General features: G+C 54.5%; 4 protein-coding genes across 4 annotated transcripts in view; 3 read left to right on the forward strand and 1 right to left on the reverse strand.

Annotated features, from left to right (window-relative positions):
* The window catches only part of prmt1 (protein arginine methyltransferase 1), a 12,333-nt gene extending 10,019 nt beyond the window's left edge, over positions 1–2,314 (forward strand). Inside the window, exons 7-10 of the mRNA XM_088923066.1 lie at positions 24–139; positions 334–484; positions 1,017–1,138; positions 1,465–2,314. Coding sequence (XP_088779192.1) covers positions 24–139; positions 334–484; positions 1,017–1,138; positions 1,465–1,548 — 473 coding nt within the window. The 3' untranslated portion in view covers positions 1,549–2,314. The remainder of the gene's footprint in view (positions 1–23; positions 140–333; positions 485–1,016; positions 1,139–1,464) is intronic.
* Positions 2,315–12,779: 10,465 nt separating this feature from the next.
* LOC148828967 (tenascin-N-like) lies at positions 12,780–33,779 on the forward strand. Its single transcript, XM_088923069.1, has 13 exons — positions 12,780–13,376; positions 15,497–15,509; positions 16,501–16,779; positions 18,094–18,327; positions 19,502–19,756; positions 20,278–20,556; positions 21,038–21,268; positions 24,253–24,510; positions 24,940–25,203; positions 25,856–26,128; positions 27,917–27,946; positions 32,708–32,792; positions 33,326–33,779. Exons 1-13 carry the CDS (start codon positions 13,329–13,331, stop codon positions 33,363–33,365), a joined length of 2,289 nt encoding a protein of 762 aa, XP_088779195.1. The 5' UTR covers positions 12,780–13,328; the 3' UTR covers positions 33,366–33,779.
* A 1,102-nt stretch (positions 33,780–34,881) lies between these two features.
* On the reverse strand, positions 34,882–58,563 carry LOC148828968 (receptor-type tyrosine-protein phosphatase H-like). The gene is made up of 20 exons (XM_088923067.1): positions 58,411–58,563; positions 55,271–55,406; positions 53,195–53,410; positions 52,169–52,441; positions 51,856–52,086; positions 50,470–50,742; positions 50,157–50,387; positions 49,816–50,073; positions 48,043–48,300; positions 44,517–44,780; positions 43,629–43,725; positions 43,070–43,114; positions 42,424–42,505; positions 41,541–41,631; positions 40,545–40,621; positions 39,215–39,349; positions 38,938–39,060; positions 37,575–37,732; positions 36,583–36,718; positions 34,882–36,059 (listed from the first exon to the last, which is right to left on the reverse strand). Exons 1-20 carry the CDS (start codon positions 58,459–58,461, stop codon positions 35,910–35,912), a joined length of 3,285 nt encoding a protein of 1,094 aa, XP_088779193.1. The 5' UTR covers positions 58,462–58,563; the 3' UTR covers positions 34,882–35,909.
* Positions 58,564–68,208: 9,645 nt separating this feature from the next.
* Positions 68,209–70,491, forward strand: part of LOC148828969 (uncharacterized) — a 9,590-nt gene continuing 7,307 nt past the window's right edge. Inside the window, exon 1 of the mRNA XM_088923335.1 lies at positions 68,209–68,314. The gene's annotated coding sequence lies outside the window, so the exon portion shown is untranslated. The remainder of the gene's footprint in view (positions 68,315–70,491) is intronic.

Genomic DNA, 70,491 nt, shown 5'->3' on the forward strand with positions numbered 1-70,491 from the left:
AACCCCCCTCTCTCTCTCTGTAGGGTGGGAGAACGTCTATGGGTTTGACATGTCCTGTATTAAAGAAGTCGCTATAAAGGAGCCCCTAGTGGATGTTGTTGACCCCAAGCAGCTGGTGTCCAGCTCCTGCCTCATCAAGGTACCGTCTCCTGGGCTCCTGCTGAGCTCTTCTGCTGGGATCCTTCTCCGAGCAGAGTCTTCATCACACCTCTGTCTCTCGAGCGGGTTCCCAACGTGGGGCTCGTGAGTGAAGTTCTCAGCCCGCCCTGCTGCGGCCTGTGGCCTCAGGCTGGCCCCCGGTCAGCGCTGACTTGGTCTGTGTCTTCTGTCCAGGAGGTGGACATCTACACTGTGAAGATCGAGGACCTGTCCTTCACCTCCCCCTTCTGTCTGCAAGTGAAGAGGAACGACTATATCCACGCGCTGGTCACCTACTTCAACATCGAGTTCACGCGCTGTCACAAGAGGACGGGTTTCTCCACCAGTGAGTCCTGCTCTGCTAACCCCCTCCACCTCTCTCAGTGCAGTGTTAATGTACTGGAGTGTCCAGTCAGTGTGTGTGTATGAACCCCTCTCTCTCTCAGTGCAGTGTTAATGTACTGGAGTGTCCAGTCAGTGTGTGTGTATTAACCCCTCTCTCTCTCAGTGCAGTGTTAATGTACTGGAGTGTCCAGTCAGTGTGTGTGTATTAACCCCTCTCTCTCTCAGTGCAGTGTTAATGTACTGGAGTGTCCAGTCAGTGTGTCTGTATTAACCCCTCTCTCTCTCAGTGCAGTGTTAATGTACTGGAGTGTCCAGTCAGTGTGTGTGTATTAACCCCTCTCTCTCTCAGTGCAGTGTTAATGTGCTGGAGTGTCCAGTCAGTGTGTCTGTATTAACCCCTCTCTCTCTCAGTGCAGTGTTAATGTACTGGAGTGTCCAGTCAGTGTGTGTCTGTATTAACCCGCCTCTCTCTCAGTGCAGTGTTAATGTGCTGGAGTGTCCAGTGTGTGTGTATTAACCCCTCTGTCTCTCAGGTCCAGAGTCCCCCTACACTCACTGGAAACAGACAGTCTTCTACCTGGACGACTACCTCACAGTGAAGACGGGGGAGGAGATCTTCGGCACCATCAGCATGAAGCCCAACGTCAAGAACAACGTGAGTCTCTGAGCTGGCCTGGTCCGGCCCGCCTGCCCTTGGCCCGGTTCTGGTGCGGAGCAGGGGACCGTTTGTCTTCGTTCCGGTTCTGCCGGTCCTGTGGCTGCGGCTGGTATTTGAGGCGTTGTGGCCGCTGAGCCGTTTAATTGATTAACGAGCGCCTTCAGCCCCGGCCACAGGGTGGTGCTGTTGCCCCCCGGGTGGCGGAGCGAGCCCTGGGCCGGGCTGCCGGAACCGAGCCGCGGCCCGAGTTCGGCGACTGATGCCCCTGCGGTGTCCTGACTGCCCCCCTCTCTCTCTCTCTCTCTCTCCCCCCCCCCCCCCAGCGCGATCTGGACTTCACGGTGGACATCGACTTCAAGGGCCAGCTCTGCGAGGTGTCCAAGACCTCAGAGTACCGGATGCGCTAAGAGGGGCCCCGAGACCGCGGGCCCCCCCCCCCCCCCGCGTCGGCGTGGGGCCGTGCTGTCCAGTAACCCACCACCCCCCCCCCTCCCGCCGCTGTTGCCCCCTGGCCCTCCCCTCCTCGGGCCCCCCAGGTGGGCAGGGGTCAGCCGCCCCTCCAGAGGCCGAAGCCCGGGGGCTGACCCCTGCCTCCTCCTCCTCCTCCTCGCTCGGTCCGGGACCCCTGCGCTCGCCGCGGCGAAGTGGGCGGGTGTGTTTGTTCGTTGGGCTGTTTTATTTCTTGAACGACGGACTCTCTCTCTTTGTGTTGTTGTTGTTGGTTGTGTTGCTGTGGGGAGGGGGGTTGTTGGGGGCGGTGCCGTCCCGGCGCCGACGCGCGCTGGTCCTGGGACAGACCTCTTCCGGGAGGAGAGCAGGGTGTTCAGAGCCGCCTGGCGTCTCCATAGTAACGCCTCCTCCTCATCAGCAGCTGGTTGGCATGGCGATGTCATCCCCTCCCATCTCTCTCACGCGCGCGCGCGCACGCACACGCACACACACGTGTTCTTGTACCCGGGATGCACTTCCTGCGGCGAGCCCCCGGCCGGCTGTCGTGATCGTGCTCCGTCTCCTCTGTCCCAGCCCCCTCGCCGGGGGCGATGACCCCCCCCCCACCCCCACCAGCAGGGGGCGGCAGTGCGGCTCCGCAGTGTTCAGTCCGTTTTACGTTTGTTGTTTTTTTTTTTTGCTGCTTTTTTAAAAAAAACTAATAAAATAAACGGTTTGGGGTGACCTGCGTTTGGTTTTTGGGGGGGCTCTTCCTGGGGTCACCGGTGGGACGGTTACTCGGATACTCGACCGGCGGGCCAGGTGCCGGGGGTGAAAGGTCACCACAGCTCAGGATGGTTTGGGGGCTCAGTGCCCTTCAGGGATGTTTGAGGGCTTGGTGCCCCCTCCACAGGGTTTGGGGGTTCAGGGAGGTTTACGCACTGTGGGAGGTGTGGGGGTTCAGGGAGGTGTGGGGGCTCAGCAGCCTGCAGGGAGGTTTAAGCACTTGGCACTGTGGGAGGTGTGGGGGTTCAGGGAGGTGTGGGGGCTCAGCAGCCTGCAGGGAGGTTTGGACACTTGGCACTGTGGGAGGTGTTGGGGTTCAGGGAGGTGTGGGGGCTCAGCAGCCTGCAGGGAGGTTTGGGCACTTGGCACTGTGGGAGGTGTTGGGGTTCAGGGAGGTGTGGGGGCTCAGCAGCCTGCAGGGAGGTTTGGGCACTTGGCACTGTGGGAGGTGTTGGGGTTCAGGGAGGTGTGGGGGCTCAGCAGCCTGCAGGGAGGTTTGGGCACTTGGCACTGTGGGAGGCGCAGACTGGCAGGTGAGCGTTCTTGCCCGAGCTCGCTGGTCACTTGAGGCCTGGCTGTTTTCGCACGGAGAACAACAATTCTGGAATGCACTTTGATGGACAGACATCAGTATGAACTTCAGAAACACGCACAGAAAATACCAGGAACTTAACTCCTGACACGCACACGCACAACGTTCCCAGTGTGCGGTCTGATGAGAAACCAATCTCTTGTGAAAAAGATTAAACTGCACTGATCAATCAGACTGATTGACACTCTGTAATAGTATGACCCAGCATTTGACCAGCTGTCCCCCTGGTCCGACAAGACTGGACCTGAACCACTGGTCCTCCTTGTCCAACAAGACTGGACCTGAACCACTGGTCCTCCTTGTCCAACAAGACTATACTTTAACACCTGAACCAGCTCATCTGCTGTAAAACTCTGGAATGTTTGAGGTGCCTGTAAAGTTCAATACTCCATTCAAACAGGTTTATAAAGAAAACTGTGCTGTACTGCAGACACACTGACCCCTCCAGGACCAGGACTGGACAGCCCTGCTGCAGACACACTGACTGACCCCTCCAGGACTAGTACTGGATAGCCCTCCTCCAGACACACTGACCCCTCCAGGACCAGGACTGGACACCCTGCTGCAGACACACTGACCCCTCCAGGACCAGGACTGGACAGCCCTGCTGCAGACACACTGACTGACCCCTCCAGGACCAGGACTGGACAGCCCTGCTGCAGACACACTGACCCCTCCAGGACCAGGACTGGACACCCTGCTGCAGACACACTGACTGACCCCTCCAGGACCAGGACTGGACAGCCCTGCTGCAGACACACTGACCCCTCCAGGACCAGGACTGGACAGCCCTGCTGCAGACACACTGACTGACCCCTCCAGGACCAGGACTGGACACCCTGCTGCAGACACACTGACCCCTCCAGGACCAGGACTGGACAGCCCTGCTGCAGACACACTGACTGACCCCTCCAGGACCAGGACTGGACAGCCCTGCTGCAGACACACTGACCCCTCCAGGACCAGGACTGGACACCCTGCTGCAGACACACTGACCCCTCCAGGACCAGGACTGGACAGCCCTGCTGCAGACACACTGATCCCTCCAGGACCAGGACTGGACAGCCCTGCTGCAGACACACTGACTGACCCCTCCAGGACCAGGACTGGACAGCCCTGCTCCAGACACGCTGACCCCTCCAGGAGCAGGACTGGACAGCCCTGCTGCAGACACACTGACTGACCCCTCCAGGACCAGGACTGGACAGCCCTGTTTCTCATGTTGTCTTGTGACTGCAGGTTCACCCACACAGAAGTACCAGGGTTTCCCCTGCATGGCATGATAACAACCTTGGGTTCCATATCGTGAGCACAGGCTAACCAGCCTTTGAGAAGACCGGTGCTTTCCACAAAAACCCTCAGTTACACTTCCTCTGTCTGGGAAACTGCGCGCTCAGCCTGCTGCCTGGGAGGATTCGAACGGGCAAACGCTGAGTACGTCTGAGACCAACACCAGCACTGTGCTGCGGCTGCAGCTTCCTGCTGCGGTCAACGCTGACTGCTCTTCGATCAGCTCAGGGTCGGTGAGTCTGCCCCCCAGCAGACCGAGCTTCAGTCTGCGCGTTAACTAGTCTTCAGAAACCCGGTTGCAACAGCTCATCGCCCCACTGCGCCCGAGCAGCCAGCATGCCATGTGGCAGGAGCACCTCCGTCGAAGCAAACAGACCTGCTGTCCGGTGGTCCGGTGGTCCAGTATAGTGACGGGGACACTGTACTGTAAACAGGCATCGTCCTTCAGATGAGATGTCAGTCCAACACGCCCATACCTACAAGAGAGACACACCCACCCCCCAGTCCAACACGCCCATACCTACAAGAGAGACACACCCACCCCCCAGTCCAACACGCCCATACCTACAAGAGTGACACACCCACCCCCCAGTCCAACACACCCATACCTACAAGAGAGACACACCCACCCCCCAGTCCAACACGCCCATACCTACAAGAGAGACACACCCACCCCCCAGTCCAACACGCCCATACCTACAAGAGAGACACACCCATCCCCCAGTCCAACACGCCCATACCTACAAGAGTGACACACCCACCCCCCAGTCCAACACACCCATACCTACAAGAGAGACACTCCCCCCAGTCCAACACGCCCATACCTACAAGAGTGACACACCCACCCCCCAGTCCAACACACCCATACCTACAAGAGTGACACACCCACCCCCCAGTCCAACACACCCATACCTACAAGAGAGACACACCCCCCAGTCCAACACACCCATACCTACAAGAGAGACACACCCCCCAGTCCAACACACCCATACCTACAAGAGAGACACACCCCCCAGTCCAACACGCCCATACCTACAAGAGAGACACACCCCCCAGTCCAACACGCCCATACCTACAAGAGAGACACACCCACCCCCCAGTCCAACACGCCCATACCTACAAGAGAGACACACCCACCCCCCAGTCCAACACGCCCATACCTACAAGAGAGACACTCCCCCCAGTCCAACACACCCATACCTACAAGAGTGACACACCCACCCCCCAGTCCAACACACCCATACCTACAAGAGAGACACACCCACCCCCCAGTCCAACACGCCCATACCTACAAGAGAGACACACCCACCCCCCAGTCCAACACACCCATACCTACAAGAGAGACACACCCACCCCCCAGTCCAACACGCCCATACCTACAAGAGAGATACACCCACCCCCAGTCCAACACACCCATACCTACAAGAGTGACACACCCACCCCCCAGTCCAACACACCCATACCTACAAGAGAGACACTCCCCCCAGTCCAACACGCCCATACCTACAAGAGTGACACACCCACCCCCCAGTCCAACACACCCATACCTACAAGAGTGACACACCCACCCCCCAGTCCAACACACCCATACCTACAAGAGAGACACACCCCCCAGTCCAACACACCCATACCTACAAGAGAGACACACCCCCCAGTCCAACACACCCATACCTACAAGAGAGACACACCCCCCAGTCCAACACGCCCATACCTACAAGAGAGACACACCCCCCAGTCCAACACGCCCATACCTACAAGAGAGACACACCCACCCCCCAGTCCAACACGCCCATACCTACAAGAGAGACACACCCACCCCCCAGTCCAACACGCCCATACCTACAAGAGAGACACTCCCCCCAGTCCAACACACCCATACCTACAAGAGTGACACACCCACCCCCCAGTCCAACACACCCATACCTACAAGAGAGACACACCCACCCCCCAGTCCAACACGCCCATACCTACAAGAGAGACACACCCACCCCCCAGTCCAACACACCCATACCTACAAGAGAGACACACCCACCCCCCAGTCCAACACGCCCATACCTACAAGAGAGATACACCCACCCCCAGTCCAACACGCCCATACCTACAAGAGAGACACACCCACCCCCCAGTCTAACACGCCCATACCTACAAGAGAGACACACCCACCCCCCAGTCCAACACACCCATACCTACAAGAGAGACACACCCACCCCCCAGTCCAACACACCCATACCTACAAGAGAGATACACCCACCCCCAGTCCAACACGCCCATACCTACAAGAGAGATACACCCACCCCCCAGTCCAACACGCCCATACCTACAAGAGAGACACACCCACCCCCCAGTCCAACACACCCATACCTACAAGAGAGACACTCCCCCCAGTCCAACACGCCCATACCTACAAGAGAGACACACCCCCCAGTCCAACACGCCCATACCTACAAGAGAGACACACCCACCCCCCAGTCCAACATGCCCATACCTACAAGAGAGACACACCCACCCCCCAGTCCAACACGCCCATACCTACAAGAGTGACACACCCACCCCCCAGTCCAACACGTCCATACCTACAAGAGAGATACACCCACCCCCAGTCCAACACACCCATCCCCCAGTCCAACACGCCCATACCTACAAGAGAGACACTCCCCCCAGTCCAACACACCCATACCTACAAGAGAGACACTCCCCCCAGTCCAACACGCCCATACCTACAAGAGAGACACACCCACCCCCCAGTCCAACACGCCCATACCTACAAGAGTGACACACCCACCCCCCAGTCCAACACGTCCATACCTACAAGAGAGAGACACACCCACCCCCCAGTCCAACACGCCCATACCTACAAGAGAGACACACCCCCCAGTCCAACACGCCCATACCTACAAGAGAGACACACCCCCCAGTCCAACACGCCCATACCTACAAGAGAGACACACCCACCCCCCAGTCCAACACACCCATACCTACAAGAGAGACACACCCACCCCCCAGTCCAACACACCCATACCTACAAGAGAGACACTCCCCCCAGTCCAACACACCCATACCTACAAGAGAGACACACCCACCCCCCAGTCCAACACACCCATACCTACAAGAGAGACACACCCACCCCCCAGTCCAACACGCCCATACCTACAAGAGAGACACACCCACCCCCCAGTCCAACACGCCCATACCTACAAGAGAGACACACCCACCCCCCAGTCCAACACGCCCATACCTACAAGAGACACACCCACCCCCCAGTCCAACACGTCCATACCTACAAGAGAGACACACCCCCCAGTCCAACACACCCATACCTACAAGAGAGACACTCCCCCCAGTCCAACACACCCATACCTACAAGAGAGACACACCCACCCCCCAGTCCAACACACCCATACCTACAAGAGAGACACACCCACCCCCCAGTCCAACACACCCATACCTACAAGAGAGACACACCCCCCAGTCCAACACGCCCATACCTACAAGAGAGACACACCCACCCCCCAGTCCAACACGCCCATACCTACAAGAGAGACACTCCCACCCCCCAGTCCAACACACCCATACCTACAAGAGAGACACACCCACCCCCCAGTCCAACACGCCCATACCTACAAGAGAGACACACCCACCCCCCAGTCCAACACACCCATACCTACAAGAGAGATACACCCACCCCCCAGTCCAACACACCCATACCTACAAGAGAGACACACCCACCCCCCAGTCCAACACGCCCATACCTACAAGAGAGACACACCCCCCAGTCCAACACACCCATACCTACAAGAGAGACACACCCACCCCCCAGTCCAACACGCCCATACCTACAAGAGAGACACACCCACCCCCCAGTCCAACACACCCATACCTACAAGAGAGACACTCCCCCCAGTCCAACACGCCCATACCTACAAGAGAGACACACCCACCCCCCAGTCCAACACGCCCATACCTACAAGAGAGACACACCCACCCCCCAGTCCAACACGCCCATACCTACAAGAGAGACACACCCACCCCCCAGTCCAACACGCCCATACCTACAAGAGAGACACACCCACCCCCCAGTCCAACACGCCCATACCTACAAGAGAGACACTCCCACCCCCAGTCCAACACACCCATACCTACAAGAGAGACACACCCACCCCCCAGTCCAACACGCCCATACCTACAAGAGAGACACACCCACCCCCCAGTCCAACACGCCCATACCTACAAGAGAGACACACCCACCCCCCAGTCCAACACACCCATACCTACAAGAGAGATACACCCACCCCCCAGTCCAACACACCCATACCTACAAGAGAGACACACCCACCCCCCAGTCCAACACGCCCATACCTACAAGAGAGACACTCCCCCCAGTCCAACACACCCATACCTACAAGAGAGACACACCCACCCCCAGTCCAACACGCCCATACCTACAAGAGAGACACACCCACCCCCCAGTCCAACACGCCCATACCTACAAGAGAGACACACCCACCCCCCAGTCCAACACGCCCATACCTACAAGAGAGACACACCCCCCAGTCCAACACACCCATACCTACAAGAGAGACACTCCCCCCAGTCCAACACACCCATACCTACAAGAGAGACACACCCCCCAGTCCAACACGCCCATACCTACAAGAGAGACACACCCACCCCCCAGTCCAACACGCCCATACCTACAAGAGTGACACACCCACCCCCCAGTCCAACACGCCCATACCTACAAGAGAGACACACCCACCCCCCAGTCCAACACACCCATACCTACAAGAGAGACACTCCCCCCAGTCCAACACACCCATACCTACAAGAGAGACACACCCCCCAGTCCAACACACCCACCCCCCAGTCCAACACGCCCATACCTACAAGAGAGAGACACACCCACCAGTCCAACACACCCATACCTACAAGAGTGACACACCCACCCCCCAGTCCAACACGCCCATACCTACAAGAGAGAGACACACCCACCAGTCCAACACACCCATACCTACAAGAGTGACACACCCACCCCCCAGTCCAACACGCCCATACCTACAAGAGTGACACACCCAACCCCCAGTCCAACGCCCATACCTACAAGAGTGACACACCCACCCCCCAGTCCAACACGCCCATACCTACAAGAGAGACACACCCCCCAGTCCAACACGCCCATACCTACAAGAGAGACACACCCCCCAGTCCAACACGCCCATACCTACAAGAGAGACACACCCCCCAGTCCAACACGCCCATACCTACAAGAGAGACACACCCCCCAGTCCAACACGCCCATACCTACAAGAGAGACACACCCCCCAGTCCAACACACCCATACCTACAAGAGAGACACACCCACCCCCCAGTCCAACACACCCATACCTACAAGAGAGACACACCCGCCCCCCAGTCCAACACGCCCATACCTACAAGAGAGACACACCCACCCCCCAGTCCAACACGCCCATACCTACAAGAGAGACACTCCCCCCAGTCCAACACGCCCATACCTACAAGAGAGACACACCCACCCCCGACTCCTCAAGGGCCACATTGCAGACACAAGGGGCTCCCGTCTGTAGCTGGCATGGGAGACACATTCAGTGACCAACCCATCGTACAGCACTGCCTTTTCTTTTATAGCTGTTTTATAGCACCAATATGTTTTGTAGCACTACCTTTCACACACACATTGAGAGCAGTTACAGCAGGGAGTAAACTTTCACACACACACACACGTGCAGTCACAAGTTTAATAGGGAAGTTACAACAATAATAAACATTCACATACATTTTAACCAGCTTCATAGAGTAGAGTTACAATAGGGGTACCCCAGTCCAGTCAGTCCTGTAGGTCCCCCTAAATCAGAGGGTCTCCAGCCCTGGTCCTGGGGTACCCCAGTCAGCTGAGACAGGTGGGAGCTCTGTGGAGCAGCAGCTCGGGTGCGAGGTGTCCTGAGATAGGTGGGAGCTCTCCTGGGTGCCAGCCTGTGCCATTCCCGGCTCGCGTTATCAGTGTTGCCCTCGGAGCCTCCGGCATATTTGCAGCACAAACAAGGAAGTGCAGATATCGCCCCACCGAAAGATCAAAGTCCGGATCAGGCTGGCAGACGAGTTCTCTGGGCTCTTCCAGGCCGTCTTAATGGTGTAGTGCGATATCACACCCTGACCTCCGGCGCTCCGGAAGGCTGAGATGCTGGGCTTCTAAAGGGGTGCTGCTCATGGAACTGGGGTCCCCAGGGGGACCGGCAGGGCAAGCTTTGGGGATCTTGGAGACAGACCCCCTCCCCGGGGCGACACCCTGGGGTGACCCCCCGAGTCTCGTGCCGGGTGAAAGGCCGTGGACAGACCGAGATCCGACCCCCAGTTTCTGGGAGCGGAGCGACACACTTCGCCAGAGGAACACCTGGGGGGGGCAGCACGTAAACGTCTGGGCAGCTGGAGGGGGCACCCCCCTCTCTGGTACTGAAGACCCCCCAGGCTCGTCGGTGCTGCTCTCTGCCCGGGTCGCAGCCAGACACCAGAGGACAGGGGTGGGGGGTTCGGGGGGAGGGGGGCTCTCCTGCGCCAGGAAGCCTCTGGGCCGCCTCTCGGCACCTGTATCAGTCAACAGGAAGTGGGTGACGTCAGGAACGGAGGAGTACGGAGGAAGTGGTGGTTTTTGCAGGAGACGTCAATGTCCCCCGTCTTCACATTAATAAACACTCTCACTCTGACTCCGACTCTGCACCAGATCCTCACGTTAATAAACACTCTCACTCTGACTCCAACTCTGCACCAGATCCTCACGTTAATAAACACTCTCACTCTGACTCCGACTCTGCACCAGATCCTCACTTTAATAAACACTCTCACTCTCTCTCACTCTGCACCAGATCCTCACGTTAATAAACACTCTCACTCTCTCTCACTCTCTCTCACTCTCTCTCACTCTGCACACCAGATCCTCACGTTAATAACCACTCTCACTCTCTCACTCTGCACCAGATCCAGACTGGTGCAGAGTGAGAGTGTTTATTAACGTGAGGATCTGGTGAGAGACAGTGAGAGACAGTGAGAGGGAGTCAGAGTGTTTATTAACATGAGGATCTGGTGCAGAGTGAGAGAGAGTGAGAGAGAGTGAGAGTGTTTATTAACGTGAGGATCTGGTGCAGAGTGAGAGAGAGTGAGAGAGAGTGAGAGTGGTTATTAACGTGAGGATCTGGTGCAGAGTGAGAGAGTGAGAGTGTTTATTAACGTGAGGATCTGGTGCAGAGTGAGAGAGAGTGAGAGTGGTTATTAACGTGAGGATCTGGTGCAGTCGGAGTCAGAGTGAGAGTGTTTATTAACGTGAGGATCTGGTGCAGAGAGAGAGAGTGAGAGTGTTTATTAACGTGAGGATCTGGTGCAGAGTGAGAGAGAGTGAGAGTGGTTATTAACGTGAGGATCTGGTGCAGAGTGAGAGAGAGTGAGAGAGAGTGAGAGAGGTTATTAACATGAGGATCTGGTGCAGAGTGAGAGAGAGTGAGAGTGAGAGTGGTTATTAACGTGAGGATCTGGTGCAGAGTGAGAGAGAGTGAGAGTGGTTATTAACGTGAGGATCTGGTGCAGAGTGAGAGAGAGTGAGAGAGAGTGAGAGAGAGTGAGAGAGGTTATTAACGTGAGGATCTGGTGCAGAGTGAGAGAGAGTGAGAGAGAGTGAGAGAGGTTATTAACGTGAGGATCTGGTGCAGAGTGGGAGCCAGTCTCTCCAGCGCCCCTGCCTGGTGCGGACTGCGCTCCTCACCGGCTCGCCGGGAGCAGCTGGGTCCCATCGTGCAGCCTCTCCGGTCCTGGCGCCCCGGGCAGTGGGGACCGGGCCAAGGTCAGGGCTCAGTGTCTCCCTGTGAGCCCTGGGCAGAGCAGAGCTGTGCACTCAAGTTCACGCGGAGGTCGGCGCCGCAGGGTCCGTTCCAGCTGGGGGGTTGGGTTCTGTGAAGACGGCAGATGGGTGAGGGGCCGCTCGTTGAGCTGGGGGGTGTGGGAGAGCTGGTGTGACCGAGCGAGCGCGAGAGCTCTGGGGCCGCTCGTGCCTCAGTGGAGCAGATCATGAACCAAACAGGGACGCGCAGACTCCCCCGAGAGGGGGTCAGTGTATGAGACAGGGGGTCCTGGAGGGGGTCTGAACGGCAGTGGACTGGGAAGCGGTCCGGCGGGACCGGCCCTGTCCTGCGTGGTTCCCTGGGAGCTGCGGTTCCGGTTCTGAGGCCCGCGGGCCGCCGGCTCCCCCACCCCTCCCCCCACGTGAAAGACTGAGAGAAAGGGCACCTGCCACCCCCCCCGTCCTCCGGCAGAACCGGTTCTGCGGGCCCGGCGCCGGCGGGGGGAGAGAGGGCAGGTCTCCGTCCCCGCGGCTCTGGGAGCAGTGTCACGGCTCTCCCCCCCATCGCCTCGCCTCCTCCAGTCTCCCTGCCCACAAGATTGAACACGCACTGCCAGGAAGACATGACACGCCTTCAGAGAGAGAGAGAGAGACACGGAAATGAACATGCTGAAAATCATCACTGAGACGACAACAGAGCCAGCAGAGAGAAACACAGAGACAGACAGACAGGGAAACACTGAGAGAGACAGAAACACAGAGAGACAGACAGGGACAGAGAGAGACAGACAGACGGGGAAACACTGGGAGAGACGGAGAGAGACAGGGAAACAGAGAGACAGAGAGAGAGAGAGACACAGACAGACAGACAGAGAAACACAGAGAGAGACAGAAACACAGAGAGACAGACAGAAACACAGAGAGACAGGCAGAAACAAAGAGAGACAGACAGAAACAAAGAGAGACAGACAGAGACAGACAGACGGGGAAACACTGAGAGAGACAGACAGAGAGAGACAGAGACAGAGATAGGAAAACACTGGGAGAGACAGACAGACAGAGAGAGGGAGACAGAGAAACAGGTAGAAAAACACAGAGAGAGGGAGAAACACAGAGTGAGACAGACAGGGAGAAACCGAGAGAGAGAGACAGACGGAGAGAAGGGATACAGAGAGCCGCAGGAGGAGGAGGACAGGGACAGTCAAGTGCACCGCGATCGAGGGACCTGGTCACTGTCGCGGCTCTGCGGGATGGGGCCAGCTCTCCTGCTGCTGTGTCTGTGCGGCGCGCGGGTCTGGGTAAGTGAGGCGCCTGAGAGCAGCCCGAGGACAAACCTGATCAAACCTGTCTCACAGGGACGTGGAGTAGATGACGGACTGGCGTCCTGTGCCCGCGGCTTGCTGGGACAGACTCCAGCTGAGCTGGACACGGGGCTTAAACCGTGTATGAAAACATCAGAGTTATTAACAGGAGGAGTAGCCTGAGGTTCAGGGACTGTGGCTGCAGTGCTGGTTTCCACAGTGAGAGCAATGCTGAGTGTCTGCTCCTATTCCTGATGGACCTGAGCAACAGGCAGCTGTTTGTCCCGGTGGTCCAGCAGGGAGGACCACCGGACAGCAGGTCTGTTTGCTTCGACGGAGGTGCTCCTGCCACATGGCATGCTGGCTGCTCGGGCGCAGTGGGGCGATGAGCTGTTGCAACCGGGTTTCTGAAGACTAGTTAACGCGCAGACTGAAGCTCGGTCTGCTGGGGGGCAGACTCACCGACCCTGAGCTGATCGAAGAGCAGTCAGCGTTGACCGCAGCAGGAAGCTGCAGCCGCAGCACAGTGCTGGTGTTGGTCTCAGACATGTACTCAGCGTTTGCCCGTTCGAATCCTCCCAGGCAGCAGGCTGAGCGCGCAGTTTCCCAGACAGAGGAAGTGTAACTGAGGGTTTTTGTGGAAAGCACCGGTCTTCTCAAAGGCTGGTTAGCCTGTGCTCACGATATGGAACCCAAGGTTGTTATCATGCCATGCAGGGGAAACCCTGGTACTTCTGTGTGGGTGAACCTGCAGTCACAAGACAACATGAGAAACAGGGCTGTCCAGTCCTGGTCCTGGAGGGGTCAGTCAGTGTGTCTGCAGCAGGGCTGTCCAGTCCTGCTCCTGGAGGGGTCAGCGTGTCTGGAGCAGGGCTGTCCAGTCCTGGTCCTGGAGGGGTCAGTCAGTGTGTCTGGAGCAGGGCTGTCCAGTCCTGGTCCTGGAGGGGTCAGTGTGTCTGCAGCAGGGCTGTCCAGTCCTGGTCCTGGAGGGGTCAGTCAGTGTGTCTGCAGCAGGGCTGTCCAGTCCTGGTCCTGGAGGGGTCAGTCAGTGTGTCTGCAGCAGGGCTGTCCAGTCCTGGTCCTGGAGGGGTCAGTGTGTCTGCAGCAGGGCTGTCCAGTCCTGCTCCTGGAGGGGTCAGCGTGTCTGGAGCAGGGCTGTCCAGTCCTGGTCCTGGAGGGGTCAGTCAGTGTGTCTGCAGCAGGGCTGTCCAGTCCTGGTCCTGGAGGGGTCAGTGTGTCTGGAGCAGGGCTGTCCAGTCCTGGTCCTGGAGGGGTCAGTGTGTCTGCAGCAGGGTGTCCAGTCCTGGTCCTGGAGGGGTCAGTGTGTCTGCAGCAGGGCTGTCCAGTCCTGGTCCTGGAGGGGTCAGTCAGTGTGTCTGCAGCAGGGCTGTCCAGTCCTGGTCCTGGAGGGGTCAGTGTGTCTGGAGCAGGGCTGTCCAGTCCTGGTCCTGGAGGGGTCAGTGTGTCTGCAGCAGGGTGTCCAGTCCTGGTCCTGGAGGGGTCAGTGTGTCTGCAGCAGGGTGTCCAGTCCTGGTCCTGGAGGGGTCAGTCAGTGTGTCTGCAGCAGGGCTGTCCAGTCCTGGTCCTGGAGGGGTCAGTCAGTGTGTCTGCAGCAGGGCTGCCCAGTCCTGGTCCTGGAGGGGTCAGTGTGTCTGCAGCAGGGCTGTCCAGTCCTGGTCCTGGAGGGGTCAATGTGTCTTGTTGGACCAGGAGGACCAGTGGTTCAGGTCCAGTCTTGTCGGACCAGGAGGACAGCTGGTCCAGTGGTTCAGGTCCAGTTTTGTCGGACCAGGAGGACAGCTGGTCAAATGCTGGGTCATACTATTACAGAGTGTCAATCAGTCTGATTGATCAGTGCAGTTTAATCTTTTTTACAAGAGTTTGGTTTCTCATCAGACCGCACACTGGGAACGTTGTGCGTGTGCGTGTCAGGAGTTAAGTTCCTGGTATTTTCTGTGCGTGTTTCTGAAGTTCATACTGATGTCTGTCCATCAAAGTGCATTCCAGACATCTCTGCCACATTCCTTCTCCACTGTCATCCAGGGAGACCTGTTGTGTGGCTCCGTCTGGCGCTGTTTCCGAGTAACAAAGTGTTTTTCTGTCTCTCGTGTTCCCAGGGCGAGACACTGCGTGAGTATGACTTCGCGAGAACTGGAGACGGGTTACAGCCCTGCTCTGAGGATCTGTCTTCACCGTGAACTCAATGGCTGAAATTGTTGTTCTCCGTGCAAAAACAGCCAAACCCACAATCCACCATCTCACTGTCCTGTCACTACAATCACCATTCTGTCACTGAAATCACTATCCTCTCTCTGAAATCACCCTCTGTCACTGAAATCACTATTCTCTCTCTGAAATCACCCTCTGTCACTGAAATCACTATCCTCTCTCTGAAATCACCCTCTGTCACTGAAATCAGCATTCTGTCACTGAAATCAGCATTCTGTCACAGAAATCACTATCCTCTCTCTGAAATCACCCTCTGTCACTGAAATCACTATCCTCTCTCTGAAATCACCCTGTCACTGAAATCACTATCCTCTCTCTGAAATCACTCTCTGTCACTGAAATCACCATCCTGTCACTGAAATCACTATCCTGTCACTACAATCACTCCTCTGTCACTGAAATCCCTGTCCTGAAATTACTATTCTGTCACTGAAATCACCCTTCTGTACCTGAAATTACTGCCCTGTCTCTGAAATCATCGTTCTGTCACTGAAATCACTCCCCATCTCATAAATCACTCCTTTGTTGCTGAAATCACTGTTGAGTCACTGAAATCACTGCTCTCTCACTGAAATTACTATTCTGTCACTGAAATCATTGTTCTATTGCTGAAAGCACTATTCTGTCACTGAAATCACTATTCTGTCACTGAAAGCACTATTCTGTCACTGAAATCACTATTCTGTCATTGAAATCACAAAGATATCACTTAAATAACAATAACTGCTGTGTCCCTCTGCTCCAGTGCTCCTCTGCTACTTTGGATATTACGTGTGAAGCCCAGTGTCTGTGTGTTTCCACGTCAGCTCAGAGTCTGTATCGTGCATTGTTTTGCAATGTTTTCTCGTTGCCACGTGCGTTCGTATATCTCCGTACCTCTGTGCCTCTCCAGCCGTCCTGCCCAACGTCCAGTCCGTCACGGTGACCGGCCGCTCGGACACTCAGGTCAGCCTGCAGTGGAAGAGAGTGTCCAGTGGCTCGGCCCCTCAGTACTCCTACAGGCTGGAGTTCAGCAACGGCACCAAGACAGACTCCAGTATAACAGACACAGGAGAGCCGGTGACCGCGGTGGTCAGACAGCTCACTGCTGGGACTCGCTACAGCTTCAGTCTCTACACTGTGTCTGAGCAGGGGAACACCAGCAGTGGATTCACATTCTCCACAGTCACAAGTATGTCTCTCTTCCCTCTCTAACTCTCCCTCTGACTGTCTCTCTCTATCCTTCTCTCCCTCCCTCTCTCCCTCCCTCTCTCCCTCTAACTCGCTCTGCCTCTCTCTCCCTCCCTCTCTCCCTCCCTGACTCCCTCTAACTCCCTCTGCCTGCCTCTCTCTGTCTCCCTCTGCCTCTCTCTCTCTCCCTCTGCCTCTCTCCCTCCCTCTCACCTGTTCATGATCACCTGTTTCCGATGAGAAACCGCCCTTGGAGAACCCCCCTGGCACTGTACCTTCATGGCTGCAGAAGCCATAATCGTGCCTTAGTGACTCATGAAGCTCTCCACAGAGCCGCCTGCAATTACTGGAGAAGAGCCTGAGTGGTCCAGTGAGCAAGAAACCAGCACCATTCAGGGCTGTGGCAGACCTGTCGGGTTCTGGGGTCACCAGGGGCTGTATCTGGGAGCCCCCGGCTCATTGACTGCGCCAGACCTCAGTGAGGAAGAGGAGGAGTCCCGAGCTCGGGCAGGCCGCGTTAGCCCTGATCGTGGTCTGCGGTATTTCCCCCAGAGTGAAAACTCCTTTATTTATTTGCAGCATTTATTCATTCTGCCTGGGCCCAGGCCCGTTCGGTCCGGCTGGACGCTGGCTGTGTTTCAGAGCAGCCTGAGCCCTGCTCACTCTCTGCAGATCACCAGCGCCCGCCCTCGGGAAAAACACGTAAGGTCGATGAACTAACTGGCCATTAGCAGAACATCAGGCAGGGGGAAAAACAACAGCTGCTCGTTCAAATACCAGGAATATGTCACCGTCCCTGTGGCCAAACACTAATTGTGTAGTGGAGGTTCCAGTTAGTGAGCAACACATCCAGATACCCCAGTTTCCTGCGTCCTCAGCCAGCTTGAAGATCTGCACACGGTGCTGCTGGGCGCACTGGCGCCCCTGGTGTTCACCCTGAGATCAGATCAGATGAGGATGAGACATTAGAACACACAGCAAGGGAGAAGCCTCTCTGCCAAAGCAGCCCTTCGCCTTGTTACGTTGGGAATGGTCTTTTCTGTGGGGCGCTGAGACACAGAACAACCGAGATTCAAACAGGCGAGTAACCCAGTACACCCAGTACAACCCAGTACAACCCAGTGCTCCATGACGGCGAAGACGGATGCGTTCCAGTGCAGAACACTGCCCCAGCTGCCCTGTCTTCATGGACGGCCGTCAGAACGCACAGCGAGCAGCGATGACAGGGTCAGCTGTGACCCGCGCACCACGCCGAGGAGGAGGAGGGGGGGGGCTTCTTCCTCGGGGGTGACGGCGGCCTGTCTCTCTCTCGCAGCGCTGAACTGCTCCAGCCAGAGCTGGGTCGTGACCGACTCGACCGTGGAGGGCGAGATCGAGGGGCAGTTCAACTTCGCCACCGCCCTGCGCGGGCAGGAGGTGCTCAGCGGCGCCATCGCCGGGCAGCGGGTGTCCTTCTCCGGCCTGAGCCCCGGCTGCACCTACTCCGTGGCCCTGTTCGTGCAGAGCGGCACCCAGGTGCTGGAGCAGTGCTCCCTCAGCCTTTCCATGGGTGAGTCTGACGCCCACCCTGCACCCTGTACCCCCACCCTGTACCCTGTACCCCACCCTGCACCCCCACCCTGTATCCTGTACCCTGTACCCCCACCCTTCACCCCCACCCTATACCCTGTACCCTGCACCCCCACCCTGTACCCCCACCCTGCACCCTGCGCCCTGTACCCCCGCCCTGTACCCTGCACCCCCACCCTGTATCCTGTACCCTGTACCCCCACCCTTCACCCCCACCCTTTACCCCCACCCTATACCCTGCACCCTGTACCCCCGCCCTGTACCCTGTACCCCCACCCTGTACCCTCGCACTCTGGAGACCAGTGGGCTCGTGAACGACTCGCTGGTTGACCCTGCCCACAGCTGCGTGACCTGCGCTCATTCCCTCGGCCGTCGTGGGGACTAGCGAGCAGGAAGGGCGACCGACCTGCGCTCATTCCCTTGGCCATCGCGGGGACTAGCGAGCAGGAAGGGCGGCCGACCTGCGCTCATTCCCTCGGCCGTCGCGAGGACTAGCGAGCAGGAAGGGCGGCCGACCTGCGCTCATTCCCTCGGCCGTCGCGAGGACTAGCGAGCAGGAAGGGCGGCCGACCTGCGCTCATTCCCTCGGCCGTCGAGGGGACTAGCGAGCAGGAAGGGCGGCCGACCTGCGCTCATTCCCTCGGCCGTCGCGGGGACTAGCGAGCAGGAAGGGCGGCCGACCTGCGCTCATTCCCTCGGCCGTCGAGGGGACTAGCGAGCAGGAAGGGCGGCCGACCTGCGCTCATTCCCTCGGCCGTCGCGGGGACTAGCGAGCAGGAAGGGCGGCCGACCTGCGCTCATTCCCTCGGCCGTCGCGGGGACTAGCGAGCAGGAAGGGCGGCCGACCTGCGCTCATTCCCTCGGCCGTCGCGGGGACTAGCGAGCAGGAAGGGCGGCCGACCTGCGCTCATTCCCTCGGCCGTCGCGGGGACTAGCGAGCAGGAAGGGCAGCCAGGGGCTCTGCTGCAACACGGCGGCGTGCAGCACTTCCACAAGGCCGACGGTTTCGCACTCAGTCGCGAATTTGTGAACTGACCTGATTTTGCAGCGGCCAGGCCGAGGGACTGGACCTGCGGCTCCGCTGGCCGGGCTCGGGCCGGGTGTGTCCGGCGCTCCTGGCGCCGCCTGAGCGAGCCCGTCTCTCTCTCTTCCAGACGCCGCCCAGGTGCCGGAGGTCACGGTGCACCTCCTCAGCAGCAGCGAGCTGTCGGTGAACTGGACCAGCGCCCCGGGCTGCGTCAGGCGGTACCGGGCATCCTTCGCTGGGCCCGGGAGGTCCTTCCGGACCAACACCACGGCCACGGGCCTGTACTTCTCCGGGCTGCGGCCCGGCTCCCGGTACACCGCCGGCGTCATCACAGAGGGCGAGGGCAGGGACTCGGCGGAGGTCACGGGCTCCGGAGCGACCTGTGAGTCGGGGCGCCCCCCACCCCTCACCCCTTTCACACTGTCGCACCCCCAAGGGTGGGGGTCACCCTGATCACCCTGCAGGGAGGGCATGAAGAAGGAGCCAGGGGGCGGCACTGCAGCCTCACAGCGCCGGGGCCCTGGGTTCGGCTCCTGGGGTGCTGTCTGTATGGAGTCTGCATGTTCTCCCAGCGTTTTTGTGTATGTGTGCCCTGTGATGGACTGGCCCTGGTGTGTGTGTGTGTGTCCTGTGATGGACTGGCCCTGTGTGTGTGTGTGTGTGTGTGTGTGTGTGTGTCCTGTGATGGACTGGCCCTGGTGTGTGTGTGTGTGTGTGTCCTGTGATGGACTGGCATCCTGTCCAGGCTGTACCTTGCCCTGTGCCTGGTGCTTGCTGGGATAGACTCCTGCTCCCCTGTGAGCCTGAACTGGACACAGAGGTTAGACGATGGGAGAGTCGAAGAAGTTAGTTTAAGGGGAGAAAGTGTCCTAATTTAATCGTGCCTCCTCTGTGCCTCTCCAGCCGTCCTGCCCAACGTCCAGTCCGTCACGGTGACCGGCCGCTTGGACACTCAGGTCAGCCTGCAGTGGAAGAGAGTGTCCAGTGGCTCGGCCCCTCAGTACTCCTACAGGCTGGAGTTCAGCAACGGCACCAAGACAGACTCCAGTATAACAGACACAGGAGAGCCGGTGACCGCGGTGGTCAGACAGCTCACTGCTGGGACTCGCTACAGCTTCAGTCTCTACACTGTGTCTGAGCAGGGGAACACCAGCAGTGGATTCACATTCTCCACAGTCACAAGTACGTCTCTCTTCCCTCTCTAACTCTCCCTCTGACTGTCTCTCTCTCTCAATTCAATTCAATTCAATTCCAGGTGCTTTATTAGCATGACCGATGGGTACAATCAGTGTTGCCAAAGTAAATAAAAATAATAAAATTAACATGGAACAAAACATAAAATAAAAGTAAAATAAAATCTACAGACATATTACAGACATTTACAACAAAGACATATTATAAAATATTGACATATACTGTGGACAGATGGAGCATTATTGGGAGACAGGCTCACTGTTCCTCAGGATGGGAGGCTTCCTTTCACCCTCCAGCTCGTTCTGCGAGGAGAATCGGATTCCGAACAAACGCAGGATTCTCCTCGCCTGCGAGTGTGGTGCTGTAGCCCCTGCAGACTGAAGCTCTAGGGGTCAAAAGGGTTTAAAAGACAAAGAAAACTCTCACGCCGCCCCTGGTCAGTGTAACAGGCGCTGCGCTCTGCCCACAGCGATGGACTGCTCCAGGCAGACCTGGACCACCAAGGGCACGATCGAAGGGGAGATCAAGGGTGAGTTCAACCTCGCCAGCGCCGTTCGTGGGGAGGAAGTGAAGACCAGCAAAATCAACAAAAACAAGATCACCTTCACCGACCTCAGCCCCGGCTGCTCCTACACCATCTTCCTGTACGCCCAGAGTGGAACACAGGTGTTACTGCAGTGCTCCTTGAATAAGACCATAGGTGAGTCTGCTGAGCTCGCAGTGCAGTGTTCATGTACTGGAGTGTCCAGTCAGTGTGTCTGTATGAACCCCTCTCTCTCTCAGTGCAGTGTTAATGTACTGGAGTGTCCAGTCAGTGTGTGTGTATTAACCCCTCTCTCTCTCAGTGCAGTGTTAATGTACTGGAGTGTCCAGTCAGTGTGTCTGTATTAACCCCTCTCTCTCTCAGTTCAGTGTTAATGTACTGGAGTGTCCAGTCAGTGTGTCTGTATTAACCCCTCTCTCTCTCAGTGCAGTGTTAATGTACTGGAGTGTCCAGTCAGTGTGTCTGTATTAACCCCTCTCTCTCTCTCAGTGCAGTGTTAATGTACTGGAGTGTCCAGTCAGTGTGTGTGTATTAACCCCTCTCTCTCTCAGTGCAGTGTTAATGTACTGGAGTGTCCAGTCAGTGTGTCTGTATTAACCCCTCTCTCTCTCAGTTCAGTGTTAATGTACTGGAGTGTCCAGTCAGTGTGTCTGTATTAACCCCTCTCTCTCTCAGTGCAGTGTTAATGTACTGGAGTGTCCAGTCAGTGTGTCTGTATTAACCCCTCTCTCTCTCTCAGTGCAGTGTTAATGTACTGGAGTGTCCAGTCAGTGTGTGTGTATTAACCCCTCTCTCTCTCAGTGCAGTGTTAATGTACTGGAGTGTCCAGTCAGTGTGTCTGTATGAACCCCTCTCTCTCTCTCTCTCAGTGCAGTGTTAATGTACTGGAGTGTCCAGTCAGTGTGTCTGTATTAACCCCTCTCTCTCTCAGTGCAGTGTTCATGTACTGGAGTGTCCAGTCAGTGTGTGTGTATTAACCCCTCTCTCTCTCAGTGCAGTGTTCATGTACTGGAGTGTCCAGTCAGTGTGTGTGTATTAACCCCTCTCTCTCTCAGTGCAGTGATAATGTACTAGAGTGTCCAGTCAGTGTGTCTGTATTAACCCCTCTCTCTCTCTCTCAGTGCAGTGTTAATGTACTGGAGTGTCCAGTCAGTGTGTCTGTATTAACCCCTCTCTCTCTCTCAGTGCAGTGTTAATGTACTGGAGTGTCCAGTCAGTGTGTGTGTATTAACCCCTCTCTCTCTCAGTGCAGTGTTAATGTACTGGAGTGTCCAGTCAGTGTGTCTGTATGAACCCCTCTCTCTCTCTCTCTCTCAGTGCAGTGTTAATGTACTGGAGTGTCCAGTCAGTGTGTCTGTATTAACCCCTCTCTCTCTCAGTGCAGTGTTCATGTACTGGAGTGTCCAGTCAGTGTGTGTGTATTAACCCCTCTCTCTCTCAGTGCAGTGTTCATGTACTGGAGTGTCCAGTCAGTGTGTGTGTATTAACCCCTCTCTCTCTCAGTGCAGTGATAATGTACTAGAGTGTCCAGTCAGTGTGTCTGTATTAACCCCTCTCTCTCTCAGTGCAGTGTTCATGTACTGGAGTGTCCAGTCAGTGTATCTGTATTAACCCCTCTCTCTCTCAGTGCAGTGTTAATGTACCGGAGTGTCCAGTCAGTGTGTGTGTATTAACCTCTCTCTCTCAGTGCAGTGTTAATGTACCGTAGTGTCCAGTCAGTGTGTGTGTATTAACCCCTCTCTCTCTCAGTGCAGTGTTAATGTACTGGAGTGTCCAGTCAGTGTGTGTGTATTAACCCCTCTCTCTCTCAGTGCAGTGTTAATGTACTGGAGTGTCCAGTCAGTGTGTGTATTAACCCCTCTCTCTCTCAGTGCAGTGTTAATGTACTGGAGTGTCCAGTCAGTGTGTCTGTATGAACCCCTCTCTCTCTCTCTCTCTCAGTGCAGTGTTAATGTACTGGAGTGTCCAGTCAGTGTGTCTGTATTAACCCCTCTCTCTCTCAGTGCAGTGTTCATGTACTGGAGTGTCCAGTCAGTGTGTGTGTATTAACCCCTCTCTCTCTCAGTGCAGTGTTCATGTACTGGAGTGTCCAGTCAGTGTGTGTGTATTAACCCCTCTCTCTCTCAGTGCAGTGATAATGTACTAGAGTGTCCAGTCAGTGTGTCTGTATTAACCCCTCTCTCTCTCAGTGCAGTGTTCATGTACTGGAGTGTCCAGTCAGTGTATCTGTATTAACCCCTCTCTCTCTCAGTGCAGTGTTAATGTACCGGAGTGTCCAGTCAGTGTGTGTGTATTAACCTCTCTCTCTCAGTGCAGTGTTAATGTACCGTAGTGTCCAGTCAGTGTGTGTGTATTAACCCCTCTCTCTCTCAGTGCAGTGTTAATGTACTGGAGTGTCCAGTCAGTGTGTGTATTAACCCCTCTCTCTCTCAGTGCAGTGTTAATGTACTGGAGTGTCCAGTCAGTGTGTGTATTAACCCCTCTCTCTCTCAGTGCAGTGTTAATGTACTGGAGTGTCCAGTCAGTGTGTGTATTAACCCCTCTCTCTCTCAGTGCAGTGTTAATGTACTGGAGTGTCCAGTCAGTGTGTGTATTAACCCCTCTCTCTCTCAGTGCAGTGTTAATGTACTGGAGTGTCCAGTCAGTGTGTGTGTATTAACCCCTCTCTCTCTCTCAGTGCAGTGTTAATGTACTGGAGTGTCCAGTCAGTGTGTGTATTAACCCCTCTCTCTCTCAGTGCAGTGTTCATGTACTGGAGTGTCCAGTCAGTGTGTGTATTAACCCCTCTCTCTCTCAGTGCAGTGTTAATGTACTGGAGTGTCCAGTCAGTGTGTGTATTAACCCCTCTCTCTCTCAGTGCAGTGTTAATGTACTGGAGTGTCCAGTCAGTGTGTGTGTATTAACCCCTCTCTCTCTCAGTGCAGTGTTAATGTACTGGAGTGTCCAGTCAGTGTGTGTATTAACCCCTCTCTCTCTCAGTGCAGTGTTCATGTACTGGAGTGTCCAGTCAGTGTGTGTATTAACCCCTCTCTCTCTCAGTGCAGTGTTAATGTACTGGAGTGTCCAGTCAGTGTGTGTATTAACCCCTCTCTCTCTCTCAGATTTCTGTATTATTTGTCTGTTTTGTTTCTTCCTTACAGATGCAGACCCTGTGTCTGGGGTCACTGTCCGCCCTGTGAAGCCTGGAGTGCTGGCCGCCAGCTGGCCGGGCGCCAGGGGCTGTGTCAAACAGTACAGAGTGTCGGTCAGTGGCCCTGCCCTGCACACCTTCACCAAGACCACTACTGGCACTGCTCTGGACATCCCTGACCTGCAGCCTGGCTGCAACTACACTGTAGGGGTCACCACTGAGGGGGAGGGCAGAGACTCCACTGAGGTCACCAGCACAGCCGCTACCGGTGAGTCGCTCGGGGCAACGGGCTGAGCGCGTTCCTCCGCCAGCCGGGCAGTCTCGGTTCTGAACGGGCAGGTGGTTCCGTGACGCGACGGGCCCTGAGGTTTCCGGGCCAGGCGGGTGAGAGCTGCCGGCACAGGGTTGCCTGGGATGGCCCGGGATCGCCCGGGATCACCCTCAGGATTCTCTGGGAGTCTTCGGGGTGGCAGCCGGGTCAGAGGGATGATGAAGGAGCAAGTGGGAGGGAGGGTGTGAGGAGGAGGAGGGTGAACGGCGAGCAGGAGGCTCAGGGAGGCCTGTGGGAGCGCCTCGGGCACCGCGCGGCTCAGCTCAGCGGCTCAGGGGGTCCGGTGGGAGGGAGCCGGGGGTCCTGGTGCGAGCGCGCTGGAGACTCCGGCCCGCCGCTGACCCGGCTCGCCTCTCCCCGCCACAGACGCGCCGGCCGTGTCCCAGGTCACAGCCAGCCCCCGCGGCCCCCACGCGCTGGTCGTCAGCTGGCTCAAGGCGGGGGGCTGCGTGCAGGGCTACGTGGTGTACGCCTCGGGCGCCTGCTCCCCGGAGAGGGCCAAGACCGCGGTCGACACCACGGCGGTGGAGGTCGACGACCTGCGGCCCGGCTGCACCTACACCGTCGCCGTGGCCACCGTGGGACAGGGCAGGAACACCTCTCCCAACGTCACCAGTACAGCCACCACCCGTGAGTCACCGCTGCCGAGACCCCAGACTGGACCGGCGACCTCTGGACTGTAGGGGTACAGTGTGACCCAGACTGGACCAGTGATCTCTGGACTGTAGGGGTACAGTGTGACCCAGACTGGACCGGTGATCTCTGGACTGTAGGGGTACAGTGTGACCCAGACTGGACCAGTGATCTCTGGACTGTAGGGGTACAGTGTGACCCAGACTGGATCAGTGATCTCTGGACTGTAGGGGTACAGTGTGACCCAGACTGGACCGGCGATCTCTGAACAGCAGGGTTACAGTGTGACCCAGACTGGACCGGCGACCTCTGGACTGTAGGGGTACAGTGTGACCCAGACTGGACCGGTGACCTCTGGACTGTAGGGGTACAGCGTGACCCAGACTGGACCGGCGACCTCTGGACTGTAGGGGTACAGTGTGACCCAGACTGGACCAGTGATCTCTGGACTGTAGGGGTACAGTGTGACCCAGACTGGACCAGTGGTCTCTGGACTGTAGGGGTACAGTGTGACCCAGACTGGACTGGCGATCTCTGGACTGTGGGGGTACAGTGTGACAATTTTCATACACAATGCACATTCTTTATGTGGCACCGAACACTGTGGCCCTGGCTCCGTCTCAGCCCGTTCCTGTGTCTCTGCTCTCAGCACCCCAGACTCCGAAGAACGTGACAGTGAAGGACATCACAGGTGACAGAGCCCGGATCTCCTGGGAGCCCATCACAGAGGGAAACTACACGGGCTTCGAGGTGACTTACACTACGTCCAACGGTTCGAGCCAGATGCTCAACGTGTCCAGTACCAGTGTGATACTGGAGGGCCTGACCCCTGGGGAGAATTACAGCACCTCTGTGTCGAGCTACGTCATGGCAGAAGGGACCAAGATTCACAGCTCTGCCGTCACCAGTCATTTCCAAACAGGTAAGACTCCCCAGAAGGACCACTGCCTGGGGTCTCACCATGAACAGACAGTGAGCCTGTCTCTCAGTAATAATAATACAGTGTGTGATCTCCTGTCCCAGCCTGAGGAACAGACAGTGAGCCTGTCTCTCAGTAATAATAATACAGTGTGTGATCTCCTGTCCCAGCCTGAGGAACAGACAGTGAGCCTGTCTCTCAATAATAATAATACAGTGTGTGATCTCCTGTCCCAGCCTGAGGAACAGACACTTAGCCTGTCTCTCAATAATAATAATACAGTGTGTGATCTCCTGTCCCAGCCTGAGGAACAGACAGTGAGCCTGTCTCTCAATAATAATAATACAGTGTGTGATCTCCTGTCCCAGCCTGAGGAACAGACAGTGAGCCTGTCTCTCAATAATAATAATACAGCATGTGATCTCCTGTCCCAGCCTGAGGAACAGACACTGAGCCTGTCTCTCAATAATAATAATACAGTGTGTGATCTCCTGTCCCAGCCTGAGGAACAGACAGTGAGCCTGTCTCTCAATAATAATAATACAGTGTGTGATCTCCTGTCCCAGCCTGAGGAACAGACAGTGAGCCTGTCTCTCAATAATAATACAGTGTGATCTCCTGTCCCAGCCTGAGGAACAGACAGTGAGCCTGTCTCTCAATAATAATAATACAGTGTGTGATCTCCTGTCCCAGCCTGAGGAACAGACAGTGAGTCTGTCTCTCAATAATAATAATACAGTGTGTGATCTCCTGTCCCAGCCTGAGGAACAGACAGTGAGCCTGTCTCTCAATAATAATAATACAGTGTGTGATCTCCTGTCCCAGCCTGAGGAACAGACAGTGAGCCTGTCTCTCAATAATAATAATACAGCGTGTGATCTCCTGTCCCAGCCTGAGGAACAGTGAGCCTCTCTCTCAATAATAATAATACAGTGTGCGATTTCTGGTCCAGTCTGGGTCACACTGTACCCCTACAGTCCAGAGATGGCGGGTCCAGTCTGGACTGGATCATACTGTAATTACGAATGAACCCAACATGATCACTCTAGACCTGGGCTATCCAGGCAGAGTTACAAGGCCATCCTGTTCCCAGTCCTGCCCTCAGTTACTGGACCTGAACTGAGAGAGCCCTCCTCTAGGCTGCCAGACTCTCGTTTCAAACAGAAGAAAAGTGTGCCACGAAGGTGCTGTCCATCGAAAAAACAACATGAGAAACAGGATCATCCGGACATGTGCAAGCACACTCCAAAATACACTCATTGTTTAAAAAGCTGCCAATGTTTCAGCACAAAAGCCTTCATCAGGACAAACTTACTTGTTCGTATTTGTATATCTGTAGCTTACTTGTGCAATTTGGCCAACAAAGCAGTTGTTGTGCTGTGTCCTCTCCATCTGTGAAGAGGCACCACCTACTGCATCTCAACAAAATAGACAAGGAAGTGAGGTCCGTTCATCGCAACCGCCTTGCGTCACAGTTATCTGCGCCTGTGCTCCTGTCACACAGAATTTGCATGTAGCTCGTTAAAGGGTCACACTGAGAGAGAAACCTTTGTCATAAGCCCAACCCACGTCTCTGGAAAGCTCGGGCAATTCTGTGTTTGAGGTTTGGAAGAGCAAAGCAGGGTTTGTCATGAGCTGTGTTTTCTATATGGCTGCACTGTCTTTGAGTTAAACACAGGCGTGTGTGTGGGACTAAACTGCATGTCTGCTGGGTTCTTTACTTTCTTGGGGGGTTAAAAGTTTGGTGTGATTCTAATTTCTTCCTTTTGTGTATCTCTTCTTATTTCTCAGTTCCTGCAGCAAAGGCCTATAACCCAGCAGGTAAGAACAGAAGGGAAACCAGGGAACAGAGGGACAGAGCAGTGAAACAGGAGAGAGATACAAGTGAACAGAGGGACAGAGCAGTGAAACAGGAGAGAGATACCAGTGAACAGAGGGACAGAGCAGTGAAACAGGAGAAACAGGAGAGAGATACCAGTGAACAGAGGGACAGAGCAGTGAAACAGGAGAGAGATACCAGTGAACAGAGGGACAGAGCAGTGAAACAGGAGAGAGATACCAGTGAACAGAGGGACAGAGCAGTGAAACAGGAGAAACAGGAGAGAGATACCAGTGAACAGAGGGACAGAGCAGTGAAACAGGAGAGAGATACCAGTGAACAGAGGGACAGAGCAGTGAAACAGGAGAGATACCAGTGAACAGAGGGACAGAGCAGTGAAACAGGAGAGAGAGATACCAGTGAACAGAGGGACAGAGCAGTGAAACAGGAGAGAGATACCAGTGAACAGAGGAACAGAGCAGTGAAACAGAGAGAGAGATACCAGTGAACAGAGGGACAGAGCAGTGAAACAGGAGAAACAGGAGAGAGATACCAGTGAACAGAGGGACAGAGCAGTGAAACAGGAGAGAGATACCAGTGAACAGAGGGACAGAGCAGTGAAACAGGAGAAACAGGAGAGAGATACCAGTGAACAGAGGGACAGAGCAGTGAAACAGGAGAGAGAGATACCAGTGAACAGAGGGACAGAGCAGTGAAACAGGAGAGATACCAGTGAACAGAGGGACAGAGCAGTGAAACAGGAGAGAGATACCAGTGAACAGAGGGACAGAGCAGTGAAACAGGAGAAACAGGAGAGAGATACCAGTGAACAGAGGGACAGAGCAGTGAAACAGGAGAGAGATACCAGTGAACAGAGGGACAGAGCAGTGAAACAGGAGAGATACCAGTGAACAGAGGAACAGAGCAGTGAAACAGAGAGAGAGATACCAGTGAACAGAGGGACAGAGCAGTGAAACAGGAGAAACAGGAGAGAGATACCAGTGAACAGAGGGACAGAGCAGTGAAACAGGAGAGAGATACCAGTGAACAGAGGGACAGAGCAGTGAAACAGGAGAGAGATACCAGTGAACAGGGGGACAGAGCAGTGAAACAGGGGAGAGAGATACCAGTGAACAGAGGGACAGAGCAGTGAAACAGAGAGAGAGATACCAGTGAACAGAGGGACAGAGCAGTGAAACAGGAGAGAGAGATACCAGTGAACAGAGGGACAGAGCAGTGAAACAGGAGAGAGAGAGATACCAGTGAACAGAGGGACAGAGCAGTGAAACAGGAGAGAGATACCAGTGAACAGAGGGACAGAGCAGTGAAACAGGAGAGAGATACCAGTGAACAGAGGGACAGAGCAGTGAAACAGGAGAGAGATACCAGTGAACAGAGCAGTGAAACAGGAGAGAGAGATACCAGTGAACAGAGGGACAGAGCAGTGAAACAGAGAGAGAGATACCAGTGAACAGAGGGACAGAGCAGTGAAACAGGAGAGAGATACCAGTGAACAGAGGGACAGAGCAGTGAAACAGGAGAGATACCAGTGAACAGAGGAACAGAGCAGTGAAACAGGAGAGAGATACCAGTGAACAGAGGGACAGAGCAGTGAAACAGAGAGAGAGATACCAGTGAACAGAGGGACAGAGCAGTGAAACAGGAGAGAGAGATACCAGGGAACAGAGGAACAGAGCAGTGAAACAGGAGAGAGAGAGATACCAGTGAACAGAGGGACAGAGCAGTGAAACAGAGAGAGAGATACCAGTGAACAGAGGGACAGAGCAGTGAAACAGGAGAGAGAGAGATACCAGTGAACAGAGGGACAGAGCAGTGAAACAGGAGAGAGAGAGATACCAGTGAACAGAGGGACAGAGCAGTGAAACAGGAGAGATACCAGTGAACAGAGGGACAGAGCAGTGAAACAGAGAGAGATACCAGTGAACAGAGGGACAGAGCAGTGAAACAGAGAGAGATACCAGTGAACAGAGGGACAGAGCAGTGAAACAGAGAGAGAGATACCAGTGAACAGAGGGACAGAGCAGTGAAACAGGAGAGAGAGATACCAGTGAACAGAGGGACAGAGCAGTGAAACAGGAGAGAGAGAGAGATACCAGTGAACAGAGGGACAGAGCAGTGAAACAGGAGAGAGATACCAGTGAACAGAGGGACAGAGCAGTGAAACAGGAGAGATACCAGTGAACAGAGGGACAGAGCAGTGAAACAGGAGAGAGATACCAGTGAACAGAGGGACAGAGCAGTGAAACAGGAGAGAGATACCAGTGAACAGAGGGACAGAGCAGTGAAACAGAGAGAGAGAGATACCAGTGAACAGAGGGACAGAGCAGTGAAACAGGAGAGAGATACCAGTGAACAGAGGGACAGAGCAGTGAAACAGGAGAGAGAGATACCAGGGAACAGAGGGACAGAGCAGTGAAACAGAGAGAGATACCAGTGAACAGAGCAGTGAAACAGGAGAGAGAGATACCAGTGAACAGAGGGACAGAGCAGTGAAACAGGAGAGAGAGATACCAGTGAACAGAGGGACAGAGCAGTGAAACAGAGAGAGAGATACCAGTGAACAGAGGGACAGAGCAGTGAAACAGGAGAGAGATACCAGTGAACAGAGGGACAGAGCAGTGAAACAGGAGAGAGAGATACCAGTGAACAGAGGGACAGAGCAGTGAAACAGGAGAGAGAGAGAGAGATACCAGTGAACAGAGGGACAGAGCAGTGAAACAGGAGAGAGATACCAGTGAACAGAGGGACAGAGCAGTGAAACAGGAGAGAGATACCAGTGAACAGAGGGACAGAGCAGTGAAACAGGAGAGAGAGAGATACCAGTGAACAGAGGGACAGAGCAGTGAAACAGGAGAGAGAGATACCAGTGAACAGAGGGACAGAGCAGTGAAACAGGAGAGAGATACCAGTGAACAGAGGGACAGAGCAGTGAAACAGGAGAGATACCAGTGAACAGAGGGACAGAGCAGTGAAACAGAGAGAGAGAGATACCAGTGAACAGAGGGACAGAGCAGTGAAACAGGAGAGAGATACCAGTGAACAGAGGGACAGAGCAGTGAAACAGGAGAGAGAGATACCAGTGAACAGAGGGACAGAGCAGTGAAACAGGAGAGAGATACCAGTGAACAGAGGGACAGAGCAGTGAAACAGGGGAGAGATACCAGTGAACAGAGGGACAGAGCAGTGAAACAGGAGAGAGAGAGAGATACCAGTGAACAGAGGGACAGAGCAGTGAAACAGGAGAGAGATACCAGTGAACAGAGGGACAGAGCAGTGAAACAGAGAGAGAGATACCAGTGAACAGAGGGACAGAGCAGTGAAACAGGAGAGAGATACCAGTGAACAGAGGGACAGAGCAGTGAAACAGGAGAGAGAGAGATACCAGTGAACAGAGGGACAGAGCAGTGAAACAGGAGAGATACCAGTGAACAGAGGGGCAGAGCAGTGAAACAGGAGAGAGATACCAGTGAACAGAGGGACAGAGCAGTGAAACAGAGAGAGAGATACCAGTGAACAGAGGGACAGAGCAGTGAAACAGGAGAGATACCAGTGAACAGAGGAACAGAGCAGTGAAACAGGAGAGATACCAGTGAACAGAGGGACAGAGCAGTGAAACAGGAGAGATACCAGTGAACAGAGGAACAGAGCAGTGAAACAGGAGAGAGAGATACCAGTGAACAGAGGGACAGAGCAGTGAAACAGGAGAGAGATACCAGTGAACAGAGGGACAGAGCAGTGAAACAGGAGAGAGATACCAGTGAACAGAGGGACAGAGCAGTGAAACAGGAGAGAGAGATACCAGTGAACAGAGGGACAGAGCAGTGAAACAGGAGAGAGATACCAGTGAACAGAGGGACAGAGCAGTGAAACAGGAGAGATACCAGTGAACAGAGGGACAGAGCAGTGAAACTGGAGAGAGATACCAGTGAACAGAGGGACAGAGCAGTGAAACAGGAGAGAGATACCAGTGAACAGAGGGACAGAGCAGTGAAACAGGAGAGAGATACCAGTGAACAGAGGGACAGAGCAGTGAAACAGGAGAGAGAGATACCAGTGAACAGAGGGACAGAGCAGTGAAACAGAGAGAGATACCAGTGAACAGAGGGACAGAGCAGTGAAACAGAGAGAGATACCAGTGAACAGAGGGACAGAGCAGTGAAACAGGAGAGAGATACCAGTGAACAGAGGGACAGAGCAGTGAAACAGGAGAGAGAGATACCAGTGAACAGAGGGACAGAGCAGTGAAACAGAGAGAGATACCAGTGAACAGAGGGACAGAGCAGTGAAACAGGAGAGATACCAGTGAACAGAGGAACAGAGCAGTGAAACAGAGAGAGATACCAGTGAACAGAGGGACAGAGCAGTGAAACAGGAGAGAGATACCAGTGAACAGAGGGACAGAGCAGTGAAACAGGAGAGAGATACCAGTGAACAGAGGGACAGAGCAGTGAAACAGGAGAGAGAGATACCAGTGAACAGAGGGACAGAGCAGTGAAACAGAGAGAGAGATACCAGTGAACAGAGGGACAGAGCAGTGAAACAGAGAGAGAGAGATACCAGTGAACAGGGGGACAGAGCAGTGAAACAGGAGAGAGATACCAGTGAACAGAGGGACAGAGCAGTGAAACAGAGAGAGATACCAGTGAACAGAGGGACAGAGCAGTGAAACAGAGAGAGATACCAGTGTGAGTCAGTCAGTGTGCCAGTATTCACTCCTCTCCATCTCACTCTCTCTGCACCAGTGATTGCAGGGGTGGTGATCGGAGGCCTTGTGGTCTTCGCTCTGATCGTCTTCCTCATTCGTCGGAGGAAGACGCGCCGTTTCAGGTACGTTCTGCTGGCTGTGGAGCCCCGCAGTCTCTCTCTGCTGCGTATATAGGGGACACGTCCTGGGCTTCACTGTTTCTTCCAGCTGTGGATTTGGGGATTTGAAACCAGCCGTGCGCTGCTTCCTCTCCCGAACTTCGCATTTAAAACCCGCTGCACTTCCGTCTCTGAAGATGTGCTGAAACAGCCCTCCCCAGCGTGCCTCGAGCGGTGCCGCTAGCAGGCTGGACTGAGCTCTCTGTGCAAGCGCCGAGGGTGAAAGGTCACTCGTGTTAGGGGATCGGCTGTCGAGCGATGGTTCTAACCAGCGCCCGAGTTTCAGACACAACGCTGGTTTCACCTAAGAAAAATCGCATGAGACGATTCTCACAGTCTCACTCCCAGCCAGTGAAGTCGACTTTTCTAAATAACGTTTTCTTTTTTTTTTTTTTAAATCAGAAGCTCTCGTAACACAACATGACCCCCCCCCCGTTCGCACCGAGGAGAATCAATCGCTTGAGCTCGCTAACCGGTTTCTCCCTCCGGGTCCACAGGCGCGGCGGAGACGATCTCGCCGACCAGCTCCTCGATTAAAGCTTCAGGCCCCTGTAATCAAACTCCTCCTGCTCCGACACCGAATCGGACCGATCAGTCACGCTAACAGAAGACCCCCCGTGGAGGTGCTCCCCTCTCCCTGCTGGGGGCGACGCCTCTGCTCCGGGCGGCCCAGACACCCCCCAGCCTCGGGGCGTGCCGGGACCCCGTCTTCTGCCCCGATCTGGGTGCTCACACGATCTCGAACAGGGGCAGGAAGCCCCCATCCTCCTTTCTCTTGATTCTCCTTCCGCTGCCGGACGTGGGGCCTTAAGAATGTTTTCCCGCGAACGGCGTTGTTTGGTGCGAATTTCATTCTTCTTGTTTCAGTTGAAGTTTTTTTCACTTTCCCTTCTGGTTTGATGGGTTGCCTATGTATGAAAATCAGACTAGAAATAAAACTTTGGGCCGGTCTGCTCTGAGTTATGAGTGTTGGGGGGGGGTTCTGTTGGAGGCGCAGGAGCTCAGACGGCCCCCCGGAAGCAGAAAACGAGGCGCTCGGATAGTCCTGGGGTGCGTCTTCCCGAGCCTGGTGGTCTTCCCTGATTTGGGGATTTCTCCCAGACTTTCAGAGCGGGAGGTTGGTCCTTCTGGCCCCGCCTGTCGCTCGGGGCTCGGCCCGCGGCTCGGCTCCGCTCTGGCGGGTTTTAAAAGCGGAACCAGACCGCGACCCGGGACGACACGCACGGCGGCGGAACCGCGCCCTCCGTGACCCACCCGAACCCTCCGCTGGCCTGGTAACAACGAGGCTGATCTGAACTGCGTCCCCAGCTCCTAAAACACGGCAGAGCTTTCGCCGCTGTATTCTAGCAGCAGGTGAAACCCCGGGCTTGAGACGGAAACAAACTGCAGGTGTTCCAGCGAAGCCTCTTCAGGGCCCTGACGAAGGCCCGCTGAGTCCTTACAGTCCTTACAGGCCTGCTGAGTGGACACAGTGAGTGGACACAGGACACGCGTGAGAGAAAGACCATCGAACCTGTTTAAACCCTGCCTGTTTTCTGTGAACACTGTTGGGTCTCTGGGCAAGCCCGCAGGGATATTTCAACGGGCCCCTGTCACTGCGACACAGGGCTCTGAAGCTGGGGGGCTCTGTGCCCGTTCTCCCGACAGTGCTGCGTGCAGTACGAGTCAAGGAAACCGCAGAAACCGCGCAGAAGCCCGGGGGAGTTCTAAAGCCCCGCAGCAGGACACCAGTTGTGAATCTCGGCGTGACTCTTCCACTGCTGGGAGAACGAGTCTTCCCGCGGTAGACTGATCAGAGTAGGGGCAGTCAGGGGCCCGGCTGTGAGGTGTTGTGAATTCAACGTGCGTAACCACTCCGCAGACCGGCCTGGGATGCTCCAGTAACCCCTCGGCCGCCTGCGGGGCTCGTGGAGAAGTACTCACATGGGGAGAGTACTGGGAGGCTGATCGCCTGAACCGGATCAGTAGGAATGGCTCGGTGGGGGGATTGTGACCGCCGACAAACACTCCGACACGCCGACTGAAATAAAAACCACCAGGGAGCGCTGCCGCCGCGAGAAGAGGAATTATTTATTGCCGGATCGTGACTGGGAGCCCCTCGCCCGGCGGCTCAGCAGGGGGCCGGACCGCCGGCCGCAGGACCTCAAACACGCATTTCATTTAAAGAGGAAGAAAAAAAAGACGTTCATCGGAGCTCCGTGGGCGTGGGGCGTCCCACCTGTGTTCTCGCTGGCGCACCTGCAGGCTCCCGAGCTTCAGGCGACGTGTGTGTCCTGTGATGGACTGGCCCTGGTGTGTGTGTGTGTCCTGTGATGGACTGGCCCTGGTGTGTGTGTGTGTCCTGTGATGGACTGGCCCTGGTGTGAGTGTGTGTGTCTGTGTGTGTCCTGTGATGGACTGGCCCTGGTGTGTGTGTGTGTCCTGTGATGGACTGGCCCTGTGTGTGTGTGTGTGTGTGTGTGTGTGTGTGTGTGTGTGTCCTGTGATGGACTGGCCCTGGTGTGTGTGTGTGTGTGTGTGAGAGTGTGTGTGTGTGTGTGTGTGTGTGTGTCCCCTGTGATGGACTGGCCCTGGTGTGAGTGTGTGTGTCTGTGTGTGTCCTGTGATGGACTGGCCCTGGTGTGTGTGTGTGTGTGTCTGTGTGTGTCCTGTGATGGACTGGCCCTGGCGTGTGTGTGTGTGTGTGTGTGTGTGTGTGTGTGTGTGTGTCTCCAGGGGAGCGGGTGGCAGGATCTTCTCCGAGAGTCGGGCACGGAGCATCAGGACTAGTCCTGGGGGTTCAGCTGTCCCCCCTGCAGAGAGGCATGATGAGGGGATGAGGAACGCAGTGGTCAGGCGCGGGCGGGGCAGTGTGTCCGAGGCAGCTGGGAGGTCACCGGGGAAGGAGGAAGCTGGAGGACCGGGGAGAACATGCGCGCTCCACGCAGAAGGTTCCCCACGCCTGGTTTGGACCCGGGACCCGCACGCTGCGAGTCACAGGACCAGCAAGAAGGGGCGAAGGGCTGCAGAGCTAGATAAGAGGACGGATCAGCAGCAGGGGCCAGGCGAAGCGCTGTCGTCTCGCGGGCGCTGGGGGCGGCCTCAGCAGGCGTCCCGGCCGGGCGAGCCGAGCTCACGCAGCGCGGCGGAGTTCATGTAGAGCATGTTCTCGTACAGGATCTCCTCCCGCCTCGGCGCCTCCCTGGACCGGAGGACATTGAGCAGACACTGGTGCAGGAAGATGTACTGAACCTGAACACAGAGACGGGCAGGTTAGTACAGACACCCCGACTGGACACTCCAGCACATTAACACTGCACTGAGAGAGAGAGGGGTTAATACACACACACTGACTGGACACTCCAGTACATTAACACTGCACTGAGAGAGAGAGAGAGGGGTTAATACAGACACACTGACTGGACACTCCAGTACATTAACACTGCACTGAGAGAGAGAGGGGTTAATACAGACACACTGACTGGACACTCCAGTACATTAACACTGCACTGAGAGAGAGGGGTTAATACAGACACACTGACTGGACACTCCAGTACATGAACACTGCCCTGAGAGAGAGAGGGGTTAATACAGACACACTGACTGGACACTCCAGTACATTAACACTGCACTGAGAGAGGGAGGGGTTAATACACACACACTGACTGGACACTCCAGTACATTAACACTGCACTGAGAGAGTGTGTATCAGTAGGTCTATCAGTCCGTTACTGTGTGACAGTATACAGTATCTGTATCACAGTGTTCGTCTCACCTCTGTCTGCACCATGAGAGGCCTGTGGAGCCTCATCTTGTGGACAAAGGCTTTGACCCCCAGTGTCTTTTCTTCCTCCATCTGCTGCAGGAGAACATCCAGGGCGATTAAAGTACCTGTCCGCCCAACACCAGCACTGCGAGAGAGAGAGAGAGAGAGGGGTTCATACAGACACACTGACTGGACACTCCAGTACATTAACACTGCACTGAGAGAGAGAGGGGTTAATACAGGCACACTGACTGGACACTCCAGTACATGAACACTGCACTGAGAGAGAGGGGGGTTCATACAGACACACTGACTGGACACTCCAGTACATTAACACTGCACTGAGAGAGAGAGGGGTTAATACAGACACACTGACTGGACACTCCAGTACATGAACACTGCACTGAGAGAGAGGGGGGTTCATACAGACACACTGACTGGACACTCCAGTACATTAACACTGCACTGAGAGAGAGAGAGAGGGGTTAATACAGACACACTGACTGGACACTCCAGTACATTAACACTGCACTGAGAGAGAGAGGGGTTAATACACACACACTGACTGGACACTCCAGTACATTAACACTGCACTGAGAGAGAGAGGGGTTCATACAGACACACTGACTGCACACTCCAGTACATTAACACTGCACTGAGAGAGAGAGGGGTTCATACAGACACACTGACTGGACACTCCAGTACATTAACACTGCACTGAGAGAGAGAGGGGTTCATACAGACACACTGACTGGACACTCCAGTACATGAACACTGCACTGAGAGAGAGAGGGGTTAATACAGACACACTGACTGGACACTCCAGTACATTAACACTGCACTGAGAGAGAGAGGGGTTAATACAGACACACTGACTGGACACTCCAGTACATTAACACTGCACTGAGAGAGAGAGGGGTTAATACACACACACTGACTGGACACTCCAGTACATTAACACTGCACTGAGAGAGAGAGGGGTTAATACACACACACAGTACCTGCAGTGGACCAGTGTTGGAACACCTGTGCAGCTCCTCTCTATGTGCTTTCGGATCAGCCCTCGGAACTGGGTCACCGGTTCTGTCGACAGTGGTGCCCCGTGGTCCGGCCAGGCCGTGAAGTGGAAGTGTTTCACTGTACGCGTCTCGGAGCTGACCTGCTGGCGCAGGGAGAGCCGGTCACGGTTTGTCGCGCTGGGCAGCCCGGAGGAAGAAGAAGGAAACCCGGCTTTGCTCCAGGTTCGGCAGGCGGGTTCCGCGAGGCTCAGAACCGCTGGTCTTGCAGACGAGAAGCGACAGAGCAGGAGACGGCAGGCGGGCGCAGAGAGAGGACAGGCTGGCGCTGCCCCGAGAGGCGGTCAGGCCGCAGCAGGGAGCTAGCAGAGCCCAGCGCACAAGCAGACCCCAGACCCGAGCCGGCCTGGGGCAGAACGGAGGCCAGAACCCAGAGCAGGGCGGAGAGAAACCCAGCAGGGTGCCGGGTCACGGCACCGCGCAGAAGCGGGACTGCGGACCGCCCAGTGTGGGCCTGGGTGTGGACGGGGAGCGACCGCTGGTCTAAAACGCCCCAGGAGGCCGAGGGAGCAGGTGGGACCAGCGCCTCGCCCGCCCGGGTCGTCTCGGCGGCCGGGCGTGTGGCCGGGAGCGTGCCGTGCGGATCTTGCGGGCGCTTGCCGCCGCCGTGGGCTGCTCAGAGCGCCACGGGTTCGAGACGAGGGGCGACGGACCTGCCCCGGGCCAGGCTTTCAGGAAGCAGCGCGCTCCGCCTCGTGAGGCACCGGAGGACAGAGGTGGCGCTGGAATCCTCTTCGGAATCGTAGGAAGGTTCTGAGCCGCGCTCTCGGGCGCTAACGGCTACAGTTCGTACACGGTGCACATTCGGTGGGACGCAGACCTCTGCTCTCGCTGTGTTTCAGCAGAACTGTCGATAAAGTTATCCCCTGCAGTTTGACAGACGGCACCTGGTGATCCTGGTAAAATCCCGCAGGAAGGGCAGCAGCGTCCCGCTCGGGATTCGAACCCGCAACCCCCCGTCCCGGAGCCGGAAGCCCACCTGGCTCGCCGAAGCCCGACTACAGGGTCCGGTTCGGTGGGCGGACGCTTCTCGTCACGCGGGACGAGATGGGAGCTCGTTAGCGCTGCTGCCGGTCCAGGGAGCGATTTACACACACGCAGGGCGCGGCAGGGCAAAGCCGAGAGCCAGGGGCAGGTGCACCAGGACAGGGACAGGGACAGGGACAGGGACAAGGGACAAGGACAGGGACAGGGACAGGGACAGGGACAAGGGCAAGGTGTGACACAAAGCCAAGGGCAGGGACAAGGGCAAGGGACAAGGGCAAGGGACAAGGGCAGGGGCACTGACGTGTTTGACAGTGAAGTCTCTCAGGGTCCAGTCGCTGTCCTTCGTCTCCGAGCTGACGGTGACCGAGACGTCCCCATATGTGCAGGGGGTGTAGTCCAGGGGCCAGTACTGCTCACACTTCACCTGCGCGGAGAGGGGAGTCAAGCGGCACACTCTGTGTGTCTGTCTGGGTGGACGGTATAAACTGTTCATTAAGGGTCTGCAGACTCTCACAAACTCCTCCACTTCTCTCCAGCGCGCTGAGCGGCGGTGCGGGTGGAATCTGTAGCCGTCTCACCTTGCCTCCCTCCATGCAGCTGGTCAGCATGACCACAGCCTCCACCCTCTGCTCCCAGATCATCCTCCAGAAATCTACCACTGTGTTCGGGAGAGGACCCTGAGCTGCGATATACTCCCTCTTACTGCTGTAGCCCTGAGAGAGAGGGGTTAAAACACACACACTGGACACTCCAGTACACTAACACTGCACTGAGAGAGAGGCGGGTTAATACACACACACTGACTGGACACTCCAGTACATTAACACTGCACTGAGAGAGAGAGGGGTTCATACACACACACTGACTGGACACTCCAGTACATTAACTCTGCACTGAGAGAGAGAGGGGTTAATACACACACACACTGACTGGACACTCCAGTACATGAACACTGCACTGAGAGAGAGAGAGGGGTTAATACAGACACACTGACTGGACACTCCAGTACACTAACACTGCACTGAGAGAGAGAGGGGTTTATACACACACACTGACTGGACACTCCAGTACATTAACACTGCACTGAGAGAGAGAGGGGTTAATACACACACACTGGACACTCCAGTACACTAACACTGCACTGAGAGAGAGAGGGGTTAATACAGACACACTGACTGGACACTCCAGTACATTAACACTGCACTGAGAGAGAGAGGGGTTAATACAGACACTCTGACTGGACACTCCAGTACATTAACACTGCACTGAGAGAGAGGGGTTAATACACACACACTGGACACTCCAGTACACTAACACTGCACTGAGAGAGAGAGGGGTTAATACACACACACTGACTGGACACTCCAGTACATGAACACTGCACTGAGAGAGAGAGGGGTTAATACACACACACTGACTGGACACTCCAGTACATTAACACTGCACTGAGAGAGAGAGGGGTTAATACAGACACACTGACTGGACACTCCAGTACATGAACACTGCACTGAGAGAGAGAGGGGTTAATACACACACACTGACTGGACACTCCAGTACATTAACACTGCACTGAGAGAGAGAGAGGGGTTAATACAGACACACTGACTGGACACTCCAGTACATTAACACTGCACTGTGAGAGAGAGAGGGGTTAATACACACACACTGACTGGACACTCCAGTACATGAACACTGCACTGAGAGAGAGAGAGGGGTTTATACACACACACTGACTGGACACTCCAGTACATGAACACTGCACTGAGAGAGAGAGAGGGGTTTATACACACACACTGACTGGACACTCCAGTACATGAACACTGCACTGAGAGTGACACAAAAGCACAGGGTAGAGAGGAAATGATTGAATGAGATCTTCGATGTTACACCACATGACAGAAGACTTACAGGCATGTAGTTGGCGTTGATATAATCTGAATGAGGGTCATTATTTATCAGGCTGAGTTTAACACGTGACCGGTCATCTGAGGAAACAGACATTAGAGATTCCAGTCACTGCTGTGTTCTGTCCTACTATCAGATTCATTTCAATTCCAGCATTTCACACCCACCCTATGGTAGAAACAGGAGAAAACTACACCATTCTCAACAATGTCTATACCTTTCTCTAGATCTGCAGTCTGTTCACACTGTAGATCTAAAGTCTACTGATCACCTCCTCCACATTCCTGCTCACACTGACACCTGGAGATCTACAGTACTGGTCACCTCCTCCACACTCCTGTTCACGCTGACATCTGGAGATCTACAGTACTGGTCACCTCCTCCACACTCCTGTTCACACTGACACCTGGAGATCTACAGTACTGGTCACCTCCTCCACACTCCTGCTCACACTGACACCTGGAGATCTACAGTACTGATCACCTCCTCCACACTCCTGCTCACACTGACACCTGGAGATCTACAGTCTACTGATCACCTCCTCCACACTCCTGCTCACACTGACACCTGGAGATCTACAGTACTGATCACCTCCTCTACACTCCTGCTCACACTGACACCTGGAGATCTACAGTACTGATCACCTCCTCCACACTCCTGTTCACACTGACACCTGGAGATCTACAGTACTGGTCACCTCCTCCACACTCCTGTTCACACTGACACCTGGAGATCTACAGTACTGATCACCTCCTCCACACTCCTGCTCACACTGACACCTGGAGATCTACAGTACTGATCACCTCCTCCACACTCCTGTTCACACTGACACCTGGAGATCTACAGTACTGGTCACCTCCTCCACACTCCTGTTCACACTGACACCTGGATCTACAGTACTGGTCACCTCCTCCACACTCCTGTTCACACTGACACCTGGATCTACAGTACTGATCACCTCCTCCATGATGTTTGGACTAAAGCGCCTGACAGACTTACAGGGCAGGACGTTTGTGAATCGATTCTTAGCCTTGTTGTCTGGAATCGAAGCTGCTTTGCAGGTTTGTTCTGTTCCAACATCACTGAGGCTCTGAGAAACACAAAGAGAGAGAGACCCTGAGACACACAGGGACAGAGAGACCCTGAGACACACAGGGACAGAGAGACCCTGAGACACACAGGGACAGAGAGACCCTGAGACACACAGAGTCAGACAGGCCCTGAGACACACGGAGACACACAGACCCTGAGACACACAGAGACAGAGAGACCCCGAGACAGACAGACCCCGAGACACACAGAGACAGACAGTCCCTGAGACACACAGAGACACACAGACCCTGAGACAAACAGAGACAGAGAGACCCTGAGACTCACAGAAACACACAGACCCCGAGACACACAGAGACAGAGAGACCCTGAGACTCACAGAGACACACAGGCCCTGAGACACACAGGGACAGAGAGACCCTGAGACACACGGAGACAGGGAGACCCTGAGACTCACAGAGACACACAGACCCTGAGACTCACAGAGACACACAGACCCTGAGACGCACAGAGACAGAGAGACCCCGAGACACACAGAGACAGACAGACCCCGAGACACACAGAGACACACAGACCCTGAAACACACAGAGACAGAGAGACCCTGAGACTCACAGAAACACACAGACCCTGAGACTCACAGAGACAGACAGACCCCGAGACACATAGAGACAGGGAGACCATGAGACACACAGAGACAGGGAGACCCTGGGACACACAGAGACACACAGACCCTGAGACACACAGAGACAGAGAGACCCTGAGACTCACAGAAACACACAGACCCTGAGACTCACAGAGACAGGGAAACCCTGAGACACACAGAGACGTCACCTCGTATTCCGTGCTGAAGTCCTTGTCTTCGTCGCGGCTCATGCGCTCGACGTGGTCTGCGAATGTCCCGAGGGGAACGTTCCTGAGCAGGAGAGCACGGATCACAGAGTTACGGACTGGAGGCTCTCGGGGAGCTACCACACTCCTCTGTCCCTGTCCGAGCCTGATGAACGGACTGGTGCAGGGCTAAGAGCCGCGCTCCCATGTGGGGATCGTTACATTAAGAGTGCTGGGATATCAAGGGGCAGAGAGGTTGGCATTGCTCGGGTTCGATTCCTGGGGTGCTGTCTGGGTGGAGTCTGTATGTTCTCCCCGTGTTCGTGAGGGTTTTACTCCCAAAGTGCAAAGACATGCTGGTAAGTTAGTTGTCATCTGGGAGAACTGGCCCTGGTGTGTGTGTCCTTGTGTGTATGTGTCTGTGTGCCCTGCGATGGACTGGCGTCCCACCCAGGGTGTACCCTGCCTCGCTCCCATCGCTTGCTGGGATAGGCTCCGGCTCCCCCAGGACCCCGAACAGTTGGCAGAAGGAGTTCTTCTGCACTGCCCCCAGTGGCCAGCTGTGGTCGAGCTGGGCTTCCCCGGTGTGTGGGGACCGGGGGACACCCCCAGAAACCCGGGCGAGCAGAGGCCGGCGTGCTGGACTCACTGCATGTTCTGGCCGGTCAGGCGGGACAATCCGATGGTCTTCCATCTGGAGAGAGGGAGGGGGGGGGGATGAGAGTCAACCGCGGGGAGACCGCCGCCTGGCGTCGCCGATCTGCAAGGCGCCTGGACAGGCCCGACCCGCACAGCCGAAAGGTGTTCACCTGGGGCCCCGGTGGGGTCCGATATGGCTTCAGGAGACCGTTCGCCGCGCGGGTGGCCACTGCCGCCCCGGCGGCGGCCCTGATCCGAGCGTCCGCAGGCCTCGCCGACAGGGCCGCACAATGAACGACTGGGGTCGAAACCCGAGGACACGGGTGGTGGCTGCGTGGGGGGGGGGGCATTTAAAACTGGGGTCTGGAATGAGCTGCCCGGCCGTGTTCCTGAAGCGGCTGCCCGCATTTCAGTCACACAACAGATCCTCTAACCCGGACAGCATGGGCTGCTTTACACTAAGGGCGGCGGGGGCGTGGAACGCGCTGCCGAGCCATGCTGTTGAAGGCGATACCTAGTTTGTTTTCACCTCCTCACCTCCAGCCCCCCTCACAGACGGCAGCACGTACCTCATCGGGTCAGGCTGTCTCCTCATAACGAACAGCACGAGGAAGACCACAAGAATGACCAGCAGCAGAATTCCAATCACTGAGCCTGCTATCACTCCTACAGAGAGAGAGGGGTTAATACAGACACACTGACTGGACACTCCAGTACATGAACACTGCACTGAGAGAGAGAGGGGTTAATACAGACACACTGACTGGACACTCCAGTACATGAACACTGCGCTGAGAGAGAGAGGGGTTAATACAGACACACTGACTGGACACTCCAGTACATTAACACTGCACTGAGAGAGAGAGAGGGGTTAATACACACACACTGACTGGACACTCCAGTACATTAACACTGCACTGAAAGAGAGAGGGGTTAATACAGTCACACTGACTGGACACTCCAGTACATGAACACTGCACTGAGAGAGAGAGGGGTTAATACACACACACTGACTGGACACTCCAGTACATTAACACTGCACTGAGAGAGAGAGGGGTTAATACACACACACTGACTGGACACTCCAGTACATTAACACTGCACTGAGAGAGAGAGGGGTTAATACACACACACTGACTGGACACTCCAGTACATTAACACTGCACTGAGAGAGAGAGGGGTTAATACACACACACTGACTGGACACTCCAGTACACTAACACTGCACTGAGAGAGAGAGGGGTTAATACACACACACTGACTGGACACTCCAGTACATTAACACTGCACTGAGAGAGGGGTTAATACACACACACTGACTGGACACAGGGCTGAGAGAGGGGGGTTCTCTCTGCTTACAGGCTGACTCTGTGTCGTTGTTTCTGCGTCTCTGTGAGTAACACTGCGCCGTGTTAATTGGCACAAATCCAGTGTTTCCTGGTGGGGTCTCCACTCACCAGTGGGGTCTGTCTGGCACGTCCAGCTGACCGTGGTGCTCCTCCGGGTCCCGGAGAGGGTGGTCACCGCGATGTCGTAATACCGGGCCGGCTGCAGTCCGGTGATGTCCACCCAGTCCCTGTGAGCAACCTCCTGCAGCTGGGGTCTTCCCGAGACCCTCACCTCCAGCCCCGTCCACATGCCCCTGGGCGCCGTCCAGCTCAGGCGCAGGCTGTAGCCCCCCGAGAGGGGCTGGCAGGACGGGGAGCCCACGTGGTCCGGGTCTGGAACACAGAGACGGAGTCGGTGAGGCTCGTGGGACCCCCCCTGCTCCCCGCTGAGCTCGCGCCTGGCCGGGCCGCTGCACCCGAGCGCTGTGGGGTTCCCAGCCGCGCGGCGGTCCGCGGGTCCCTTACGGACTGCCACTCCTCGCTGCACAGCCAGGGGGCGACAGCGAGGCGCCTGCACAGAGGCTCAGACACCGCAGTGTCGCCCCCTGCTGCTGTGCTGCTGGCATGGCGACGCGGCACTGACTCCGCCTGCCCACCTCGAGCTCACCCGGTCATTCACTCCCATCATCCTCCAACTGAGAGGAGCCGGGTTGGGAGATCAACCAGGGAGCGGAGCTGCTGGATCATCCATGTGAGAGAGAATCAGTCAGTCTGCAGAGAGACAGGAGGTCTCTGGACAGTGGACAGTCCCAGGGTCACTGTGAGAGAGAATCAGTCAGTCTGCAGAGAGACAGGAGGTCTCTGGACAGTGGACAGTCCCAGGGTCACTGTGAGAGAGAATCAGTCAGTCTGCAGAGAGACAGGAGGTCTCTGGACAGTGGACAGTCCCAGGGTCACTGTGAGAGAGAATCAGTCAGTCTGCAGAGAGACAGGAGGTCTCTGGACAGTGGACAGTCCCAGGGTCACTGTGAGAGAGAATCAGTCAGTCTGCAGAGAGACAGGAGGTCTATGGACAGTGGACAGTCCCGGGGTCACTGTGAGAGAGAATCAGTCAGTCTGCAGAGAGACAGGAGGTCTCTGGACAGTGGACAGTCCCAGGGTCACTGTGAGAGAGAATCAGTCAGTCTGCAGAGAGACAGGAGGTCTATGGACAGTGGACAGTCCCAGGGTCACTGTGAGAGAGAATCAGTCAGTCTGCAGAGAGACAGGAGGTCTCTGGACAGTGGACAGTCCCAGGGTCACTGTGAGAGAGAATCAGTCTGCAGAGAGACAGGAGGTCTCTGGACAGTGGACAGTCCCAGGGTCACTGTGAGAGAGAATCAGTCAGTCTGCAGAGAGACAGGAGGTCTATGGACAGTGGACAGTCCCGGGGTCACTGTGAGAGAGAATCAGTCAGTCTGCAGAGAGACAGGAGGTCTCTGGACAGTGGACAGTCCCAGGGTCACTGTGAGAGAGAATCAGTCAGTCTGCAGAGAGACAGGAGGTCTCTGGACAGTGGACAGTCCCAGGGTCACTGTGAGAGAGAATCAGTCAGTCTGCAGAGAGACAGGAGGTCTCTGGACAGTGGACAGTCCCAGGGTCACTGTGAGAGAGAATCAGTCAGTCTGCAGAGAGACAGGAGGTCTATGGACAGTGGACAGTCCCAGGGTCACTGTGAGAGAGAATCAGTCAGTCTGCAGAGAGACAGGAGGTCTCTGGACAGTGGACAGTCCCGGGGTCACTGTGAGAGAGAATCAGTCAGTCTGCAGAGAGACAGGAGGTCTCTGGACAGTGGACAGTCCCAGGGTCACTGTGAGAGAGAATCAGTCAGTCTGCAGAGAGACAGGAGGTCTATGGACAGTGGACAGTCCCGGGGTCACTGTGAGAGAGAATCAGTCTGCAGAGAGACAGGAGGTCTCTGGACAGTGGACAGTCCCAGGGTCACTGTGAGAGAGAATCAGTCAGTCTGCAGAGAGACAGGAGGTCTATGGACAGTGGACAGTCCCGGGGTCACTGTGAGAGAGAATCAGTCAGTCTGCAGAGAGACAGGAGGTCTATGGACAGTGGACAGTCCCAGGGTCACTGTGAGAGAGAATCAGTCAGTCTGCAGAGAGACAGGAGGTCTCTGGACAGTGGACAGTCCCAGGGTCACTGTGAGAGAGAATCAGTCAGTCTGCAGAGAGACAGGAGGTCTCTGGACAGTGGACAGTCCCAGGGTCACTGTGAGAGAGAATCAGTCAGTCTGCAGAGAGACAGGAGGTCTATGGACAGTGGACAGTCCCAGGGTCACTGTGAGAGAGAATCAGTCAGTCTGCAGAGAGACAGGAGGTCTATGGACAGTGGACAGTCCCAGGGTCACTGTGAGAGAGAATCAGTCAGTCTGCAGAGAGACAGGAGGTCTCTGGACAGTGGACAGTCCCAGGGTCACTGTGAGAGAGAATCAGTCAGTCTGCAGAGAGACAGGAGGTCTATGGACAGTGGACAGTCCCAGGGTCACTGTGAGAGAGAATCAGTCAGTCTGCAGAGAGACAGGAGGTCTCTGGACAGTGGACAGTCCCAGGGTCACTGTGAGAAAAAGACTGTTTATCATGTGAGAGTGATGGCAGCTGGGAAAAAGAGAGAGAGAGAGAGACAAGGTAGCTGCTTCGGAAGACGCTGCTGCACACTGAATCTGCTCTAACTCAGGACGATTGTAACTCCACAGTCCAGAGATCACCAGTCGAATCTGGGTCACACTGTACCCCTACAGTCCAGAGATCGCCGGTCCAGTCTGGGTCACGCTGTACCCCTACAGTCCAGAGATCGCCGGTCCAGTCTGGGTCACACTGTACCCCTACAGTCCAGAGATCACCGGTCCAGTCTGGTCACACTGTACCTCTACAGTCCAGAGACCACTGGTCCAGTCTGGGTCACACTGTACCCCTACAGTCCAGAGATCACCGGTCCAGTCTGGGTCACACTGTACCCCTACAGTCCAGAGATCGCTGGTCCAGTCTGGGTCACAACTGTACCCCTACAGCCCAGAGATCACTGGTCCAGTCTGGGTCACAACTGTACCCCTACAGTCCAGAGATCGCCGGTCCAGTCTGGGTCACGCTGTATCCCTACAGTCCAGAGATCACCGGTCCAGTCTGGGTCACACTGCACCCCTACAGTCCAGAGATCGCTGGTCCAATCTGGGTCACACTGTACCCCCACAGTCCAGAGATCACCGGTCCAGTCTGGTCACACTGTACCTCTACAGTCCAGAGACCACCGGTCCAGTCTGGGTCACACTGTACCCCTACAGTCCAGAGATCACCGGTCCAGTCTGGGTCACACTGTACCCCTACAGTCCAGAGATCGCAGGTCCAGTCTGGGTCACACTGTACCCCTACAGTCCAGAGATCACCGGTCCAGTCTGGGTCACACTGTACCCCTACAGTCCAGAGATGGCCGGTCCAGTCTGGTCACACTGTACCCCTACAGTCCAGAGATCACCGGTCCAGTCTGGGTCACACTGTACCCCTACAGTCCAGAGATCGCTGGTCCAGTCTGGGTGATATTGAAGTCCTACAGACCAGACAGTCAGACAATGGTGATCACTGTCACTGTGCTGTTATAACTGGTGACTCACCGGTAGCGGCTGTGCTGGTGACCTCAGTGGAGTCTCTGCCCTCCCCCTCAGTGGTGACCCCTACAGTGTAGTTGCAGCCAGGCTGCAGGTCAGGGATGTCCAGAGCAGTGCCAGTAGTGGTCTTGGTGAAGGTGTGCAGGTGAGGGCCACTGACCGACACTCTGTACTGTTTGAAACAGCCCCTGGCTCTGGTCCAGTTCACTGCCAGCACACTGGTGTTCAAGGAGCGGACTGTGACATTAGACACAGGGTCTGCATCTGTAAGGAAGAAACAAAACAGACAAATAATACAGAAATCTGAGAGAGAGAGAGGGGTTAATAAACACACTGACTGGACACTCCAGTACATTAACACTGCACTGAGAGAGAGAGGGGTTAATACACACACACTGACTGGACACTCCAGTACATTAACACTGCACTGAGAGAGAGAGGGGTTCATACAGACACACTGACTGGACACTCCAGTACATTAACACTGCACTGAGAGAGAGAGGGGTTAATACAGACACACTGACTGGACACTCCAGTACATTAACACTGCACTGAGAGAGAGAGGGGTTAATACAGACACACTGACTGGACACTCCAGTACATTAACACTGCACTGAGAGAGAGAGGGGTTAATACACACACACTGACTGGACACTCCAGTACATTAACACTGCACTGAGAGAGAGAGGGGTTAATACACACACACTGACTGGACACTCCAGTACATGAACACTGCACTGAGAGAGAGAGGGGTTAATACAGACACACTGACTGGACACTCCAGTACTTTAACACTGCACTGAGAGAGAGAGGGGTTAATACAGACACACTGACTGGACACTCCAGTACATGAACACTGCACTGAGAGAGAGAGGGGTTAATACAGACACACTGACTGGACACTCCAGTACATGAACACTGCACTGAGAGAGAGAGGGGTTCATACAGACACACTGATTTCTGGTCCAGTCCAGTCTGTGTCATATTGTACCCCTACAGTCCAGAAATCGCCAGTCCAGTCTGGGTCACACTGTACCCCTACAGTTCAGAGATCGCCGGTCCAGTCTGGGTCACACTGTACCCCTACAGTGCAGAGATCACCGGTCCAGTCTGGGTCACACTGTACCCCTACAGTCCAGAGATCACCGGTCCAGTCTGGGTCACACTGTACCCCTATAGTCCAGAGATCACCGGTCCAGTCTGGGTCACACTGTAACCCCTACAGTCCAGAGATCACTGGTCCAGTCTGGGTCACACTGTACCCCTACAGTCCAGAGATCGCCGGTCCAATCTGGGTCACACTGTACCCCCACAGTCCAGAGGTCACCGGTCCAGTCTGGGTCACACTGTACCCCTACAGTCCAGAGATCACCGGTCCAGTCTGGGTCACACTGTACCCCTATAGTCCAGAGATCACCGGTCCAGTCTGGGTCACACTGTAACCCCTACAGTCCAGAGATCACCGGTCCAGTCTGGGTCACACTGTACCCCTACAGTCCAGAGATCGCTGGTCCAATCTGGGTCACACTGTACCCCCACAGTCCAGAGGTAGCCGGTCCAGTCTGGGTCACACTGTACCCCTACAGTCCATAGATCACCGGTCCAGTCTGGGTCACACTGTAACCCTACAGTCAAGAGATCTCCGGTCCAGTCTGGGTCACACTGTACCCCTACAGTCCAGAGATCGCTGGTCCAGTCTGGGTGATATTGAAGTCCTACAGACCAGACAGTCAGACAATGGTGATCACTGTCACTGTGCTGTTATAACTGGTGACTCACCGGTAGCGGCTGTGCTGGTGACCTCAGTGGAGTCTCTGCCCTCCCCCTCAGTGGTGACCCCTACAGTGTAGTTGCAGCCAGGCTGCAGGTCAGGGATGTCCAGAGCAGTGCCAGTAGTGGTCTTGGTGAAGGTGTGCAGGTCAGGGCCACTGACCGACATTCTGTACTGTTTGACACAGCCCCTGGCGCCCGGCCAGCTCACTGCCAGCACACTGGTGTTCAAGGAGCGGACTGTGACATTAGACACAGGCTCTGCACCTGTAAAAGACAGTGGCGCATTGTCACGGACAGGCAGGCCGGTTCCAGAGGAGATCAGCGTGCGCAGGAGGAGGGACACTCACTCAGGTTCTGCTTCGTCTCGCACAGCCTGGTGTCCAGGCGGCTCCAGAGCGACACCGCGTACGTGCAGCCTGGCTCCAGCCCGGAGAAGGTGGCTGTGCTGCCCGTGGTAGAGGCGTTGAGGGCCGAGCTGTTCACCCTCACGGCAGAGGCTCTCTGGAAGGACCCCTGCAGGACCTCCACCTGCAGGGAGCTCTCGCCGACTGTCCAGTTCTGGGCATTGCAGTCCAGAGCTGCAAGGGCAGAGGACAGGTCAAGGGTCCGGGGACTGGACACTGGCGGCCCAGAGGCCGAACAGCCACACTCGAGCCTCACCTGTGCTGGCCAGGAGGGGGGCTGGGGCGGAGCGCTCTCCCTGTCCCATGGTGATGACTCGGACCTCATACACTGTGCCAGGAGTCAGATCGTCGATGGACAGCTGGGTCTCGTTTGGAAGCAGCTGAGAGACGCAACTCGTCTGGTTCACTGACACAGTCTGGTTCACGGACACAGTGTACCCAGTCACACAGCCAGAAGCTCCAGTCCAGGACACATTGAGACTGTCAGTGACTGCAGAGTCCAGTGTCAGATTTGAAACCATAGATGCAACTGAGAAAAGAAAAGCAAGTTATAGTACATGAACACTGCACTGAGAGAGAGAGGGGTTAATACACACACACACTGACTGGACACTCCAGTACATGAACACTGCACTGAGAGAGAGAGGGGTTAATACAGACACACTGACTGGACACTCCAGTACATGAACACTGCACTGAGAGAGAGGGGGGTTAATACAGACACACTGACTGGAAACTCCAGTACATGAACACTGCACTGAGAGAGAGAGGGGTTAATACAGACACACTGACTGGACACTCCAGTACATGAACACTGCACTGAGAGAGAGAGGGGTTCATACAGACACACTGACTGGACACTCCAGTACATGAACACTGCACTGAGAGAGAGAGGGGTTAATACACACACACTGACTGGACACTCCAGTACATTAACACTGCACTGAGAGAGAGAGGGGTTAATACAGACACACTGACTGGACACTCCAGTACATTAACACTGCACTGAGAGAGAGAGAGGGGTTAATACAGACACACTGACTGGACACTCCAGTACATGAACACTGCACTGAGAGAGAGAGGGGTTAATACAGACACACTGACTGGACATTCCAGTACATGAACACTGCACTGAGAGAGAGAGGGGTTCATACAGACACACTGATTTCTGGTCCAGTCCAGTCTGTGTCATATTGTACCCCTACAGTCCAGAAATTGCCAGTCCAGTCTGGGTCACGCTGTACCCCTACAGTCCAGAGATCGCCGGTCCAGTCTGGGTCACAGTGTAACCCCACAGTCCAGAGATCACCGGTCCAGTCTGGGTCACACTGTACCCCTACAGTCCAGAGATCACTGGTCCAGTCTGGGTCACACTGTAACCCCACAGTCCAGAGATCGCCGGTCCAGTCTGGGTCACACTGTACCCCTACAGTCCAGAGATCGCCGGTCCAGTCTGGGTCACACTGTACCCCTACAGTCCAGAGGTCGCCGGTCCAGTCTGGGTCACACTGTACCCCTACAGTCCAGAGATCACCGGTCCAGTCTGGGTCACACTGTAACTGTAAAAGACAGTGGCGCATTGTCACGGACAGGCAGGCCGGTTCCAGAGGAGATCAGCGTGCGCAGGAGGAGGGACACTCACTCAGGTTCTGCTTCGTCTCGCACAGCCTGGTGTCCAGGCGGCTCCAGAGCGACACCGCGTACGTGCAGCCTGGCTCCAGCCCGGAGAACGTGGCTGTGCTGCCCGTGGTAGAGGCGTTGAGGGCCGAGCTGTTCACCCTCACGGCAGAGGCTCTCTGGAAGGACCCCTGCAGGACCTCCACCTGCAGGGAGCTCTCGCCGACTGTCCAGTTCTGGGCATTGCAGTCCAGAGCTGCAAGGGCAGAGGACAGGTCAAGGGTCCGGGGACTGGACACTGGCGGCCCAGAGGCCGAACAGCCACACTCGAGCCTCACCTGTGCTGGCCAGGAGGGGGGCTGGGGCGGAGCGCTCTCCCTGTCCCATGGTGATGACTCGGACCTCATACACTGTGCCAGGAGTCAGATCGTCGATGGACAGCTGGGTCTCGTTTGGAAGCAGCTGAGAGACGCAACTCGTCTGGTTCACTGACACAGTCTGGTTCACGGACACAGTGTACCCAGTCACACAGCCAGAAGCTCCAGTCCAGGACACATTGAGACTGTCAGTGACTGCAGAGTCCAGTGTCAGATTTGAAACCATAGATGCAACTGAGAAAAGAAAAGCAAGTTATAGTACATGAACACTGCACTGAGAGAGAGAGGGGTTAATACAGACACACTGACTGGACACTCCAGTACATTAACACTGCACTGAGAGAGAGGGGGGTTAATACAGACACACTGACTGGACACTCCAGTACATTAACACTGCACTGAGAGAGAGAGGGGTTCATACACACACACACTGACTGGACACTCCAGTACATTAACACTGCACTGAGAGAGAGAGGGGGTTAATACACACACACTGACTGGACACTCCAGTACATGAACACTGCACTGAGAGAGAGAGGGGTTAATACACACACACTGACTGGACACTCCAGTACATGAACACTGCACTGAGAGAGAGGGGTTAATACAGACACACTGACTGGACACTCCAGTACATGAACACTGCACTGAGAGAGAGAGGGGTTAATACAGACACACTGACTGGACACTCCAGTACATTAACACTGCACTGAGAGAGAGGGGTTAATACACACACACTGACTGGACACTCCAGTACATTAACACTGCACTGAGAGAGAGGGGTTCATACACACACACTGACTGGACACTCCAGTACATTAACACTGCACTGAGAGAGAGAGGGGTTAATACAGACACACTGACTGGACACTCCAGTACATTAACACTGCACTGAGAGAGAGGGGTTAATACAGACACACTGACTGGACACTCCAGTACATGAACACTGCCCTGAGAGAGAAGAGGGTTATTAGAGACCCCTCTCACCTGTTGTGGAATTGGAGAAGCAGTGGTCTGAGGCTCCTTGGTGGAGGGTGATATTGTAAGTGCAGCCTGGACTGAGGTTCGTGAAGGTGAAGGTTCGGTTCTGTATGGGTTCAGTCCAATTCTTCCCATTCCCGGTGGCCGTGGCGTCAGTGAAGCCCCCCTGGGTGACCCCCACAATGGTGGTCGTAGTGACGGTCCACTGGGTGGTGCAGTTGGCTGAGGGTGAGAATGAGTGGTCAGTCCTCAGCTGGCTCACTGGACCTCCTGTCCTCCTCTCTGTCCCAGCGCGGTGACCGGTGACCCGCCAGTACAGCTGTCTCACAGCGGTCCTCTTCCTGCATCACGCTGGGATCACACCACAATTTACTGCAGTACTTACCTGTGTGAGCTGTGACAACACTGTGATTTACTGTAGTAACTGTCTGGAAGAGCTGTGCTTTACCACACTGTGACAATACTGTGATTTACTGTAGTAACTGTCTGGAAGAGCTGTGCTTTACCACACTGTGACAATACTGTGATTTACTGTAGTAACTGTCTGGAAGAGCTGTGCTTTACCTCACTGTGACAATACTGTGATTTACTGTAGTAACTGTCTGGAAGAGCTGGGCTTTACCACACTGTGACAATACTGCGATTTACTGTAGTAAATTTCTGAAAGAGCTGTGCTTCACCACACTGTGACAATACTGTGATTTACTGTAGTAACTGTCTGGAAGAGCTGTGCTTCACCACACTGTGACAATACTGTGATTTACTGTAGTAACTGTCTGGAAGAGCTGTGCTTTACCTCACTGTGACAATACTGTGATTTACTGTAGTAAATGTCTGGAAGAGCTGTGCTTTACCTCACTGTGACAATACTGTGATTTACTGTAGTAAATGTCTGGAAGAGCTGTGCTTTACCTCACTGTGACAATACTGTGATTTACTGTAGTAAATGTCTGGAAGAGCTGTGCTTTACCACACTGTGACAATACTGTGATTTACTGTAGTAAATGTCTGGAAGAGCTGTGCTTTACCTCACTGTGACAATACTGTGATTTACTGTAGTAAATGTCTGGAAGAGCTGTGCTTTACCACACTGTGACAACACTGTGATTTACTGTAGTAACTGTCTGGAAGAGCTGTGCTTTACCTCACTGTGACAATACTGTGATTTACTGTAGTAACTGTCTGGAAGAGCTGTGCTTTACCTCACTGTGACAATACTGTGATTTACTGTAGTAAATGTCTGGAAGAGCTGTGCTTTACCACACTGTGACAATACTGTGATTTACTGTAGTAAATGTCTGGAAGAGCTGTGCTTTACCACACTGTGCCTTTATATCTCTCTGTTTGTCCAAAATCCAGTTTTTTTCCCATTAAGTCACACCAGGGCCAGTCCATCACAGGACACACACACTCACACCAGGGCCAGTCCATCACAGGACACACACACACACTCACACCAGGGCCAGTCCATCACAGGACACACACACACACTCACACCAGGGCCAGTCCATCACAGGACACACACACACACACACACACACACACTCACACCAGGGCCAGTCCATCACAGGACACACACACACACACACACACACACACACTCACACCAGGGCCAGTCCATCACAGGACACACACACACACTCACACCAGGGCCAGTCCATCACAGGACACACACACACACACTCACACCAGGGCCAGTCCATCACAGGACACACACACACACACTCACACCAGGGCCAGTCCATCACAGGACACACACACACACACACACACACACACACACACACACACACACCAGGGCCAGTCCATCACAGGACACACACACACTCACACCAGGGCCAGTCCATCACAGGACACACACACACACACACCAGGGCCAGTCCATCACAGGACACACACAGACACACACTCACCAGGGCCAGTCCATCACAGGACACACACACACACTCACACCAGGGCCAGTCCATCACAGGACAGACAGACAGACACACAGACACACAGACACACAGAAACACAGACACAGGTCCAGGCTGGGGCCGAAGCCGGACCCTGGGGTGCCCTGTAACCCTTCCCTGTACTCACGAGCTGGGGTGGTGGTCATCTCCGTGGTGGTGCTCTTGGCTGTAGTTGTGGTGCTCGGGGCTGCAGTGCTCAGGGCTCTAGTTGTGGTGTTCGGGGCTCTGGTTGTGTTTGACTGCGCCGTGACACCGGAGGCGCACTGGAGAGACAGAAGGGAGAGGTGACCCCAGGGTGGTCTCCCCCTGCTCCCGGGCGCCCCGGACACCGGACAGGATTTGCGTGGTGTTTACTGATGCAAAAGAGGCTGGGGGCCAGTCAGAGCGCTGACAAAGTGTGACACGGACACTGGAGAAGGACCAGGACTGGACACCCTGCTGCAGACACACTGACTGACCCCTCCAGGACCAGGACTGGACAGCCCTGCTGCAGACACACTGACTGACCCCTCCAGGACCAGGACTGGACAGCCCTGCTCCAGACACACTGACTGACCCCTCCAGGACCAGGACTGGACAGCCCTGCTGCAGACACACTGACCCCTCCAGGACCAGGACTGGACAGCCCTGCTGCAGACACACTGACTGACCCCTCCAGGACCAGGACTGGACAGCCCTGCTGCAGACACACTGACTGACCCCTCCAGGACCAGGACTGGACAGCCCTGCTGCAGACACACTGACTGACCCCTCCAGGACCAGGACTGGACAGCCCTGCTGCAGACACACTGACCCCTCCAGGACCAGGACTGGACAGCCCTGCTCCAGACACACTGACTGACCCCTCCAGGACCAGGACTGGACAGCCCTGCTGCAGACACACTGACCCCTCCAGGACCAGGACTGGACACCCTGCTGCAGACACACTGACCCCTCCAGGACCAGGACTGGACAGCCCTGCTGCAGACACACTGACCCCTCCGGGATCAGGACTGGACAGCCCTGCTGCAGACACACTGACCACTCCAGGACCAGGACTGGACACCCTGGTGCAGACACACTGACTGACCCCTCCAGGACCAGGACTGGACAGCCCTGCTGTAGACACACTGACTGACCCCTCCAGGACCAGGACTGGACAGCTCTGCTCCAGACACACTGACCCCTCCAGGACCAGGACTGGACAGCCCTGCTGCAGACACACTGACTGACCCCTCCAGGACCAGGACTAGACAGCCCTGCTGCAGACACACTGACTGACCCCTCCAGGACCAGGACTGGACAGCCCTGCTGCAGACACACTGACCCCTCCAGGACCAGGACTGGACACCCTGCTGCAGACACACTGACTGACCCCTCCAGGACCAGGACTGGACAGCCCTGCTATAAATCCTAATTGATTACAGACACTAAACAGTTTAAAGTAAGGGTGAAATACACTGCTTTATAGTCATGTGAACATGACACTAAATTCTAACAATAAACCAGGAATGACAACTTAACACACAGGATTCTGTGCTGTAAAACACCAAGTCACAAAATGACAGGTTGAAAAGAGCGAAGGCTGATCTGATAAACACCGCAGGTATTCCAGCACTGGTTATCAGCAGGGTCCTTGATCTTTACTGTGGTATTTCTGATAAATTATATAAATCTTTGGTTCCTCGTGAGAAAGAAATTATTTTACAACCCCTTCTCGTCACTCATAAATACACACAGCCCTGCAAACAATGTGAGCCTCTCGTCTCGCTCTACGAGTGAAGTGTCTGTCCAGGACTCTAAAAACTACAAAAACATACACAGTCAGCCACAGGTGATCATCAATACAGTATTGGACCACTGGTCTCTGGACTGTGGGGGTACAGTGTGACCCAGACTGGACCACTGGTCTCTGGACTGGAGGGTTACAGTGTGACCCAGACTGGACCGGTGATCTCTGGACTGTAGGAGTACAGTGTGACCCAGACTGGACCGGCGATCTCTGGACTGTAGGGGTACAGTGTGACCCAGACTGGACCGGCGATCTCTGGACTGTAGGATTACAGTGTGACCCAGACTGGACCGGTGGTCTCTGGACTGTAGGGGTACAGTGTGACCCAGACTGGACTGGACCAGAAATCACACACTGTGTTTTTATTACTGAGCTCACAGTCTGTTCCCCAGCCAGGTCTGCCTGTGTCCAGTGTCTGTGTCCAGCCTGCGGTCACTGAGCCTGTCCTCTGCAGTCTGTGGTGTGCTTGTGTGTGTCTCCCAGTGGGTGAGGCAGTGCTGTCTCCTCCTGTCACCTCTCTGTGGGTTTGTGATTTACCTAATCTCTCTTCCTCTTTTCCTCGCTCTCTGATAATGACATTTTTCTCTTCCTGTTGTTCGTCCTTTACAGAACAACTACAAAGCCTCACGTCTGAGCTCCTGTGATCACCTGCCTTGATCTGATCACAGCTTCCCCATCACTTCACTGAACTTCTCCCTGGGCCGCAGAGTTCAAGCCCGGTACCTGTAGAACACACCCGTCTCAGCTGTGCAAAACCACCGTGGAGTCACGCACCTCTGAGAGTCTGGACTCATACAGGACTTCCTGTGTTCGTTACCTGGAAACACTAGACCTACAGTCCAGCGCTCTCCAGATCCACTCCTGCCCCAGTGAAACAGGAACAACAAATCAGGGGCACACGTTACCCCAAATTCCACACCCCCCTGGGCTGTTCAGAGTCAGGAACACACGTTACCCCAAATTCCACACCTTCCTGGGCTGTTCAGAGTCAGGAACACACGTTACCCCAAATTCCACACCTCCCTGGGCTGTTCAGAGTCAGGAACACACGTTACCCCAAATTCCACACCTCCCTGGGCTGTTCAGAGTCAGAAACACACGTTACCCCAAATTCCACACCTTCCTGGGCTGTTCAGAGTCAGGAACACACGTTACCCCAAATTCCACACCCCACAGTGCTGTGCAGATTCAGGGGTACAGGTCGGAGCACATGTGCAAGGCCGCACTGTGAGAAGTGCCCCCTTGCCAGCTGTCTCTCGAGCCAGGGGTACACGTTACCCCACATTTCACAGGGCGGACTGCCCCCAATCCCGCTGGGAGCTCAGCAGGTGAGGCTGAGGAGCAGGTCCCCCCTCAGGGCGCCCGTGGCGGGAGACTGAGCCCCGACCCCAGGAGTCGGGCTGGACCCCACCCCAGCGAGCAGTAAAGCTGAAGGCGGTGTATAGCGACCTGTACTCGCGAACAGGCCCGCCTCCCGCAGGGAGAGAGCGACTTACCCAGTCCCAGCCTCCCCACAGACACAGGCACAGCAGCACCCAGCTCCACATTCTTCCTCACTGCAGCCTGCAGAGCAGTCCAGACCGACGCTGAGCCTGCAGATACCCTCCTCTGCCCCTGTCCTGTGCTCTGTGCTCTGTGCTCCGTGCTCCTGTCAGCTCGTCCCCAGCGGATCAGACCCTCCTCTGCCTCTGTCCTGTGCTCTGTGCTCCTGTCAGCTCGTCCCCAGCGGATCAGACCCTCCTCTGCCCCTGTCCTCTGCTCTGTGCTCTGTGCTCCTGTCAGCTCGTCCCCAGCAGATCAGACCCTCCTCTGCCCCTGTCCTCTGCTCTGTGCTCTGTGCTCCTGTCAGCTCGTCCCCAGCGGATCAGACCCTCTTCTGCCCCTGTCCTGTGCTCTGTGCTGCTGTCAGCTCGTCCCCAGCGGATCAGACCCTCCTCTGCCCCTGTCCTGTGCTCTGTGCTCTGTGCTGCTGTCAGCTCGTCCCCAGCGGATCAGACCCTCCTCTGCCCCTGTCCTGTGCTCTGTGCTCCTGTCAGCTCGTCCCCAGCGGATCAGATCCTCCTCTGCCTCTGTCCTGTGCTCTGTGCTCCTCTGCCTCGGTGCAGTGTGTGCCTCTCTCTGTCTCCCTCGCTCTGTCACACTCTCCTGCTGCTCACCTGCTCCCTCCCAGGCGTGTCGGAGCAGAAGGGTGTGTCCACACACACACACACACCTGCCTAGTGACCAGGAGAGCAAGTCTCTCTCTCTGCCTCTGCGATATTCTCAGTTCAATTCAATTCCAGGTGCTTTATTAGCATGACCGATGGGTACAATCAGTGTTGCCAAAGTAAATAAAAATAATAAAATTAACATGGAACAAAACATAAAATAAAAGTAAAATAAAATCTACAGACATATTACAGACATTTACAACAAAGACATATTATAAAATATTGACATATTCTGTAGGCGGCTGGAGCATTATTGGGAGACAGGCTCACTGTTCCTCAGGCTGTGACAGGAGATCACATACTGGGCTGCCAGTTCAACTGAGTTCCCTCCTCCCTCTCCCAGTAGGATTGGGACCCGTTGTGATTCTGGCAGGTGTGGGAACTCTGGGACTAGATTTCTGAGTTTAGGGAAGGATCTTTCTCTAATCCCAGAGTATCTGTCACAGTGCAGTAGGAAGTGCACCTCTGTCTCTGTTTCTCCCCGCTGGCAGTGGGAACACAGCCTGTCCTCTCTGGACAGCCAGGTCTACCTGTGTCCAGTGTGTGTGTCCAGGCTGTGGTCACTGAGCCTGTCCTCTATGGGCAGCCAGGTCTGCCTGTGTCCAGTGTGTGTGTCCAGGCTGTGGTCACTGAGCCTGTCCTCTATGGGCAGCCAGGTCTGCCTGTGTCCAGTGTGTGTGTCCAGGCTGTGGTCACTGAGCCTGTCCTCTCTGGGCAGCCAGGTCTGTCTGTGTCCAGTGTGTGTCCAGGCTGTGGTCACTGAGCCTGTCCTCTCTGGGCAGTCAGGTCTGCCTGTGTCCAGTTTCTATGGCCAGGCTGTGGTCACTGAGCCTGTACTTCGTCAGGGTCTGTTTCTTTTTGCTGTTTCTTATCTTGGTCAAATATTTGGCTAGTGTGTATTGTCTGTTTAGGGTTCTGTAGCATTCCAGTTTATGTTGTGTTTGTGTGTGTGTGTCCCAGTGTGTGAGATATTGCTGTTTGATCTGTGCTGTGATGTGGTGGAGTCTGGGTTGTGGTGCTCTAGAAGTGCTGTCCTGAGGCTGGTTGTGTGTTGTGTGTGTTGTGCTGTGATGTGGTTGAGTCTGAGTTGTGGTGCTCTAGCAGTGCTGTCCTGAGGCTGGTTGTGTGTTGTGTGTATTGTGCTGTGATGTGGTTGAGTCTGGGTTGTGGTGCTCTAGCAGTGCTGTCCTGAGGCTGGTTAGTGTCGGTGTGGCTCAGGTCGGTGAGCCTCAGGACCAGCTGGCTCAGGGGGCTCTGTTTTGGGCTCAGCTCTTGGCTCAGCAGGGCTTTGTGGTGGTAGGAATTTTGGTCGCTGTTTTTTAGGTGTAGCCAATACTTTAATATTCTTTTCTGTATGTTTATCAATAATGGGTACTGGCCTAATTCGGCCCTGCACCCGTTGTTAGGAGTTTTTCTCTGCACACGGAGGATGTTTCTACAGATCTCCATGTGCAGAGTTTCTGTGGGGTGTTTGTCCCTTTGAGTGTACCCCTGGTCTGTGAGGGGACCCCACACTTCACTGCCGTATAGGGCGATGGGTTGGATTACACTTTGAAATATTTGGAGCCAGATTCTTGTTGGTGGGTTGATGTTGAAGAGCCTCCTTCTTGTTGTGTAGAAAGCCCTGAGTGCCTTCTCCCTCAGTGCCTTCACTGCCAGGTCAAAACTCCCAGATGAGCTGATGGGGAGACCGAGATATGTGTAGTCTCTCTCTGCCGCTGTGATATTCTCTCTCTGTGTTTACTACAATGTCCAGGACAGCCTGTCAATGTTCCCTCTGTGTGGACACTGTCCTGTCTGTCAGTCTGCCTGCCTGTGTCTGTCTCTGCCTCTCTGTGTGCCTGTACCTCTGAACCTCAGTGTCTGCTTTCTGTTTCTGTCTGTTAACCTTCTTTCCTTCTCCTTTTTTACAGGAACTATTACACCAACACACTTTCACTCACTTCCTCATTCTGTCTTCTACTGTACCCCTCTCTCTCTCAGTGCAGTGTTCATGTACTGGAGTGTCCAGTCAGTGTGTGTGTATTAACCCCTCTCTCTCAGTGCAGTGTTAATGTACTGGAGTGTCCAGTCAGTGTGTGTGTATTAACCCCTCTCTCTCTCAGTGCAGTCTTAATGTACTGGAGTGTCCAGTCAGTGTGTGTGTATTAACCCCTCTCTCTCTCAGTGCAGTGTTAATGTACTGGAGTGTCCAGTCAGTGTGTCTGTATTAACCCCTCTCTCTCTCAGTGCAGTGTTAATGTACTGGAGTGTCCAGTCAGTGTGTCTGTATTAACCCCTCTCTCTCTCAGTGCAGTGTTAATGTACTGGAGTGTCCAGTCAGTGTGTCTGTATTAACCCCTCTGTCTCTCAGTGCAGTGTTAATGTACTGGAGTGTCCAGTCAGTGTGTGTGTATTAACCCCTCTCTCTCTCAGTGCAGTGTTAATGTACTGGAGTGTCCAGTCAGTGTGTGTGTATTAACCCCTCTCTCTCTCAGTGCAGTGTTAATGTACTGGAGTGTCCAGTCAGTGTGTGTGTATTAACCCCTCTCTCTCTCAGTGCAGTGTTCATGTACTGGAGTGTCCAGTCAGTGTGTCTGTATTAACCCCTCTCTCTCTCAGTGCAGTGTTAATGTACTGGAGTGTCCAGTCAGTGTGTGTGTATTAACCCCTCTCTCTCAGTGCAGTGTTAATGTACTGGAGTGTCCAGTCAGTGTGTCTGTATTAACCCCTCTCTCTCTCAGTGCAGTGTTAATGTACTGGAGTGTCCAGTCAGTGTGTCTGTATTAACCCCTCTCTCTCAGTGCAGTGTTAATGTCCTGGAGTGTCCAGTCAGTGTGTCTGTATTAACCCCTCTCTCTCAGTGCTGTGTTAATGTACTGGAGTGTCCAGTCAGTGTGTCTGTATTAACCCCTCTCTCTCTCAGTGCAGTGTTAATGTACTGGAGTGTCCAGTCAGTGTGTGTGTATGAACCCCTCTCTCTCTCAGTGCAGTGTTAATGTACTGGAGTGTCCAGTCAGTGTGTCTGTATTAACCCCTCTCTCTCTCAGTGCAGTGTTAATGTACTGGAGTGTCCAGTCAGTGTGTCTGTATGAACCCCTCTCTCTCTCAGTGCAGTGTTAATGTACTGGAGTGTCCAGTCAGTGTGTGTGTATTAACCCCTCTCTCTCAGTGCTGTGTTCATGTACTGGAGTGTCCAGTCAGTGTGTCTGTATTAACCCCTCTCTCTCTCAGTGCAGTGTTAATGTACTGGAGTGTCCAGTCAGTGTGTGTGTATTAACCCCTCTCTCTCAGTGCAGTGTTAATGTACTGGAGTGTCCAGTCAGTGTGTCTGTATTAACCCCTCTCTCTCTCAGTGCAGTGTTAATGTACTGGAGTGTCCAGTCAGTGTGTCTGTATTAACCCCTCTCTCTCAGTGCAGTGTTAATGTCCTGGAGTGTCCAGTCAGTGTGTCTGTATTAACCCCTCTCTCTCAGTGCAGTGTTAATGTACTGGAGTGTCCAGTCAGTGTGTGTGTATTAACCCCTCTCTCTCTCAGTGCAGTGTTAATGTACTGGAGTGTCCAGTCAGTGTGTGTGTATTAACCCCTCTCTCTCTCAGTGCAGTGTTAATGTACTGGAGAGTCCAGTCAGTGTGACTGTATTAACCCCTCTCTCTTTCAGTGCAGTGTTAATGTACTGGAGTGTCCAGTCAGTGTGTCTGTATTAACCCCTCTCTCTCTCAGTGCAGTGTTCATGTACTGGAGTGTCCAGTCAGTGTGTGTGTATTAACCCCTCTCTCTCTCAGTGCAGTGTTAATGTCCTGGAGTGTCCAGTCAGTGTGTGTGTATTAACCCCTCTCTCTCTCAGTGCTGTGTTAATGTACTGGAGTGTCCAGTCAGTGTGTCTGTATTAACCCCTCTCTCTCTCAGTGCAGTGTTCATGTACTGGAGTGTCCAGTCAGTGTGTCTGTATTAACCCCTCTCTCTCTCAGTGCAGTGTTAATGTACTGGAGTGTCCAGTCAGTGTGTGTGTATTAACCCCTCTCTCTCTCAGTGCTGTGTTAATGTACTGGAGTGTCCAGTCAGTGTGTCTGTATTAACCCCTCTCTCTCTCAGTGCAGTGTTGATGTACTGGAGTGTCCAGTCAGTGTGTCTGTATTAACCCCTCTCTCTCTCAGTACAGTGTTAATGTACTGGAGTGTCCAGTCAGTGTGTGTGTATTAACCCCTCTCTCTCAGTGCAGTGTTAATGTCCTGGAGTGTCCAGTCAGTGTGTGTGTATTAACCCCTCTCTCTCTCAGTGCAGTGTTAATTTACTGGAGTGTCCAGTCAGTGTGTGTGTATTAACCCCTCTCTCTCTCAGTGCAGTGTTCATGTACTGGAGTGTCCAGTCAGTGTGTGTGTATTAACCCCTCTCTCTCTCAGTGCAGTGTTAATGTACTGGAGTGTCCAGTCAGTGTGTGTGTATTAACCCCTCTCTCTCAGTGCAGTGTTAATGTACTGGAGTGTCCAGTCAGTGTGTGTGTATTAACCCCTCTCTCTCAGTGCAGTGTTAATGTACTGGAGTGTCCAGTCAGTGTGTGTGTATTAACCCCTCTCTCTCTCAGTGCAGTGTTAATGTACTGGAGTGTCCAGTCAGTGTGTCTGTATTAACCCCTCTCTCTCAGTGCAGTGTTAATGTACTGGAGTGTCCAGTCAGTGTGTCTGTATGAACCCCTCTCTCTCTCAGTGCAGTGTTCATGTACTGGAGTGTCCAGTCAGTGTGTGTGTATTAACCCCTCTCTCTCTCAGTGCAGTGTTAATGTACTGGAGTGTCCAGTCAGTGTGTGTGTATTAACCCCTCTCTCTCAGTGCAGTGTTAATGTACTGGAGTGTCCAGTCAGTGTGTCTGTATTAACCCCTCTCTCTCTCAGTGCAGTGTTAATGTACTGGAGTGTCAGTCAGTGTGTTTGTATTAACCCCTCTCTCTCTCAGTGCAGTGTTAATGTACTGGAGTGTCCAGTCAGTGTGTGTGTATTAACCCCTCTCTCTCAGTGCTGTGTATATACACTATGAGGGTATGACAGTACATAGCCATGACACTGACTTCAGTCCCCTGTGTGCTGTACAGTCCTGTCCGGGGGGCTGGCAGTGAAATCGCAGGTGACTTCAGTCCCTGTGTGCTGTACAGTCTGTCCGGGGGCTGGCAGTGAAATCGCAGGGAGAGAGTTGAAGGCAGATATTGTCTCCTGTGCTGAAGGACTTTGACCTTGGGCTCCAGTGCAGGAATAAGGAAATGAGTGATAAGAGTGTTTGCGCTGCAGGACTGAGGGGCTGGAGTGTGTGTGGAAATGAATGTGCTTACACAGCGCCTGTGGGACTGTGGATTACTGAGTGCTTGTGTGGTCTGTGTTTTACATAAAACTGTGACGCACAACTGGAAGACATCCTGACTGGCCAACATTGTGAGGGACTGAGTGACACACACTGCCTGACAGTTTGATACTTTGATCTATTGTCTAGGAGACACACTGACTGACACGCCGACTGACAGACACACCGACTGACAGACACACCGACTGACTGACACGCTGACTGACTGACACGCTGACTGACAGGTTGACACACTGAGTGATCACTGACTGACACGCTGACTGACAGGTCGACACACTGAGTGATCGCTGACTGACACGCTGACTGACAGGTTGACACACTGAGTGATCGCTGACTGACACGCCGACTGACAGACACACCAACTGACAGGTTGACACACTGAGTAATCACTGACTGACACGCTGACTGACAGGTTGACACACTGAGTAATCACTGACTGACACGCTGACTGACAGGTTGACACACTGAGTGATCGCTGACTGACACGCTGACTGACAGGTTGACACACTGAGTGATCGCTGACTGACACGCTGACTGACAGGTTGACACACTGAGTGATCGCTGACTGACATGCTGACTGACAGGTTGACACACTGAGTGATCGCTGACTGACACGCTGATTGACAGGTTGACACACTGAGTGATCGCTGACTGACAGGTTGACTGACAGGTTGACTGACAGGTTGACACTCTGACTGACAGGTTGACACACTGACTGACTGTCTAGGGGACACCCTCAGACACTTGGTCAAGCCCACCCTCTCCAGTGTCTCCTGCGCTTCCAGGGACACCTTACCCATGAAAGTTTAGGAAGCGTTTCGGGAAGCACGTTGTTGAGCACCTGGTCCCTTACAGAGCACATGGACACCTGTTGATCACTAGAACACGCTCACGGAATTAGTACGCTGTATCCTACATGTTAGGAGGCACAACTGGTCGTATCTGTTGAAACGGGGGGTTAATTTGAATAGGCAAATGTTGAGGCAGAAATCGGACGAGAGATCAGGACGGGTTTTCACTCGGGGTCAGGGCTGGCTCTCCAGGAGCACAGGGCAGGGACACCGAGCCCACAGGACGCCCCCTGCGGGGGGGCTGGGAGGACAGCAAGACTCGGGGTGTCTTGATGGGTTACAATCGTCCCAGATCTCCTGAGCCGGCGTCTTCCAGAACCGCTGGCGAGCTGCTGCTCCACCTGGCCGACACCGGACACAGGCACAGTCCTGTCCCAGTGTCCCCGTCACTATACTGGGGCATCAGGACCCACACAGACCGCAGGGTGAGCGCCCCCTGCTGGCCCCACTAACACCTCTCCCAGCAGCAGCCTCAGCTCTCCCAGGAGTCTGCCCTCCAGGTACTGGCCAGGCCCACACTGCTGGGCTCCAGGGGGGCTGTGAGCTGGGTGAGAGCGCCCCCTACTGGCCCCACTAACACCTCTCCCAGCAGCAGCCTCAGCTCTCCCAGGAGTCTCCCCTCCAGGTACTGGCCAGGCCCACACTGCTGGGCTCCAGGGGGCTGGCGGTGATAAAGCTGATGGTTTAAGATTGAGCACACATGGGATTTTGTGCTCTCAGCTGTGATCTAAGGACCCTGTTGTGTTGCACAAGTCTGACTCAAGTGGTTTGTGCGTCCCCCGGCCTGTGCAGGAGTGCCTGGCGTGTGCACTTCACGTGAGCGGTCGGACACGACACGGTGTTTTACAAGTCACGCCAACACGGAGGGGTTTGAGAAATCACGTTTGTGCCATCGAGGAAAAAGCCTGTAACCAGCCCCTAGAGAGAAGGACAGACACTGCCGTCCCTAGAGGGAGACGGGGACTGAGGCCTGATGTTCCTGTTCCTCCCTGCGTCTCGCACAGAGAGCCCACAGCACCATCTGGTGTCTGATGAGCATACCTGCGATGACAAGGAGAGCCCGCTAGACTGCCAGTGTCCTCGTGACCTCACCCGAAGGAGGCTCATGTCTCTTCTCGTCTCTTCTCAGCTGGAAGAGACCCTTACCTGTTCCTGTGCAGGCAGCCCCCTGCTCGACGGTCCTCGTCATCAGACCAGCTGAGGCGCACGACAGCCTTACGAGAGAGACACGAGAGAAATCACCTTTCCCTTTAAGGTCCGGTGTGGACCCCGGGAGCTCACAGGAGCAGCTCCTCACCCCGGATGGAAGGCAGGGGACCCCCAGTCTGGGGTGCGGAGCCCCAGCTCGGCGTGCGCGCTGCAGTCTCAGTCCCCGCGCCCAAGCCCAGCCAGCGTCTCCTGCGGCATCCCAGGCGCTCCGCACCTGCTGTCCGGCTCGCACGGCGAGACGGGGACGCGGCCATCACAGAGTCCAGCAGGCCAGAGGGACAGGCTGCCGTCTCCCTCATCTCTGGGGCAGGCTGTGGAACAATTCTGTGTCCCTGCAGATGAGCCTTATTATTATTATTATTATTCATTTACTTCTTAATGTCATAAACTGCCCCCACAGGCACTCCTTATTACTGTCAATTCACTCATTCAGTTATTTGAAGACAATCCCAGTTATTAAGTTAATCCACCTCTAGACAGCCCTGATTGTGGGTTTAATTCCTCTCCCCTTCGTCCCCGAGGTCTTGCTCGGGTGGAAGACTGAGCTCTGGGGAGACTCGGGCTGAAGGGCCTGTCCGACAGCCCAGCATCACGAGGCACGGGCCCTGTGTGCGGCACTACTGTCACAACGCACTCCAGACACCAACAAAACCAGGGCCAAAGTCCAGAATCACGAGAGGAACTCAGGAAGAGAGCAACAGCGCGATCCTAGAACCAGGCCAAGGTCCAAAAACCAGGGAAAACAACACACCAGGAGCAGGAACAGCAACAACCAGGAACACAGCAACGCAAGGCAATGAGCAGGAAACATGAGAAGGAGCTAGGGCAAAGGGGAAAAACACTGGAAAACAAGGAAAACTTCCAGAAAAAGTGAGAATCTGGAGCCCAAAGCAGAGATAAACACCACCAAACCCAGCAGGGTCACAGAGCGGGGCTGAAGTAGGCCTGAGGAGGGGGGGCGTGGCAAGTGGGGTCTCTAGGCAACCAGGGTTTGTGCTGCGCTCCTGCGCCCTCTGGTGGCGAGGTGGTGCCACAGCACGGGTCCGCCGCCCCCAGCGGACACACATTTGCAGTGCACTTGCACTTGAGATAAGAGATCACCTCATTGGCCAGATACAATTTCTTGCATTAGGAATTTGTCTTTTCCCAGACCCCAGTACTGGAGCCCAGTACAGCCGCACACGTCACAGGGACTGGAGCCCAGTACAGGCGCACACGTCACAGGGACTGGAGCCCAGTACAGGCTCACGCGTCACAGGGACTAAAAGAAAACACTGAAAGGCACCCCAGTTGCAGAGCGATGACCTTAGGGCTGCTCCCTCACAGCTCCGAGGGCCTGGAGTGTCTGTGTGGAGTCTGCATGCTCTCTCCATGGCCTCAGGGTGCTCTGACCCAGAGGCACCTAGGATAATTTGTGTTTCTAAATGGCATGTGTGTGCACCGTGCAATGGACTTACATCCTGTCTATATCTGTGGCCCCCAGATCAAAAGTTTAAAAAAAGAAATCTGCCTCACAGCATCTTGAGATCACTGGAAACTTTCTCATGAGAGTCTTTCTCACGTCTTCTGTCTTCCTCCCACACACTCGCTCTGCTTCTATCTGTGGTTAGAAGTACAAACAGCGCTACACAGGAAGAACTGACAAACGTACAAAAGAAAGGTATAAAAAAGAAAAAAAACCTGCCTCAAGCACAGCCGAGCAGAAGAAGTGCATCAAGCTGCATCGTCTCACGGTCCAGAGCTCAAACTCAACAGACTGCAGAGCGACTCCTGCAGTTCCCCTGCTCCTGCAATCAAAGGTATTTCATTTCATCTCAACTTCATTGTCCTGCTGCTGTCCTTGGTGCCTCCTGTCCTGTTGTGAGCAAAGGGATTGTCTCTCACCTCTGCGGACAAGAGTGTTCCCCAAAGTCTTGCTCAAATCTAGGTTTTTTGTGCCGGCTTGTGATCTGCTGCCTGCCTGCTGTAAGATCCCTGATGCATCATGGTGAGTGATAAGTTGGCACACTTGGCATTAAAAGCAGGAGAAAAAGTCTATTGCTGGAGCTGTGAGGCACAAATGCTTTTCCTTCAGTCTGAATGTTTGACAGAACAGAGTTTATTCTACAACCTCCAGTATCTGAGCACCAGTGCTCATCAGAGCTCGATGTGTCTGTCTATGAACACCTTCCTCGTCGACTTCAACAGTGCTCTGTTAACAACAAGCTGCAGCAAGTGGAGTCTCTCATGTGGTGCTGAGCTGTTTCTCATGTTGACTGAAAGATGAATTTGTTAAACCACAGAGTACTCTGGGTGCAAAAGTGTCTTCTTCTCCAGCAAAACCCGTCAGAGTCAGGAGACTCAACAATCGTGTCTCTTCAGTCTCATCAGAACATTTAGTCATTTTCTCCACAACGTGTGTTTTCAGAGGTTATATTGAGCTGGTTCACAATCTCTGCTTCAACCTCTGAGCAACAGTGCAGATGTGTGACACTGGGGTCTAAATTCAACACAAGATCAGGAGTATCCGATGACACAACCCAGCATGACCGCACCTGGGGACTGTTTTAAAAATTGTGGTCCACTGTGTGGAAGAAAAACAATAAGATTTACTGAATATGATTATTAGCTTGAATTAGAGCACAACTACAGTGGTTAAGGACATTGAACTTGTCAAGCAGTGTGTGTGTAAAATGCACAATGTTTTCAGACCTCTCCTCTGTAACTTGAATGATCTGTCTGCTGTGAAGGTCTGAGCAACACTCCTCAGAGCACTAGGAAATGAAAGGTACTTGTAGTTAGATTAGAGCACAACAGCAGTGACTGAGGACAGTGAGCTGGACAAGACGTTTGCACAGTTTTATTTGAACCCCTTCCTCTGTGACTTGATCGACTGTGAGGTGTGAAGGTCTGAGCTCAGGGCATCACTGAGATCACCACACACTGAGCAAGGACTTGTGTGAGTCACTGGTCCTTATCACTGTTCGCTGTAACAGTAGTGAGAGCTCCAGCAGGATCTGAATACAAACCAGACAGCTAATTTGAGGCACGACAATCATCGCTTTCTCCCAAAACCTGTCTCTCTGTCTCAAGGGTTGTTCAATGACCTGCTACAAACACCACTGTACAGTTTTACTCATCACAATAAATAGGCAAGACAAAGGAAGGAATGGTGTTTGTTACATGCGCTGAGACAGTGCGTGGATACCTGCATGTGTTTCACACGGGCTTTGTGTCAAACGCCCCAGGAGGAGACAGAGGGCCGATGTGGAATCGGTAGGCAGCTCTCCTGTCTGGATGAGAAGACAGTTCTGTTCTCCTCTCTAGAGAGGAAAGACTTGTACCTCTGAGCTCGAGCAGAGTGTCTCCGCCGTGTGAGTGTCTGACACAGAGGTACTCGTGAGTAGAGGAAAGGATTACTGTCAGGGAAGGACGTGTTGTTCAAGGAGGCCCTCTAGAGGAGACTAAGGCAAGATAATCCTGCGCTAGGTCACACACTGTGAAATTAAAACAGCACGTTACTGTAGGTCTGTATGTGCACACGAGCTGCAAATGTATAAACGTTTCAGAAGACACAGATAACTTCTAATAACGAGAGTTTCTCTCCAGTTTTGCACTCAGTAACTCTGGAATTAAACCAAAATCATTTTTCTCTTTAACCTCTCTCTCATACAAATAAAAGCAAACACACAAACTTCCACAACATGACAATTTTCTCATGTTTTGCGAACTAAACAGTTCTATACACATATAATACCGGTGTGACTCTGTTACTGAGTTTTTACATTTATTTTCATTTTTTTAAGTTAAAAAAGATACAAAGGCAGGCTCAAGTAAAAGGAGGAGACAGAATTCCATCAACCGAACCTCTCCCACACAAATATCATCAGTGTCTTTTTGCCTTTGTGTATCTGTTTCAGGTTATCAATAAACTGTGTAAACTGGGTGTGTCCATCGTGAGCCATCAAGAAGGTCTCTCTTGCCTTTTGCTGTTCTG

This window comes from Atractosteus spatula, chromosome 8, assembly GCF_055471065.1.
Source record: "Atractosteus spatula isolate fAtrSpa1 chromosome 8, fAtrSpa1.hap1, whole genome shotgun sequence".
Lineage (NCBI taxonomy): Eukaryota > Metazoa > Chordata > Actinopteri > Semionotiformes > Lepisosteidae > Atractosteus > Atractosteus spatula.

Excerpts from the sequence above, each read along its gene's own strand:
- LOC148828967 (XM_088923069.1), top strand. The coding sequence starts at position 13,329 with ATGGGGCCAGCTCTCCTGCTGCTGTGTCTGTGCGGCGCGCGGGTCTGG. Across the intron at positions 25,204-25,855 it reads CACCAGTACAGCCACCACCC|CACCCCAGACTCCGAAGAAC; the intron begins GTGAGTCACCGC and ends CTCTGCTCTCAG. Across the intron at positions 26,129-27,916 it reads CACCAGTCATTTCCAAACAG|TTCCTGCAGCAAAGGCCTAT; the intron begins GTAAGACTCCCC and ends CTTATTTCTCAG.
- LOC148828968 (XM_088923067.1), bottom strand. The coding sequence starts at position 58,461 with ATGTGGAGCTGGGTGCTGCTGTGCCTGTGTCTGTGGGGAGGCTGGGAC. Across the intron at positions 39,061-39,214 it reads GCTGCATGGAGGGAGGCAAG|GTGAAGTGTGAGCAGTACTG; the intron begins GTGAGACGGCTA and ends CTCTCCGCGCAG. Across the intron at positions 36,060-36,582 it reads CTCTCATGGTGCAGACAGAG|GTTCAGTACATCTTCCTGCA; the intron begins GTGAGACGAACA and ends CTCTGTGTTCAG.